Source organism: Thamnophis sirtalis, unplaced genomic scaffold (genome assembly GCF_051295495.1).
Source record: "Thamnophis sirtalis isolate CommonGarterSnake01/CBP01778 unplaced genomic scaffold, rThaSir2_p1.2 scaffold_5, whole genome shotgun sequence".
NCBI lineage: Eukaryota > Metazoa > Chordata > Lepidosauria > Squamata > Natricidae > Thamnophis > Thamnophis sirtalis.
In genome coordinates this window covers 27,491,777-27,563,865 of record NW_028261385.1, presented here as the reverse complement: position 1 = coordinate 27,563,865, position 72,089 = coordinate 27,491,777, and the positions used below count along the sequence as shown (strand labels likewise).

The window sequence follows — 72,089 nt, the reverse complement described above, 5'->3', positions numbered from 1 at the left end:
CGCACATCAAGATGAAGAGCGATAGGAGGAATTCTGGGAGTTGAAGTTCACAAGTCTTAAAGCTGTCAAGTTTGAACACCCCTGGGTTTTTTTTTCCTAAAGGGTTAGGGGTGCAAGGGTCGTTTAACTTGACAGCTTTAAAGACTTGCGTGCTTCAAATGCCAGAGTTTCTAAGCCAACATTTTGGTTGCTAAGCATTATTAAGTGAGTTTCATCACATTTTACAAGTAGGCCATGCCCAACCAGTCACATGACTGCCAAGCCACTCCCACTCGGTCACATGGCTGGCAAGCCATTCCCACCCGGTCGCATGGCCAGCAAGCCACTCCCACAAAGCAAGTCACACCTACAGAAGAGGTTCTAAAAAAATTTGAAACCCACCACTGCCCTGGCCCCCACCTTCTCAATGTTACCGGCTGGTAGGAAGATTATCAATCCAATCTCAGCACTGATTATTTTAACAGATCATCGGCCCAAGCTGGGAGCAGAAGCAGGGAAAAAGAGAATGTGCAAACTCAAACAGGTGGCAGCCCAAATAATAACTCAAAATTACAGTTAGGGATGTTGGTGGCTGAATTATCCCTTTATGCCATTATACCCCACCTGTCCGGTATTGTATGGGCTGCTTGTAAAAATTGGTTTAATGCTCTTGCAGAATCAATATGCAAAGTATGCCAAGCAAGTGTGCATTTAACATTTATTTCTCTAGGGAGAAAAAAATAAGTGAGTCATACTTCCAGATTATTCCTTCTCGTCTGCAACTCTTTGCATACTTACTTGATAGAAAGCACCATTGAAAACTTAACTCTGAGTACTAGGTCTGGACAAATTGGATTTGACTCAATCCAAGCTGTCAATCTGAATAGAATTCAGATGTATTTGAATCATTGTCCAAACTGCACCAATTTAATTCAAAATGATTTGGGTGGAGAAACTATGTGAGTATGTCTGAGCATGCAAAAAGGCTTCTGATGAGGTCCAAAGCAATCCATTTTGATTTGATTATTTGAACTGAATCGTTGCTTTGATTCAGAAACCCAATTCAGTGTAGAAACCTGATAGCAATGCATTTGAGTGACACCTCCAAACTGTAAATTTGTGCCATTCTGCTGAATAAAGCTCTTCTGTTTAAAAGGTCACAGGTTATTTTTCTGTTTTGCTGTAACTTCTACTGTTCTGTGATTTCTACAACTACGGTAGGATTCTTGGAAAGCCAGTCACACGGATGCACTTCATTTCCTTTCTGTTGAAAATGGTGCAACAGACAGAATGATGTCAATTGATCCGTTCCAGCATTGTTTATGCTGTCCATGTTTTTATTTAATTGATAAATGTATACTTTTGCTTCTCCACGCATGGAATTACTCAGCTTGGTTTTAAGAACGTAAAAGTGTAAAAATACACAGCAAGCAAAGAAAAGGAAAAAAAAGCAGTAGTAACCCAACAGCAAAACAAAACAGAGAAGGGAAGCATCAATAAATACAAGTAAGCTTCATATAACCCCCATAACCCTCATTTACATCACAATTAATTAATTACTTTGGTTTTCACTGTTTGGCTTAGGGCAAATCTTGAATTTCAGAAAAAATTGGCACCAATGTTTAAAGCAGTGAGGAAGTAGATGCTTCACTTGTCAACTCTGAAGTTGATCTGGTCGAAGCCATTTTGAGGCTTCAGTGCTGCCACACTGGAGCTGAAGGATAGGCAGGGAAAATTAGAGATAGCTGGGGTTGTGCAGTCAAAATAAAATACTTTCCACTGGGTATCAAGGACGTTGGTTGGCCAGAGGAAGGAGGAGTGATATCACCAGACCAACCGATGCTGCCTTAATTGGTCATGTGACTGATTGTTTGGGGTTGAGGCAAAAACCTTTTACTTTTAATTAGGTGAAAACAGAGGGGCTCTTCAAAGTTGATTTTCACCAGATATGTGCAAGTATGATATTTCCCATAAAGCAATAAATTATATTTTCAAAAAAAATCTCAGTGGCTGCCACAAAGAAGGGGGTGACAAGCTATTCTCCAAAGCACCTGAGGATAGAACAAGAAGCAATGGGTGGAAACTAATCAAGGAGAGAAGCAACTAAGAACTAAGAAAAAATTTCCTGACAACTGCAACAATTAATCAGTGGAACAGAAGTTGGTAATGCTCCAAACTGGAAGTTTTTAAGAAGAGCTTGGATAAACATTTGTCTGAAGTGGTGTAGGGTTTCCTGCCTAAGCCGGGGGTTGGACTAGAAAACCTCCAAGGTCTCTTCCAACTCTGTTATTCTATTCTAAACATAAAGTCTCAGAATCCTTTGATGACTGGGAAAGAAAGGAATAGATTCTTAGAGGACAGAATACATTTCTTCCAATGAAGTGGCTTCAGTCTATTTAATACTTTAAAGCTTAAGAGAAAATATTTTCCATTGCACCTGGAAAAAAAATCTGATCAGCAATTTCAGTAGAGAGTCTCATGGCACCTCACAGTCTAGCAGTTATTGTGTATTATGTTTAAAACTATCCAACATTTTTCTTCTTCTAAGCAGACTGTCATACAATTACCCCTTTGGAAAAACAATGAAAACCCTTTCCCCTATACAACACCCAGTCTAGATGGGCCTGACAACCAAGAAGGCCCAGGGGAACAGCCAAGATTTCAAGGTGTTGTTGGAAGAAATGTCCATCTGGGTTCAGTTCCAAGTGGGAAGACAGACACTGGAAACATGGAGGCTGCTTGGAAAGATGGTTTAATGGTGGTGTTGGAAGAAATGTCCTTCTGGGTTCGGCTCCAAGTGGGGAAAAAGAGACTGGAGACATGGAGGCTGCTTGGAAAGATGGTTTAATGATGAACAGGACCACATGGCTTGAATCCTGAACAGAAAAGGTGATCACATGCTTCAATGTTGGGTGAAGACGAAGAAAGAGCGAGATGCTGAAAGTTCCTGGCTTTATACTCTCTGTTTGGCCCCACCTCTCTGTTTCCTGTTCCTGTGTAAGAAAATGTATTCTGATTGGTTGTCAGACTCCCATGGGGCCATGCAGGGGCAACTCTCTAGGCTGTGTCTTGAGTCCCAAGTTTGGTTGAGTTTCCAGGTGCCATGTGGTGAGTGGGGTAAAGAGTACTATCATGCCTTAAACCCATCACCCTGGAGCTGAAGGGGAGAACTCTTTATTATGTAGAATAGACTGGCTTGGGCATCTTAATGGCCCATTGACAAAGGGGGATGGGCAGGAAGCTGCAGGGAGCTACTTTTATCTTTAAAACATGTTTCTCCTTTTCACATCCAGGGAAATACAATATTCTGCCTTTTCAATATTTCCTAGGATATTTCATTCTTCTAGGAGAGGCATGGGTTTTAACTTCCTACAGTGGACAGGACCACATGGTTTGAGATCCTGGGGGGGGGGGGAAAGCACATGGGTGAGAGAGGGAGATAGATTTATACCCTTTCTTGGGCCCTGCCTTGGCACTTCCTGTTCCTGTGTAAGAAATGTATTATGATTGGTTGACAGACTCCCATGGGGCCAGATTGAATCTTGCTGGGTGATGATGTAATGAAAGGGCTTTGGCCAATTCCTATTATGTCTGAGGGTTAATCTTACTTTGTTGGATCTTGGGTGAGGGCATTTGCTTATGAATAGACCTAGTTATCTCTTTATCTCTTAAGTGCTGACATCTGCTATGGGCTATTGAGGAGGGTGGGTACTATTAAGAGTGAGTCTGCATCCTGCCTAAAAAAACACACATTTCTCCATTTCTCATCCAGGGAAATATAATATTCTGCCTTTTTAATATTTCCTAGAATATTTCATTTTCCTAGGAGAAGGGTGGGTGCTAACTTCCTACAGTGTATTTAAAGTCAGGGAGGGTAGGGCCAGGTTGAATCTGTGGGAGGCACTCCCCCCCCCCCCAAGAACAGGAGCTGTGGCAGAGTAGCCATGTTTCCTAAGTCCTTGTATTGGATCGTATTGTCTAATCATGGGATCCAGTGCATGTCAACTCTGTCTAACATATAGAATGGACAGAAATCATGGAGACCCTGTCAGTTCCAGGCAGCGTGGCTGAATTGCTCAGTCCTATGGCTTCACAAAAGAATGAAAAGGCTTTCGAGTCAGCAGAAACCAGAGCTTTCTTTATGTTCCATCATTATCAGAAAGACTTTGGATGGCATTTTTTTTTTAATTTTTGGAACTTCCTATCAGGGATTAGAGGAGTTGAATAATATGAACCGTCATAGTAAGTTACTGTAGCTTTGCTTGATCTTTGTTTGTTGACAAACAAATTGAAGGCAGACAAAAGGCTAATCCAAAACCAAACCACATTATATCACGGGTGGTCTTAGCCATTGTTGACTATTTTATTATAACATTTGAAAATTGGCAGATGACCAGCTGGCTTCCAGATTTAGACTAGATTTACAAAGAAGAGGAAAAATGTGCTCAAGGTGAATTTTTTTTATCTCATTTTTATCTCATTTCAAAGCAACTCTTCACAGCTTAAAGCAGAAACATTAAAGTCATCAGAGATATTTCTAACACAATAAAATGAAAGTACCATCAAAATATAATCATAGTTACAAGATGGGGAATGGAGGGAGCTGCATGGGGGGGAGGTTATCATATTTACATTTATCATATTTATATATCCATATAATCATAGTTACAAGATGGGGAATGGAGGGAGCTGCATGGGGGGAGGTTATCATATTTACATTTATCATATTTATATATCCATAATCAGGCAATCCTTGACTTACAACAGTTCATTTAGAGACCATTCAAAGTTACAACAGCACTGAAAAAGTGACTTACCATTTTTCACATTTATGACCATTGTAGCATCAATAGCAATAGCAATAGCAATAGCAATAGCAGTTAGACTTATATACCGCTTCATAGGGCTTTCAACCCTCTCTAAGCAGTTTACAGAGTCAGCATATTGCCCCCAACAATCCGGATCCTCATTTTACCCACCTCGGAAGGATGGAAGGCTGAGTCAACCCTGAGCCGGTGAGATTTGAACAGCCGAACTGCAAAACTGCAGTCAGCTGAAGTAGCCTGCAGTGCTGCATTTAACCACTGCGCCACCTCGGCTCTCTGGTCATGTGATTTAAATTTGGATGCTTGAAAACTATATTTATGACGGTTACAGTGTCCCGGGGTCATGTGATCCCCCTTTGCGACCGTCTGACAAGCAAAGTCAATGGGGAAGCCAGATTCATTTAACAACTGTATTACTAACTTAACAACTGCAATGGCTCACTTAACAAATGTGGCAAGAAAAGATGTAAAATAGGGCAAAACTTACTTAACAAATTTTTCACTTAGCCACATAAATTTTGGGCTCGATTGTGGTCGTAAATCGAAGACTACATGCATAATAAATTTTGTTTTAATTATATAGCCATAAAATAAATACCATGTTATTTTAAATAAGTTCATTCAGTAAGAAGTAAATTCCAGGTATGTATAATGAAAAAAAGGGGGGAATATAATATCTTAATCACTATATCTGTGGTGGCTCAGTGATTAAAACATAATATTGCAGGCTCACTCCCTGCATACTGCCAGGAGTTTGATCCTGATTTGCTCAAGGTTAGCTCAGCCTTCCATCCTTCTGAGATCGGTAAAATGAGGACCCAGACTGCTGGGGGTAATATGCTAACTTTGTAAACTGCTTATAGAGGGCTGTAAAGTACTGTGAAGCAGTATATAGGTCTAAGTGCTATTGCTATTTTCTCCTCTCTGTTTACTTGTTTATTTGAGATTCCCTGCACTACTTGTATACAATATTTCTATATAGATTAAAAGCTTTCTGACTTTCCAATTAACAATAAGGCAATCTATTACATCCTAGCCTTTACCAGTATATTAACACAGAACTTCAGATCTTACCTTAATCTGAATCATATGCCTTAATTATGTGCATTTTTTTGACTTTAACTGATGGGCTGTTCTGTTCTTTCCTCAGTAAATGCATAAAAGATCTCTTTCAACTGTTGGATTGTGGAATAAACATTCTTAAATTGACATGCCAAGGTCACTTTCTCAACCCTGGCTAATTATGACTATTTTTCCTTTCATTTCTAGATCAACAAGAATGGAAACTTCTCAGGGTCTTTAGCAATGTTCCAGAGAATAGCTACAGCTATGCTCTATGCATACAGCAAAATGCTAAATAGGACTGATAAAACTAAAAGAGTGTAACACTCTATCAGGTAGGAAGAAAGAATATTATTTGTGAATTCTCCTTCATGTAAAATACTACTAAAAATTACACATGTGTCGTAACATCAAAGAGCAAGTTGTTAGTTAGTTTCTTTACTTACTGTGCTGATATGAGAATGGAAAAACAGAGCCAGACTGATATAGTGGTTAAGATATTAGGTTAGGAACCTGGAGAACCTGGTGTTTTTGTTAATTTCTATTTTAAGAAAAGTATAAATAGTAGTTATTATGGGGCTGCAAATAGAATTGTCTTGGCAACTGTCATTTCCCAATCAAGGGAACTGCTTAGAACAGTGGGAGTTGAAATCCACATATCTTAAAGTTGCCAAGGTTTAGAAGCCAAAGTTTTGAAACACTGGAATAAAAGTAATTGCTTCAAATAGATCTGGGCTTTAATTTCTTTTAATCAAATCTTCTTTGCCTTTATGCTTTGAGATTTGATTTTCTTTTCCTTGTTTTCTTTCTTTTCAGAACAGGTTCTGCTTTACTGGTCCATCCTATTTCCTTCTGGGATGCTTTTTTGTTCCCGCATAGTTTTACAAATTACTTCCTACACCGTTCCTCTGCCACCGAGTTTCTCTGGTCACTATTTACAGAAGCTACTCATTTTGGTTTAGATATTGTCATCCAGAAATGCTGTGATATTCTTGAAAACAAAAGCTGTTTCCTCATCTATATTATAAAAGGGTGTATGTATGTTTCAGCATAACTCTGGAGTGCCTCAAGCAATTTCAACCAAACTTTGTACACAGATGACTTACCCTCTGGAAGCAAATACTGTGGGGGTAAGACACCCCTAACACCCCTTTGGAGGGGTGTTATGTAAGATTCAGCCTGTTGTGCCTTTCAATGGCTTCTATTGTACTGCCATAACTCTGGAATACCTCGAGCAATTTCAACCAAACTTGGTACACAGATGACTTACTCTCTGGAAACAAATACTGTGGGGGTAAGACACCCTTAACACCCTTTGGGGTGTTGTTCTGTTGAGATGCAGCCTGTTGTGCCTTTCAATGACTTCTACTGTACTGCCATAAAATGGCTTCTACTGTACAGTGCAGTGGAGTTGCCATGGTAATGGCTTCACAGTGCTCCCCAAGGAAGCTCCCTCTGGTAAAAGGGGGGAAATCCAACATTAGAAATTACGTTTGGTCTGGGAAGAAGGCGGGGCTTAGCAGTGAGAAGATGGAGTTTCAGGCTACTCCTGAAATTCCTCTATACCAAAGGATTTTTGGACGGGTTCTTTGAACTCTAGCTGTCCCGTAGACGACAGTGAAGGTGGGGAGAGACCCAGGACTCCAGAGATATCCGCAAATCTCTGGGGGAGGGTATTAACTCCCCGTGCCAATTCCTTTTTGGATTAGCTGCGTGCTAACTGAAACTGCAGGTTGCCCCTAAGAATGGAAGAAGTGATGTCATCTGGTAAGCTGATTTTATTATCCAAGAGAGACTGTTCGTGTTAAAAATTAAGCTAATTGAAAACCAAACAACAAGAAGATTTAGCGGCGAATTGGCTTTTCTAATGGATTTATGATTGGTGGTTACTTTACTTCTTAAATGCTTCAAGAAACTCCGCGACATCCTCCCCCCTCTGAATCTCCCTAAGTGGATCGTAAAACTTATCTCCTTCTAATTAGCCCGTCACGATTCGACATTTTTACTACTTTACTACCTAGTTCTGTTTACAACTAGATAAGATTGACAGCCTGTAAGAGACAAAAAAAAAAGTGCTTCGAAGCCTGTGGGGGGGGGGGGGAAGAGAGCTTCTAACATTTAACTACGACACATCATGGCGTCCCAAAATACCTCCAAGATTTCATTTCAGGCTCTTTTCTCTGCGTGTAAAGGACTCTTTGATTCTTACCAAAAATTGGAAAGAACCCTGGATCAACTGATTCTAAAATCTGAAGCTAAAACTGAGATCGTTGAATGCCTAAATGTTCCTGAAACACAAATGGAAAATGTGAGAAATGGTGTCTGGTCTATCTCAGAGGAAGAAAGGGAGGGGGAAGCTATAAAGAAGATTCATTTAAAGAGACAAAGTGCAGGAGGAATGGAGAATCCACCCTTGAGAATTAAAGTTAATTTGAGAAATTTTATAAGCTTAAGACAACATTATTATTTCATCACCGACATTCAGAATCCAAAGGTGCCGAAATATTTTTGTTTGGATTTGCTTATGGAAACATTTGGTAAATCTATCCAACGAATGGCTACTGGGCTGAGGAAATCTCGTTGGAGGGACACAGGCTGACAGATGGGACAATACATCCAAAAATTAGCTAAATCGGATTACTTCAATTTGTAATAGATATAGCTGAATAATGACTGATATGGATAGCAATATATATAATTTGGAACTGGCTGATAGATTGATGAATACAATTGAAAACTAGTTAAACACAATTGCTCGCTCTTGTAACAGATATTGCTGAATAATAATGGATACTGATAGTAATGTATATAATGTGGAGTTGATATGATAACTGACAATTGGATATGAAAAAACGCCTTTAGATTATACATAAAGAGTATTAACTATAATAATTAGCACTATTAAAAAAACTAAATAAAATTCATACAATCAAATGTTAATCAATACTGGGAAAATGTTATGATATATGATATAACTGAATATTATGGAGGTTTAGCTAAAATAGGATATGAGGATTTGATGATAATAGAGGATTTTACAAATAAGTAAATGAATTGTCAGCATGTGCTATGGATTAATTCTTTAGCATAGCTAAGGATGAAGGATGTTTAAATAACCATAATAATTGAAACTGGAGGTATAATGATGTTGATATGGTAAATATTTGAGTTAAGATATCTGAATTAATATGAATTAATGGAAGAGAAGCACCAAAACATGTTGTAACCAGTTGATATACTTCTTTTTTTTCTTTTCATAACAGACACCTGTGTTTTGTTTTGTTTTCCTGATTATTGTTTTTGTCTTTTTTGTATTATCTACTATTTTTTATCTTAACTTTTACTTTATATTTGTTCTTTTTTTCTTTTTCTTTTTTTTGATTTCTCTCCCTTCCCATCGGTGTGGGTAGATATTGTTCAAGATTATTACTCCTACCAATACTCCTAAATAATAATTACAGTTAAATGAAAATGGATATATAATAATGCTTGAGTTAATATGAGTTACGTTGGTTGACTGTGGAGGAGATGTACCAAAACTTATTTGTAATCGATTGATATATTAAGAAAGATGCTATACTTGTTTCAAACTAAAATTAAAAAACATTTAATTTAAAAAAAAAAAAAGAAATTACGTTTGGTCTGGACATTTCCCCCCTATAAATAAATACCTGGGAAATGCCGGGCTAACAGCTAATAGATTTATATATGTCAAGTTAATAAAATACAATTTTGCAATGCTTTAGTTTCACTAACTTGTAATATTTATCAGCTATTTGTTCAGGTTTCCCATTGTTTAAGTTGAGGAATCTCTTTCGCGAGAATAGGTTTCTTTCCAATTAAAAAAATGGCTTTTCCTCTGGAAGGTGCGTGAGCCACAAAGAACCATTAAGATGCTGTTGTGGCTTTTGCCCAAAGTCCAGGATAAGATTATATGAAAGGTCAGTTTTAAAAAGGCTTCCTTTTAAATCCTCAGACTTCTGCTGAATCCTTGAATGTCAATATGAAAAGTACAATGTAATTGAAAGAAATCCAAAATACTAAATATTTTTTAAATTAGTAGAAGATTCTAAGTAAGTAAGCAGAATAGTATTTCTCAACTTTGGCAACTTGAAGTTGTGTGGACTTCAATTCCCAGAATTCCCTATAGAGTTGCTGGCTGGGTAATGTTGAATAATATAGAATGCAATCTATATCATAAGATAGTATCATAAAACAGTGATGGTACCACTTTAAATTACTCCAGAAGAGACAGAATTAGGAAAAATATGTCTAGCAAAAGGTATTATCCTTAACAAGGAAGTAGAACTTCAAATATTTTAAAGTAGTTTATCTATGCAACCTACAGGAAAAGCAAACTCTGCTTTTGTTTTAAGATTCCAAGATGTTTGGCTAGCTAATATTAGAAACAAAGTCTGGCTTAGCAGAACCCTTGAGTTAAACTAGCAGCAATCACATTTTGCTATGAACTAAAAAAAGAAATAAGAACCAAATATTCAATACTTTTAAGACATCTGGCTGCCCAAATTCAGAAACTAATCTTTCTGACTCCAAAACAAGGAGAAACATTTCTCTGCTGGTCCAGAACACAACATTCTCTGGTGATTGCAAAGCTTCAGGGCTAATTCCTTATTCATGTATTTTCTGCTTTGTATCTAGTGTAGAACAATGGTCTTTATGCATAAAAAGGGAATCTTCTATTCCTCAGCACAAGGTTATGCTTCTGGCTGGGCCACTTACAACATAGTTACATTAATGCCAGCGGAGATTTAACCGTTACATTACTACCTGGATGCAAAAATAATGGATTGGAGCTCTGTCTTTAGTTTTTAACTGCTTCATACCTACCAAGTTATCCAACCTCTTCTTAAAAACTTCCAGTGTGGGAGCATTTACAACCTCTGGAGGCAAGTTGTTCCACTGACTAATTGTTCTGTCAGGAAATTTCTCCTTAGTTCTAAGTTGCTTTTCTCCTTGATTAGTTTCCACGCATTGCTTCTTGTTCTGCCCTCTGGTGCTTTGGAGAATAACTTGACTCCCTCTTCTTTGTGGCAACCTCTGAGATATTGGAACACTATTATCATGTCACCCCTAGTCCTTCTTTTCATCAGACTAGACATACCCAATTCCTGCAACCGTTCTTCATATGTTTTAGCCTCCAGTCCCCTAATCATGTTTCTTGCTCTTCTCTGTACTCTTTCTAGAGTCTCCACATCTTTTTTACATTGTGGCGACCAAAATTGGATGCAGTATTCCAAGTGTGGCCTTACCAAGGCATTATGAAGTGGTATTAACACTTCACGTGATCTTGATTTTATCCCTCTGTTTATGCAGCCTAGAACTGTGTTGGCTTTTTTAGCAGGAGCTGCACACCGCTGGCTCATATTTAAGTGATTGTCCACTAGGACTCCAAGATCCAGCTCACAGTTACTACTGTTGAGCAAAGGTACCACATATACTGTACCTCTGCATTTTGTTTTTCTTGCCGAAATGTAGAATCTTACTTTTTTCACCATTGAATTTCATAGCGCCCAATGTTCAAGTCTGCCAAGATCCTTCTGTATTTTAAGCCTATTATTATAGGTCATATAATTATAAGTTATTAGCAGTGTGATTTTTTTATGACTATCTCCTAATGGAGAAGTGCATTAAAAATGAGATATAGAAGAAGCCCGATTAGTCTGTTTATTATAATTCTAGATGCCATTCTAAAAAACATTTAACAATAAACAAGACATTGCCCAAGTGGATTGGCAGCATAAATTTACAATCTTCATAATGGCACTGGTTAATAATGTAAACCTCCCTTACTGGAATGGAGCAACTTCAGAGTGGGGGCAATTGGAATCAGGGTGGTTTCCACCATGACAGCTCCAATATGACAATCCCTATGGCCGTTTTTATGTTGTAATATAATCCATTCGTTTCAACAATGGCTTGGCTGCATGATCAAACAAACCACAAGCTAACCAGTCCCATTTGACTCTACAATGGGTGTGAGTCCAGCTCTTCTGATCAGTTTAGAGTTCTGTTGTTTGGCCAATAGCAGCTTAGACTTTCCACCAGGGCGAAAGTCTCTATTTTCAGTCCTACTTTTGCTTCCTCTTTTTCTGCCCACCCCCATTCCTAGTTTTCTGTGTGCACATTTCCTCTTTGTCGTGGAGTCATTGCAAATTTGGAGGGGAGGGAAGCAGTTTTCGTAAGAACAAAATCCAAACCTTTGCCTTAAGAACAAAAACAATAGTAACAACAAGGTACTTTTAAGCATCGTTTTGCCAACCTGAGAGGGAGTCTCCATTACAAGCAAAAAGCCAGATGCCATCCTTTTGGAGGATGTGTTTAAAAATAGAAAACTCAGTGAAGATTAGACCCAAACAAAACTGAAAGGCTTTATAGATGTCAAAGTGGCCCTATGATAATTGCTCGGCTGATTTGTCTAAGGCTTAGGATGCCGTGTTCCTCCCAGTTTTGATTAAGCTGAATGTAGATAATGGATTAATGAGCATAAGGGAGCTTAATGGCAACACCCTCAGGAGATGGCCATGTGCTGAGCCTCAACACTGCTCTCTCAACTAGGGCATGCCTACATTATAGATAGCAAATCTATCACACCCATTTATATATGTGCAAAAATCAGGAACACAGGTAGGTTAATGCCTTTTTCTCCAGAGTCAATATCTGACTCACCTCATACATACTGATTACAAATCCTGAACATAGTTCCACTAATTAAAACTCTTTTATTCCATGCCCAAACATCGCAGAGCAAAGATATACTTGTCAGATTTAAATTAGTTTGGCGTATAGTCTACATGGAAAGCCCGCCTTCTAAATATTATTCAATTTTCATTCTGTGCAGGCTATCAGTATCCATGTTTTAAGTTCCATATGATTAGAAGAATCCATTTGGAGCTTTCCAGATATTTGGGTGACAATTCCCCAATTGGCATAGTCAATAAATGATGATTTGATTACGATTCAGAACTATCACATGCCTGATGTGCGTTAGTGTTGCTTGCTGACGATGAGCAGAGTATGCACCCTCATGCCCCATCACACAAGGGTGTCTACTTAACAGAATGACATAAGTATAGAGAAATGCGCCAGAGGCTTTAATCCTTATGTATAAATCAATTTTTAAAAGTATCTATAGCTTATGTGTTATGAGTCAGTTGCATGATTAAATTCCTTGAGGAAAAGTCAGCCTTTCTGACAATACAATAATACAATAGCAGGGTGGAAGAGACCTTGGAGGTCTTCTAGTCCAACCCCCTGCCTAGGCAGGAAACCCTATACCGTTTCAGACAAATGGCTATCCAACATCTTCTTAAAGACTTCCAGTGTTGGGGCATTCACAACTTCTGGAGGCAAGCTGTTCCACTGATTAATTGTTCTAACTGTCAGGAAATTTCTCCTCAGTTCTAAGTTGCTTCTCTCCTTGATTAGTTTCCACCCATTGCTTCTTGTTCTACCCTCAGTTGCCTTGGAAAATAGTTTGACTCCCTCTTCTTTGTGGCAACCCCTGAGATATTGGAACGCTGCTGTGATGTCTCCCCTAGCACTGTTCCCTCTAAGGTGCACGCGTGCGCGGCCGCGCACGTTGCAAGAAAATCCCGCGCAGCAGTTTTTATCTGCCACGCAGAGATTTCTTAAGGAAACGTGTGGAAGTCCTTTGCAGGCGGCTGCAACTGAATCCGGCAGTGCTGTTGCCTGTTGGAGGAGGAGGAGGCGAACCAGCCTGCCACCACCGCCCACCGCCAGCCCCGCTGCTCTTCCCGCCCCCTTCTCAGCCCCACAGTCCAGCGGTCGCAGCAGAAACTGCTCCGGGTTTCCGCTGCCGCTCCCCGCATTTTCTGGACAGGGTCTCGCAGGAAGGAATTCCCTCTCCAAGGGATCCCCGTCCAGAAAATGCGGGGAGCGGCAGCGGAGACCCAGGGCTGCTTCTGCTGCGACCGCTGGACTGTGGGGCTGGGAAGGGGGCGGGAAGAGCCGCGGGGCTGGCGGTGGCCGGCGGTGGCAGGCTGGTTCGCCTCCTCCTCCTCCAACAGCACTGCCGGATTTCTGCCCAACGCTGCGGGGGCGCCAGCGGGAGCTTCACCTCAGCCGCAGCGCTGGGCAGCAAATGTGTTGGTGCTGTTGGAGGAGGAGGAGGAGGAGGAGGTGGCAGCAATAGCACCTGAGGACAGGACAAGAAGCAATGGAAACTTGTCAGGAGACTCAAGATGGAAATAAGGAGAAATCTGACAGTAAGAACAATTAAAATCAATGGAATCTTAATTCATTTGCTGCAGGTTTTCAAAAGACTGGACGGCCATTTGTCTCAGATGATATAAAGACTCCTGCCTTGGACAAGGGGCTGGACTAGAAGACCTCCAGTATCCCTTCTGATTCTATGATTTTAAAAACCACAAGCTTTTTACAGCTCGCTTGCAACTTTACCAAATTTAATTCAGCCATTTCCTTTTGTTATTAAATGGGTATTGCTAGTTCAATGCACATGCGCTCCACTTTTAAGATGCTGAAAAAATCCCCATGACCTGCAACAAAATTCATTCTTCCACTCTTATCTTGCCCTAACTTCTGATAGGTTCCTGAAATATAGATCTACAAAATTTAGTGAAAATATTTCTATCTATTTTAATACAGACTCGTAAAACAGATTGGGACAAATGAAATTAGTGCTCTGGGATAATAGCAGGTTTACTCTATTTGGATTTTCAGATAAAAGGTATCTTTTGTGCTAAGTTCTAACAATGTAGTTCTCTAATGTAACTATGAAACAGTCAAAATATATAATTCCCCTCAGGGAGGAATTCTGGGAGTTGAAGTCCACAAGTCTTAAAGCTGTCACGTTTGAAAACCCCTGGGGTTTTTTTCCCTAAAGGGTTAGGGGTGCAAGGGTCTTGTAACAACAGCTTTAAGACTTGCGTGCTTCAAATGCCAGACTGTCTGAGCCAACATTTTGGTTGCTAAGCAGGAGCGTTGTTAAGTGATACTGATATTATATAACACTTTTAATTAAGCGGGTACCTTGAATAAACATAACTTTGAGTTTCAAATAATACTGATTTTGTTGTTGTCTTAGGTGACATATGTGAAAAAAATTCAGGTGCTCAGGCATGAAAATGTGCCGCTCAAACACTATACTTTTCCGCTCACACTGAAAAAAAATTAGAGGGAACATTGTCCCCTAGTCCTTCTTTATATTAAACTACATATAGTCTTCAACCTATTAACACAATTGGTATCAGAATTTCCATCATTCAGCACTTGTCAAATGATCATGCCTGATTTTATGATTTTTTTTTTTTGCCATGGTTGCTAAGTGAATCACTGCAATTATTAAGAGAAACATACAGAGAATCCTTAAAATAAGGGTGTTAAACTCGCAGCCTGCAGGCCAGATATATCACATGCCGGTCACTCCCACCCCGTTTTAGCAAAGGGGGGAAAGTTGTGATCCATCACGTGACGACAACGTGACATTGTCAGTTTGACACCCCCGCCGTAAAGGGAATCTGGCTTTCCTTGTTGACTTTGCTTTTCAGAAGCCAGCTGGGAAAGTTGCAAATGGCAATCAGTGGTCCTAAGCTGGGATCATAAATACATGCTGTTTGCCAAGTGGCTGAATTTTAATTATATGATTGTGAGGCTACTGCAACAGTTCTAAGTGCAAGGAGAGGCTCTAAGTCACTTTTTTCAGTGCTGTTATAATCTCAAACAATCACTAAACAAATGGTTGTAAGTTATCCATTCTGTAATCAACCATCTTCTTGAATAAATGACATGTATTTATTTATTTGATTGATTGACAGGCTCATTTAAAAGGCCACTTGGTTCCAAAATGATTCTATTTTGCATAGCTTTTTTTGCACTTGGCCTGTATTCCTGGGAACACAAATTTTGATGATGCTTTGATTCTATATGCTTTTTCTTCCCTCCAGTGAGTTAAGGGTTAATATACTGTAGTTAAACTATGGGGGAAAATGACATTAGAAAATAATGCAAAGGAAAAACAGGAAAGGACACTTCACACTTTTGTTGGAGTGTAAAATAAATACGTGTAATAGGAAATGGATTTCTTCCCTCTATAATAATCTGTTATATACGAACAGTGTGAACATTTGTGACCTTGTGTCCCAGGAGGGAACATTCATAATCTTGTTCTCTCTCTCTTTGTTTTTGCAACTGATAGTTCCCTTTTGTTATTTTTTGACAGAGCCACTTCTGAAACAACAAACAGAATTAAATCAAAGGAAAACAACAATCCATATCATGTACTTTTTAAGATGCTACAGAAAAAGCTCTAGGGCTCAGCCTTTAATCTCATGTAGTCAAAGCATACATAAAGCAAAAGTAATGATAAAGAAAGAAACATTTACTATTAGATGAAAACCGGCTTGTATTGATTTAGATAAACAATTCACAAATAATTCATAATTCACTTCTGCTGTGTCAGAAGTGGGTCCATTTCAATTTAATAAACGTCTGGTTTCATAAGATAATATTAATGAAACCACTTCATTGTCTACTATAGTAATGCTGGGCCTAACGTTCTGGCCCAGCAGTAGAGGCCAATTCCAATGATAACATTGAATAATGTTATACTATTTTAACATTAACATTAACATTGAAAAGTTTATCTTCATTTTTAACCCCAGTTTGCTGTCTTGGAATTTCCAACCATTCGTTCCAGAACTCCTTTAGAATTCCACCTTTACTTAGGGATACTGCTACCTATGATGTCATGATCCAGTTTGGTCTAATGGTTAAGGCACCAGGCTAGAAACAAACAAAGAAACAAACAAACAGCTACATTTATTTACACTCCTGCTGCACACTTCTGTGAGCATAATTGTTGGTAGCAGAAATACTGTGGAGGTGCTGTACACTATTGAGCACGTTTTTATTTCTTTAAATGTGGAGTACATGATAAAAAATGAAAATAAGATGCTGCCACTGAAATATTCTATGGGCAATAAAATAATGTGCTGATTTATAAAATCTCAAAGGCAAAGATGATGAGGTGATATGGTTCACCTCATGTTTATGGAATAATCTGTTTAAAATTTCCAACTACTACCAGTATTACATTTCTTTTATATGTGCAAATTAGATTTCCAGTCTATTAACTACTTAGCCTTTAAAAAATTTCTCAGGAATATTTTAGATGTAATGCAAGCAGAAAAATAATACACAATTCATCTCATTTTTAAGAAGTTGTAGAGATTATTCAGGTGGAGATATGCAAAGGGCATAGAAAGATGCATTTCTTTGGTTCTTGGGTGACTCCAAAGTGGTTATATGTCTGTAATAAATTTGGACCATTAGATAGTAAGAACAGTCAGCATCTTGGGAGAAGGAAGTGTGGAGAAAGCAAGAAAAAAAAAATAGTAAGCAATTTTACCCAGACAGAGGGTGGCAATTTTTTTGTACCTGAAAATTACTCAGCAATTTATATCAGTGGCTCATTCTCCATGACTTCAGTTTCCTGTTTATGGAGTTTAAATAGATTCAGTTAGTCAGCATTTAATCTAGGGCATAAAAATAGAATTCAGTATATGGGTAAAAGAGGCTGAGAAGTGGAATGGAATTACATCTTTCATTAAAATATAGGCAGGGTCATTTCTACGTTTAATGGAATATTGAGATTCTGACTGGATTCAAGCTGTCTGTATTGCTGGAACTGTGTTCAATTTGCTTTGTTGAATAAAACCCAACTGGCTAAACCCTGATGTACAGAAGTAAAATCAAAATAATTCCTATTATGTGCATTGGCTCCTGTTCCACCAGTCAACTCCATCTTTCACAGCTATATGGCAGTTTTCTTGAACCCGATTCCCTACAAATATGGTAGAAAAATCTCTTCATCCCTAATCAGCATGAAATTGGCTGATAGCAAACTCTCTTTGCATAAAAGCCCAACTCTTTTCTCTATATCTGTGATATTCCCAAATTGCATTTTTTCCTGAATTTAACTGGAGACCAGTTATCAATTAGCTGATTGTTTTTTCTGTAATCTGATTGAATTAAATTAAATTAATTAGTCAGAGAAGAAATTTATCTTGTTTAAGGCAGACTTCAAAGCGAATTATTCTTTCCCAGCTCTCCTGTCTTATTTACTCTAACCACGTCTTATAAGTCAACTGATCTAAGGAATAAGGTTCTTCTTGATGATCTGATCATTCAGTTGAATCACCCGATAATCCTGTGGCTCATCTCTTTATAGGATACCTCACCCCTGTGCTTATTGCTTGAAAAAGAAGAAGGGAAGAGAGGACATTGTGTACTATTAGTATTCTTTTTGCTAGGAAAGCAGTTAAGAAAGTGTAGGAGTATTTCAATACCATCTTCACATACTGTATATGCAATAGGCACATGTAGAGTCTTGAGTTACGAAATTTCATTAGGCTCTTGTCTAATCCTTGTTTATTTGTAGATTCTTATCAATTAGGACTATGTAAAGCAATTGAAAGAGATGTTTCAAAAAAGTATTAACCTATGTAAAATGTCTGTGGAGATTCTCAGTCATCCAGATCCTGGTTGTCCCAAAAGGCAACTGGACTTTTATTTTTCCTCCTAGGAAGTCCAGTTGCCTTTTGAAAAAGTACCTTTGGGATAACCCATGTAAAGCATTCTTCTTCACACGATAAAGACAGGTTTGTCTCTGGAATACTCATGTGAGTCCTTCGAAGACTTTTTCTGATTGCATGTGAATGCACACACAATGTTTCTGCTGGATCCACTAACGTGTTATCAAGCAGCTCCCTCAAATGCTTTGCACAATCTTTCTGTCAAAGGGCTTTGCTGTAACACTTCTCTTATGATTGATGCCTGTCTGCTTGCCTGCCTGATGAATTCTCTTTTCATTCCTTTATTCCCCTTAGGGAGTGAAGAGGAAAAGAAGGAAAACAAGTTCATAAAGTTAAATATTTCTTGGGTGGAAGCAACGCAAGAATAGGTTGACCTTTCAGAAGTATTAATAAAATGTCCTTGTATCCCATCTCCCTCCCTCCCTCCCTCCCTCCCTCCCTCCCTCCCTCCCTGTGTGTGTGTGTGTGTGTGTGTCCTTGTCATTTAAGGCAGAGTGAAGAGGAAAGAGAGAGTAGAATAGAGTAGAGAGAGTAGAGTCAAAGATAGTAAATGTCCTAGAGGCAGGTAGAATATGTAAATGGTGCATGAAGGACTGGATACATTCTCCCATATATCAGAAAATTATTTTTCACTATCACGAATCAGGGTGCTTAATGGACCTATTCCCAAGAAGTATTTCCATCTCCATCACAAAGTTACTCTCTCATATTCGATTTGATTTTAGGAAAAGTTTTGCAACATGCGTGCAAATTCATTTACAAAGAAATACATGCAGATTGGTCTCTTGTAGATGTTTACAGAGACTTATTACGAGATCATAAAAATAGAAAAAGAATTCATTTTTAATATACAGGGTAGGTTTATCCAACCAATTCAATTCAAATTGAGAGCACAATTTCTGCATTTACATAAAATGTTAATCCCAGTTCAACCAGTCTAATGGACAAAGGCCAAGCAAGTACATTTAGGTCTTGCTTGGAAAATTCAGATTCAAGAATTAATAATAATTCTTCCGATGAAGCACTATTTGAACATAGGCTCAAGAGTGACTCAGCCTTCCAGAGGTGAGTAAAACGAGGACCTGGATTGTTGGGGGCAAGATGCTGACTCTGTAAACTGCTTAGAGAGGGCTGTACAGTACAGTGAAGTGGTATATAAGCCTAAGTGGTATTGAGATATTGCTATTGCTATATTATGTAATATTTTCCATTCTTTGTACCCACTCCCAAAATGGTGCCTGTTTCCAGGAAGACACTACGAGGCCTTAGTGTAAGAGGACTACATGGTAGATCAGCTGCCAGAGATGTACAGAAAAGTAAGTGGATTGAATTGTGATGGGGAGAGATGTGGAACTCAGCATGGTGGGTAACAGGCCCAAGGTCTGTGGAGACCTAGCAGGATGAGATGGAGGCAAAGAAATCCCTGCCATCAATCCTAAGGGTGGTTGGATTGCTAAGCACCCACATCTTATTCATATGACTGCAGCCGTACCTTTGGGCAAGGGTTGTAAGTCCCTGCATTCAGCACTGCTGTAATTTCAAATAGTTGCTGAAGAAACGGTCACAAGACAAGGACTACTTGCAAAATCTTCCTCCTAAATGAGTCTTGTCCATAAAATTATACAAGCTCTAAGCACTGAGGGATAGCAGATCTACTGTCTGTAGAATTTGGTACCCAAATGACATTCCATAATAGTAGTCAGTAGTTCCCAATCAGATGTCCTTCAGATGATTTTAAATATTACTCCATGACGCACAGCCATACTAGGAATTCTGAAGTGCTGTAGTACAACTAGATTGGGGGAAGCCGATATAAAAGTAGGTAGTGAAAGATGTTTGCTGCCATGGGCTAAAAAGCTACAACTGTACCCATAGGGAAAACAACATGAGATAAACCTAGAGATAATCTCATTATATTATGTATTTATTCCAGTGTTGGGGAGCTATTTCAGTTCTTAAGGATGTAATTCATTATGGAAAAATTGTGCTTATATAAAGGCACCATAATGTTGTTGTTAATTGTGAAGTTGTGTCCGACCCATTGTGACCCCATAGACAACGTTCCTCCAGTCTTCTTGTCCTCTACCATCCTCTGGAGTCCATTTAAGATCAAGCCTACTGCTTTGATGACTCCATCCATCCACCTCATTCTCTGTCATCCCTTCCTTCTTTTGCCCTCAGTCGTTCCCAGCATTAGGCTCTTCTCCAGTGATTCCTTCTTTCTCATTAAGTGGCCAAGTATCTGAGTTTCATCTTCAGGATCTGGCCTTTTCAGGAGCAGTCAGGGTTGATCTCCTCTAGGACTGACCAGTTTGATCGCTTTGTAATCCAAGGGGCTCGCATGAATCTTTTCCAGCACCAAAGTTCAAAGGTCTTAATTCTTTGGTGCTCAGCCTTTCTTATGGTCCAAATTTCATAGCCATACATTGTAACTGGGAAAACCATAGCCTTGACTATATGCACTTTTGTTGGCAGGGTGATGTCTCTGCTTTTTAATATACTGTCTAGATTTGCCATAGCTTTCCTCTCCAGGAGCATCTTTTAATTTCTTGCAGTCCCCATCTGCAGTGATCTTGGAGCCCAGGAAAATAAAATCTGCCACTACCTCCATTTCTTCCCCATCTATTTTCCAGGAATTGAGAGGGCTGGATGCCATGATCTTAGTTTTCTTAATGTTGAGTTTCAAGCCAACGTTTGTACTCTCCTTCTTCACCTGCATCAAGAGGCTCTTTAGCTCCTCTTCACTTTCTGCCATTAGAGTGGTATCATCTGCATATCTGCGGTTGTTGATATTTCTCCTGACAATCTCAGGGTAACACCAAGCAGCATTGAAAGATCTCAAATTCAGTCTCTGGCATCTCAAGGATCAAGAGGGAATGATGGCGACTTTGGGGAGAAGCTCTGCAGCGTCTCTGCCATTCTGACCATAGAGTATGTAACTAAACTAGATTAAACAAAAAGTATTCTTTCCAGGCCTTTGCGTGCATAGGAATGGAAACAGCGAGAGACTAGTAATTTACTTCAGTATGCTTAAGAATGAGGATTTTGCTTATGGAAACCTAACGTACTGAAACAGAGTAAAAGAATAATAATAAAAAAAGAAACGTTTTGGACATATGGAATCCATTTGTGTGGAATATTTAAAAATGTTTCTTTCTTAACCCCTGGATTTCTCCTATTTGCTATGTACTTTTTCTCTTTTCATCATCTAACTGAAAAGAACTTAAATATTTACTAAAATTGCAAAGAGCAACTTATTTATCCCAGAGATTAGATAACTGTTAATAACAGGAAAGAAGCCTAATGTGAACATTTCAACTTTATACAGGCAGACTTCAACTTACAACAGTTAATTAAATGGCCGTTCAAAGTTACAATGGCACTGGAAAAAGTTATTTGACTTGTGAGCATTATTCACACTTACGACCATTGCACCCCACATGATCAACATCCAGTTGCTTGGCAACTAGTTCAAATTTATGACAGTTGGGGTGGGCGTGGCCTGCACATGATGCATCTGGTCTGGAGGCCACTGCTTTAAGGCAAAGTACAACAAACTCTAATTTTGCCTGATGGTTTAACTGAAGTCAGTTGAAGAAATATAAATGTAGGAGGGGGGTGAACATAGGATGCATATCCCAAATCATGCTGCAAATATATATGGTGAAGTAGAAGCCAAATGAAGTTTTTGAATGTGGTTTTGCACTTTGGAGAATTGAAAAAAAAAGACACAACATCCCTCCAAAATAGTTACTTTTAGGTTTCTGTAATAAAACTATAATTTTATCATGGCAGGCTTTTTGATAATTCTACAATATGTTCATAACATTTGCCACCAAATAACTCAAGAGAGATAATTAACAAATGCTTTTTTTAAAATTTTAGAATAAAAGGTATCAATTACAGCTACCTGGTGGTATTATCATCCCAGTAAGAACAACTACGCTAAATACCATTTATACTGCCCCAATCAATGGACACACAGGACACATTGTTTTTTTGCTTCAAAATTAGAATTCAAAAGGGCCCAACTACAAAACATCATTTTTCTGAAACCTAGCTTGCTTCACATGCTCATTGGCATCTAATGCCCTGCAAATTCTGTTCAAATTGTATATTGAAGTTCTGTATAAATTTGCCAGGAGATTCACTGGCAAACACAAAACATTGATTTCCATTCCCTTGAATGGAATTGAGTACACTATTTTAGGAAATGGACTCTTAATGCTTCCAAGGCACAGATATTCCATCTGCCTCTTGTACAGACTGGTTACCAAAAAGAAAAGGAAAAAAGATATGGAAGACGAGGCAATACAGGTAGTCCTTGACTTACAACCGCAATTGAGCTCAAAATCTATGTTGCTAAGTGAGAAATTTGTTAAGTGAGTTTTATCCTATAAAAAGTTTTACAATTTTTCTTGCCACATTTGTTAAGTGAATCTGGCTTCCCCATTGACTTTGCTTGTCAGAAGGTCACCAAAGGTGAGATTATATGATCCCAGGACACTCCAACCGTCATAAATATGAACCAGTAGTCAAGCATTCAAATTTAAATCACATGACCATGAGAATGCTGCAATAAGTGTAGAAAATGGTCATGTTGCTTGTTTCAGTGACGCTGTTAACTTCAAATGGTCACTAAATGAACTGTTGTAAATTGAAGGCTACATGGATTGAGATCTTGTGGGTTGTTCTTAATATAATTTAGCTTCATTCATCTTCACATGAATTCCCTTTTGACCATAAATTATAATAGTTACACTAATTTTATTGCATCTGTAAATTTAAAAAAACACAAAACACCTTAGGTGAGTTGCACATAAATATAATTGAACTGACCATTATTAAATATGCATGTTTATATATGATCTTCCTCCATAATAATCGTGTATATGATAACAATACAGACAGGGATATAAAAGATTCCTTCTGTGCTTTAGAAGCTCATACATACCAAAAGACTGGTATGTAACCCAAAGATCATTACTTATTATACAAAAGCAGAGAGCTCTGCTAATGAATGAGATAATGGGTTCCATTTGAATGGAACCACTTTTAAAGTCCAAGTACTACTCCCTAATGTTAATCTACTAGCATTGCACAGTAATGATTACTGTTATTTAAACACAGGACAAAATAATTAGAGTATGTTGGAGAACAAGCTGCTGCAATACTTTCCTGATTCTCCCCCCTCTCCACACACACATAGGAACTTTTAGTTGGAGGGCTGCCAGCAGAGGAATGCAGGAAACCAAACTGTGTTGTAAGATCCGGTTTTGTTGTATATATTTTATCTTCAAAAAGTTTTGTTTAAGTGAACAGTGGCAGGACAATTGTTTTTCAATGATCAGAAAATTTAGGCAAATATCCAAGGATTTCATAGTAAGGTTAGATTTTTTAAAAAAAGTTTAAACTGATAGTTACCTTAGTTAGGGAGTGTTCAAAACTATACTGAAACTTTGAGAGCCACCCAAATCTATTTGAATATTTTCTACTAATTCCTATTTTCTTAACTACTGGAAACATTTGTATATAAACCTTGACATCAGTGAATGGATGTTAACTGAATAATTTTACTTTAAATGCATTCCAAGAGAACAGGAGGGGTAACTATTCCTTTAAAATTAAGTAACACAGCTTTTATATGGATGGATCATAACAATGAGATCAAAGACTCGTAGAGCGTGTTCTAGATATTTCAAAATGCAATTACCTCAATTCCAGGCTGCAGTTGTATGCTGGTTCCTTGAAGAAAATCCCTTTGTGAATAGTGAAAATCCCTTTTAACTAGACATGCATAGCATTAGATGATGATGATATTATTATTATTGTTGTTGTTGTTGTTGTTGGACCTAGGAACTATTAAGGTAACGTCGAAGGATATAAGCTGTTCCAAGTAGGGTGGTTTTTTGTAGAATCAGAATGTTCCAAGTCTGATAAATTTAAAATTTCCAAATAGCGAGGTAGCCCTTTGGGTATTGCTCCAAGGGCTCCAATTACAATCGGGACAACACTCAATTTCTTTTTCCACAGTCGCTCAACTTCAATTTGCAAGTCCCGGTATTTTGTGATTTTTTTTTTCTTGCTGTTTATCTTCAATTCGTGCATCTCTAGGTATTGCAATGTCAATGAAGCATACTTTTTTCTTGTCAACTATTGTTATGTCAGATGTGTTGTGAGCCAAGTACCTGTCAGTCTGAATTCTGAAGTCCCACAAGAACTTGACTTTCTCATTATCTAAAACCTTCTGAACCTGATGTTCTCAGTGGTTTTTGCTGTACTCAAATCCAAACTTTTGGCACAATTTCCAGTGAATGATCTTAGCAATGCGGTCATGGCGTTGTAGGTAGTCAGTTTGTGAAATTTTGCTGCACCCACTGATCAAGTGGTCGACTGTCTCATCTTTCTCATTGCAGAGGCGACATTTGCTGTTGGTGGTAACATGAATTTTTGCTTTCATGCAGTTTGTGGCTATGGCTTGTTATTGAGCTGTCAAAATAAAGCCTTCTGTTTCTTTTTTCAGTGCTCCTGATCTTAACCAGTTCCAAGTTAACTTTTGGTCAGCTTTGCCTACAATATTTTTCAAGTATTGGCTATGCATAGCTTTGTTTTTCCAATTTTCAGCTCACTTCTCAATTACTTTTCTTATTTATATTCAGCTTTTGACTTAGTTGTCTTTAAAAGGCCCCCTTTATTTACTTCCTTAATCATTGGTTCTTCACTTTTCTGGATTTAATCATTCAAGCTGTGTTTTTCTTCTTCCAGTCTGTTTTATTTGTAGGAGTCCTCGACCACCCTCTGCTCTTGGTAGAGATAATCTGTCAACATCACTTTTAGGGTGCAAAGCATGATTCATTGTCATAAGCTTCCTTATTTTTCTGTCCAAATTGTCCAACTCCATCTGGGTCCAGTCAATTATTCCTGCAGAGTATCGAATCACAGGTATAGCCCAGGTATTTATGGCTTTTATGATGTTTCCTCTACTCAGTTTGGACTTCTTCCTCTTCTTCTTATCATCATCATCATCATCATCATTTGTGTGATCATTTCATTGTATTCTCTGAGGGCCAAATCAGGTATAAATTGTTCTTGTAGCAACTATAGCTACAAAAGCCAACAATGTTTTGTCATATTGAATTGTCTCCCAAATAATCTACAGTCTCAAAGAAAACTACAGTAGTAGTTTGGGCTAATCAATGTATCATAGTAATTCCTGTTGATTCACTTTGGTTTAGCGAAGTCTTTTGACACATTTTAGGGCTTGGTGTTATGGTTATAGATCAGGGCTGTCAAACTCTCAGCCCGTGGGCCAAATGCATCATGTGCTGGCTATGCCCAAGCCTGGTTTAGCGAAGGGGGGGGGGAGTCCTGATATGTCACAGGACGCTACCGTGACGATGTGAGTTTGACCTGTTATACATGGACCAAATCATTATGGCTTGTTCATCAAACCATGATAAAAACCACAGCCTAGTTCAATGGACCAATTTCTAGTTTATTATAATATTTGTATTAATTTGTAGAAACCTAGCACATTCATGTTTTAAAGTCTCCTTGGCAGAAAGCATTGTGGTTTCAAATGAGAGGCTGGGCAAAATATAAGAAAATCTCCTTATATTTTGGAAACACGGATTCTTGATTACCACTTCATTTTTGAGAACTAAAGTTAGTTTACGAAACCTGAGAATATTTACAAGCTAAAGGTTTCTTACAAGAAATATATATCCAAAATAACAGATAAGAATATGAACATTTTAACAGATTGATAACCAAACTCTTCAAAGCTACTATTCAACCCAGTTAATGTGCTTCTATAAAATTGTTCAAGAAGCTTAAGTGCACAATATTATGTTACATTTTGAGTGTGCTTGTCCCCAAACTGCAACTGTGGAAAGTCAAGGCTAACACTGATGGCCATGTAGGTATTTTAGAAACAAATCAGGAATTAAAAATAAATAATTCAACATTGAATTATCATCATGCTTTTTTCCCACATGAACATTTTTTAAAAGAACAGTTCACTGAACAAAACTAATTGGCATGGTTTGCATATAATGTTACATCATAATGAGTCAATTCACCCATCATTATAAGTTAAAAATAAACCAACTACAACACTGAGTGTTTAGGGGGAGAAGGAACTCTGTATGGAAAGTTGTTCATTTCCCATGAAAAGAAACAAGAAGTTATGGACAAGAATTACCTTGTGGTTACTAGTATTTGAAAGAATTCCTCTGAAAATAGCAGCAACTGAAAAATGCAGCTACATACCTTCCTATTCCAAAATGAATAGACTTCATATGTATTCCCACATGCCTCCTTATCAATTCTAACATGCATATAAACATCCACATTACAAAAAAAATATCCAATGACAAAGCTTATTTAATATATTCACAGCAAAAGAATCAGATCAGTACCTCCAAACTATTGTGTGGAAATATTTTAAATTATTTCTTAAGTTATACAGATGTGTAATTTAAGGAATCATTTGAAATACTTGAGCAATAGTTACTCAACTATTATCACAAAATTCAAGGGAAGTTTTGTTTTTTGTTTTTAACTCATGTGTTATATTCCCTTCTAACCTGTTCTTCATGGTTGTTTCACTGTCATTTCAGATCTTCAGATCAGGTAATGCCTTTCTTTCATCTGAATGTAGTTCTCAGATAATATCAAGCCAGGATTTTTAAACCATCATTGGTAGAACATAAATGTATTTATCTTGGTAGCATTGTGTTTATTGATGGAGGTACAGAGAAGCACATTAACCATCAAATATAATGGTGGTCATATTTCAACACATGCATCCAATTTGGTCTACGGCATCCATAAGCTACAAAGATAAAACTTTGTGTTGTTATACCAGCTACAATATATGCTTGTGAAATGTGGAAGTGTACAACCAAGATGATTAAACATTTTTCCAACAATGCTGCTTGAGAAGAATCTTCCGCGTTTCATAACGTGACATCACTAATGAAGAGGTACTACGTCACATGCAGCTTGTTGACCATATGTTATGGATGCCTAAGGACTGGCATCCAAAAATTACACTATGTTGGATACCTCCTGGAAGAAAGAGAAGACAAGGCTGGCCTAGGAAAACTTGGTGCCAGATATTAAAGGAAGATCTTAAAACCATTAATGCCCCGTGGGACGATGCTGCAAATGATTAAAACCGCTGAAAACCACTTGCTGCCCAATATGCTCTGAACAGAACCTGATGATGATGATTTGTAGAATAATTCAATCGCCTAATTCACACGCCTAATCCCATTCTAATAATAGGTTAAAGTTGTGCATGAACGAAGTTATATATATATAATTAGTGGATTTGTGTTAGTAAAAGAATAGAATAATGCCTTTCTTGCCATAAATCTGTAAATATAGTTCAGCTTTTCAAAATTGTAACACAGGTATCTTTTCATATTGATGCAGAAAGATATGCAATATCTTTCTATATTTAAAAACATCAGTAATAGTGGTTGCTGAGGGTATTGTTTTGATGCAGTGGTAAACAGTCAAGGTGATGGCCATAACTGCACAATCAATGGACCAACCCAGTTTTGTATGTTTTCAATGCTCATACAAAAGGGGGTGGAGCTTCAACCAGCAGATTTTAAATGTGCTTTGCATATTTATGTATTACTTAGTACAGGCATAGAAATCTGAATCTGTATCTATCTATGGAAAATATTCACATGACAAGCATTTCAATGAGACTGTAGGAATTACTGATGAGTTTCACTGTCTCTAACCAAAATGCTTCACTTCCTTCAAGATTAGCATCAGGAAGGCTAAGAATCAGGAAGAATAAAAATTGCTATAATTTCTCAAACAAAAGCTATTACGTAAGCGTTTGTACTTAGACAAGCGCAATATAGAATGCGTATATACATCTAGAATGCTGGCACCATTTTCTTGAACAAGTAAAACTGCAGCACTTGTTCATTTGTCCTAATATGATTCCTACTTCATACATTCCATATTCATGTTATTTTGTTGAGGGAAATTAAAAACAAGACAGAGTCTTTTCTCCTTATTCATCTGCCCCTCCTTGAAGACTGATTCTTCAGCTGTCAGATAGCACTTTTTAAAATTCAATTTAAAAAAAACACATTTCAGAAATAAAGACAATGGAAGCTGATGAGCAGCAGAAATGTTTGAGAAAGTACCTCAATACTCATACCTGAAACGTAGTTAATCAAGTATTTCTGAATGTGATTAAAAATGGAATGTCACAAACACAGTTTCCTTTCAAAGGTACCAACTGCAGTTTGAGCAAAGGGACTTGCCTCATTTCCCAGAACTCTAAAACCTGCTGGAGACTACTCTGTTGTGATCTCCTTGCAGGGAGCAGCTGTTTGGAGCACTTGTGACTGATCTCAAGTCCCTTCCTTGTTCACAGAGGAATTACAAATAGCCAGTCTATTCACTGGCTCTTCATTCCACTGTGGTCATTAGGTCTGCTTTTCCACAGAGCCATTTTCAGTTAGCTATTTCTTTCTCTGGAAGTGAAGATCACCTGAAAATTTCAGAGCAGTTGGCCAGGTGTAGATGTAAACAAACAAACCTAAGATTCATACAATGGCATTCTGTTAACAAACTTCATAGATTCAATTAACAGGAGTCAATCTTAACTTGAGAAAGTCTTCACATTTTTTATGATCAGCATAAAATTACATGTTTTGGTCAACATGTAGAAAGTTACCTTGATTGTACATAATTAGCTTTGTATTTTTTTCTAGAATTTCACCAATTAATTTTAAAATGCTGAAATAAAAACATAAGTGTTTACTTCCCTTAAAAAGTTTTTAAAATAAAAGAAGATTCAATTTTTTTAAAAAAATAAAATACAAAAATATATATTTGGGCCCAGGCCACCAATCCTCCATGCCTGTGTTCTGTAAAGTTGCTACTGAAACTTCAAGCAGACTGGAACAACTTCAATGTATGGTGTGAACTTTTTCTCCAACTATATGCAGATGTACTTCTGTACAGTATCAAGCCAAAAGAATAGCATTTTTCTAAATTTGGAACCAATTTAAATATGACATATCTATGCAGTAGAGAAATATCTAGATGTCATTCCTCAACCGAGTTGAATTGGATGTACTATTCAGTAAGTTCTTTTTAAAAGTTTTTTGTCTAGCAGTAGATTAACAGCCCAGTATAAACAAACTTGTAGGGCTGCAATTAGATTGATTTACTAAAACCTGGACAATGAATCAGGTTCCAGAACATATTCAAAAAGCATTCTAGCAATACAGAAATAGGTTGATTCTAAAGATTTCTCCCAGCCACCACTAAAATAAGACAGCAGCAAAAGAAAGTCATCCAGCAGGGATGACAAACTCAAGTCCTGGGGGCTGGATCCGGCCCACAGGGTACTTAGATCTGGCCCTTGGTGCCTCTGCCAATGAAAACGGAGTTCGAGAGGGCTCCCTGTGGCCCTCCCGAGCTCAGTTTTCACTGGCAGAGGGTGCAAGAGGCTGTTACTATTGCTCAGGAGCCCGTTTTTGCTGGCTGACTGCTTGGGCCACCACAGGCGCACCTGACATGAGTGATGTTGAGTTAGCCACACCCACCGTGGCCCACCAAATTCAAACACAACCCTGATGCGATGAAATCAAGTTTGACACCCCTGTGATAAAGGGTATGTAAGTTGAGTAAAATACTTTTCCCAGCATCTCTTTGTGTTAAGGCCTCAATTAACATTTTCACACAGTGGGTTCTTTAACTGCTCTAAAGAATAGGAATCATGAGCACAAAATGTGTTAATATACATGTATTTTTTTCTAACCAACAAATAATTTCACTGAACAGTAATGCTTCCTGGCATTAGCAAATTTCAAGTGACAATGTGGGCCCATGTTTAGAAACAAACAAATGCAACTGCCAGAAAAATCTTCCAAACAACAGACACATGCATGCAAGCATTACTCTTTGAACCTTTAGTCATATCCCACTGATATAATTCAGTATCCTTTTATTAGATAAATGGTCCAAGTTTCTATCCAAAGATGTATTACACAGAAAGATGCTGACATATTAAGAAAGTAAATACAGCAATGCTGCATTGTTGCTTGTGTACTTAATATTCTGGTAAAAATAATAAATAGTATTTTTAATCAACACGGAATCTAAAATGATTTTAAATTTTGTTGTTGCTTTACCAACATTTACCATAATATCTAGTGTGCAAGTTATATAGCTAGTTATTTTTGAGTCATTATGAGGTTTGAAATCAAGCCCTGTCAGAGGTGCCAACTTCATTCAATCATAAAAATGTCATTTACTAGAGAAAAAAAAAGAAAAATGCTAAAGGCACAAAATCGCATAGCTGCTCTAATAGGAAGTTGTAAACAGAGAATTGGCTGAATTTAAGAAATTCAAACCAAGGAGAATTTTTAAAAGGCATATGAAGTGGGCATTAGCCCACTTCCTTAAAGACCCCAACATGTTGAGGTCTATAGCATATGCACTAAAATACCATATTTCAAAAAAGCAATAAGGCAAATAGTATAATCATTATTTCAAAAGACATTATGATGGTAGTGTAGGCATTTTGGGTATAATTTAGTTACAATGTATAGTATAGTCTCTGCTATGTATGCATAATTATTTTCTCCTTATGCAATTATTAGGTTCTGGAATTCAGAACAATTACAAAAAAAGAGTTTTGCAAAACACCCTGAGAGGTGTTAAAGGTCATTAGAGCAGCATTTGCCTCTGTGGTTGATTCCATCTGCAATCCAAGAAATAGCCACCATGTAAAGTTTATTTAATTAAGCAACATTAAACGTTGTCATATTTGTGAAGAGCTTCTTCTAACTTTTGGGTCACTTTTTGGAAAAAAATGATTTGCTGTTGTAAGAAATGCTGCATTTGTGATTTGAAGTCCCTGACTCGAATTCTATGGAAATGGTGAATCTCTGCCAAAGTGGCAAATGAAATAATGTTGCAACGATCCTGAATGCCATCAGCCTTCTGGATTTCCATTTTTCCTTCTTCTACGTGCCGCTTACTTTCCTTCACTTTGGTAAGGGCTCCTGCACATTGAATAAAAAAGAAGAAAAACAAAACAATTATTGAAAGATGAAAAATAGATTAAAAGATATTACTTATACTTATTATATCAGAGCCAAGGTGGCGCAGTGGTTAAATGCAGCACTGCAGGCTACTGCTAGATCAGCAGGTTAGCAGTTCAAATCTCACCGGCTCAGGGTTGACTCAGCCTTCCATCCTTCCGAGGTGGGTAAAATGAGGACCCAGATTGTTGGGGGCAATATGCTGACTCTCTGTAAACCGCTTAGAGAGGCCTGAAAGGCCTATGAAGCGGTATATAAGTCTACTGCTATTGCTACTAATTTCTACATAAATTATAAATGGTTACAGTACTATATGAAATAGACACTGTAGGTATAAATCTTGTTATTTTGAATATTATAACCTATGTCTGATTTTTTTTTGACTAAACAAAAACCAGAACAATTCAGCAATTCAAACATCTGTTTTGCCTTGAATTTAAGACATGCTTGAATTAAAATAGCTTTTGTCTTTCAAAATAGTAGGTAAATGTTGTGGCTTTCAATCTAAGATATTCTGTCTCCACATTCTGTAATGTTTTATCTGTATTTAAGAACAGGGAACAAAAATTGAACAAAATATCACCCAAACTTGTTTATTAATCAAATAATTTTTTCCGCACTGAGAACATTTGGTATTGTTAGAGATATTATGAACCACTCCCTGGAATTTTCTTGTTTGCTTATACAGACTTCAAGCCAACAACTTTTGTCTTCACACACTCATTTGAATTAAATAACATCATATTCGAAGAACCATTTAGAACAGAGGTGTCCAACCTTTAAGACTTGTGGACCTCAACTCCCAGAATTCCCCATCCAGCTGGTTGAAAATCACATTATAATTGCTCAATAGTCTGAAACATATAACCATGCTTTGAATATGTTTTCATAGTTCTGTTAATTTTATTTTGTAAATCTTTCAGATAAGCCATTAAAAATGTTAAGTGCTACACTACATCTCCAAATTCAGAAAGACATACAGATCAAACATTTGTCCCAACTTCTCTCAATTTATTTATTTTTTAAACAGTGGCCATAAACATCCCAACATAAATGAACAGCGGGCCCATGATGTCTCTTTCCCTCTGGAGTCTATTGTTACAGATTAAGGCATGCTGGAATTGCAAGAAAGGCAACTCTGAAAGGTAACCCTGGAATCAATGACTCCACAAACCAGCTTTATGTTAAAGCCATTTTAATATTAACTAGCCATAATGAGATTTTAATTACTAGTTCCAAGCAAGGTCATCTTACCTACTGGATTAAAAAAAGATGCAGCTACCACTAAATTAAGTCAAAGTGTCTCCTGAGTTTTACAAGTAGAATATGTGAGTGTTGTATGGAACAAGTCAGCTTGTTGGAGCAGCTGCTTTAAACTTTTTAAAACTTTCCAAGAGAATTTGCTGAAGAAGCTCTTTCAAATTACTGTGGAATCTCTTTCATAGAGTCTGTTCATAAAAGTACTGTGAGATATAGTGGTTGCCAAATTTCAAGGAACCATTATTCTGAATTCATAACTGACATGCAAGTTTCTAAATAGCATCAGGATTTCCAAGACTGCTAGGACTCAATTGTAAAATCCATGACTTACCCTACAGTAGGTGGTACTATAAAAGTAACAGTCGAGTGAGCTGATTGTTTCTGGAAGTGTCCTAAGTTTGTAAAATATTTACTACAAGTGCTGGTAGGAAGGGATGAACTGGTTAGATATTATTTTCACATTCTCTATATAGGTAGTCCCTGACTGTTGATCAAAACTATGATAGCCTTGAAAAAGTGACTTACAATTCATCCTCAAAATTACAAATTGCAACCAGCTATCATTTACAACAGTGGCAGCATCTTGTGATCATGGGATTGCAATCTGTGACCTCCCAGCTGGCATCTGACAAGAAAAATCAATTGGGGAAGCCAATTCACTTAATGATTGTTTGACACATTTAATGACCACATAGCTTCAGAACAACAGTAATTAGTTTAATGACTGTGGTAAAAATGGTTGTAAAACTGGATCCAGTCACGTGATGACTTGTTTAAGCTGTATCACTTAGCGACTGAAATGCTGGTTGCAATTGTGGTTGTAAGCTAAGGACTACCTGCACTTTGTTTTAAAAGGGTATAGAATCATATCTTCAAAAATGGGTATCATAAAGACTCCTATTGGTGAAGGAGGGTCGGGAGAAGGTTCCACAATGCAGGCACCACAGCTCCCTAGACAACAGAAGCTGTAACAGGCCCACTCTGCTGGAACCAGGACGACTAAAGACTGTTGTTACATTTACCTTAGAAATCTACCTTCAAAATATGAAGCTACGGGAACCACACAGAAACCAACTAGTCTAAGTCAAAAATCACAGAGGAGTACAGGCTACAAGGCAATAAACCAAAACAAAAACTTTACCTGTCCTTTCTTCCATTTATTATTCATTTATTTAAATTTATGTGCCATTTATCTTCCCAATTAGGGGAATCTCTACAGATCATAAAAAGATAAACAGAAAAATAATTAAGATATTAAAACTATCAAATTCAAAATTCAAAACTAAACCAAAAAACAAACCAGGCCCAAGATACAGATGGCACGGAAAGGAGGTGTTATCCTGTCAACCTCATCCAGCAGTGAGTGTCCCCCCACTCCTCAGGACACCAAACCAACCGGAAGAACTAAATTGTACTATCCTTTGAGACCAAAAGGGTGAGAGCAGTTCTCATCTATGGTGGCAGAGTGTTACCCAGGGCTGGGGTCACAGCAGAGAAGGCTCTTCTCCTTGACTCTATCCGGTGAAATTTCTTAGCAGACAGAGTCCATAGCTAGCCTTTTCCACTGGCCTAGTTCTATTGGGGTGAGATGGCTCCTCAGATATCCTGCACCTCTGCATTCCCCTTCCTTGTTGCAAGTAATGTTCTGTCTTGACTAATTCAGTAAATATTATTCTTAACAGTACTACTCTTTCCAGAAAAGTAAAGCTAACGTCTTATAGTTAGTTTATCAGTGTGTAGCTGATAAGAGTTTTCAGACCCAGATAAGGTTAGCATTGCATTGCTATAGAACAGTGACGGTGAACCTTTTCGGCACCAAGCATGCATGCATGCACTTTGCGTGCGCTCGTTGGGGACTCGCTCCAGAAGACATGTTGCCAAGTGGGCATGTGCATGCTGGGAAATGAATTTCCAGTTTCTGGTGCGCGCATGCACACCAGCCAGCTTGCTTTCCGGTTACTGGTGTACATGTGTGCACGACGATCAGCTGGCTGCTGCACATGCGCACAACGGAAACCAGAAGACCAGCTCTTCCTGTTTCCAGCACTGCCGCACATGCCAAAAACACCTGATCATTGTCTGTGTTTGCGTGTCAGAAACCCAGAAGAGGAACGGGCAACACTGTGTCACAGCTATAGAAGCTTAATACTTATTGTTAGTGTTATGATAAATTTATAACAATTTTTTGAATTACTTTCTTTTCTTAAAAAGAATGTTTACATTAACTTTTTAGTATGGTTCAAGATGGTATACAATCTCAGTTTCAATGGTTATAGCTTGCAAAGTCCAACTTTTTGTTCTACAGTACAAACTCCACAATCCCATCAAAAACATATTGCACCATTCAAGAGCAGAAACTGATACAGATCCGTATCTAGTTCACACATTTGGTTTTGACAGTTACACTAATACTGAGACAAATCACAAGGTACAGGTAGATGCTATAAGTTTCTGAGAGGAGCAGATCCATCAGTGAGTGAACTGAATTGGATTCCACACAGTTATTGTTCTTTTTCTGCACTCGGACTCCAAAGTTATTGAATATTAATCTCCTGAAAAAATCCCTTTCCCTAAATTTCAGAAAAACAAAAAATAGTACATATACACAGAGGGCATCAAGATATGAATTCATTTTAACTGAATTTAATGCATTTAATATCTTTTCTGGAAGCAATAGCTTAAAATTCTGTATCATGGAACAGATTTGATGAAAGTATGCAAAATTTATCTTTTACAATTATAAACATGTGCTTTAGTGTTTTATAAATAACAACATTGTTACAATAAATTTTCACCTGATCATTATTAAACAAATAAAACCAAATCAGGAAGACTACTAAGATGATATAAAGAAAGCCAAGTTCTATCATTGTAAACAATTATAGGAAGGATGGTTAGCCTGCAGAAGAAAGTATTGATAGAAGGTATCAATAACAGTTGTCAGATAACTCCAAAAGTTTGCCATTAGGGGAAGTCGTTGGGCTTACTTTCTGTTGCTCTTTTAGGCATAAATGGAACCAGGGAAATGATAAACAACAGATTCAGGTTAGCTGTTAGGCATATTTTTCTTGGATGCTAACACTGATAACATTTGTTACATTTCAACTCCTTGACACACTGCTATTATTCTGGAACAAATCTCCAAAATACTCTTTCCAGCATTCTTGCTTCAGTTTCAATCCAAATAATTTCATTCCTTTACCATATGTATGCATAAGCAAACATATGCTTGATAAAAACGATACCGTTTTCAAAAATAGATATTCATCAAATAATCATCATTCTCATTCATCTTTGGATTTCCAATTGTACTCTCTAATTGTGTCCCCCTCATCCATTCATGTTGCCTAGCAAAATATTTTCCCCACAACATTGCACTTAATTGGAATGTTTTGCACTCCATGTGTCTGCTTTTTCCAGGTAACAGTTGCCTGTTATTTTCCAATAAGCATAACCTGAGTCGGAACCATGAGCATAGAAAGGGAGATGTCAAAATCTGCAAAATAATTGATGTACAATTGTGATCCAAGTTCAGTCCTCTGCGTACATATTTATAAGTTCAAAGTACCCCCCCCCAAAAAAAGGGGCAGCCAGATTTATTTGGTAAATTTATGGCTGCCCATCTCACACCTACGACTCTGACAGGAGTCTAGATCATGATGCTGTTCCCACCAACTTCACACCACCTCACTATGTGGCTATTGCTGAATGGGGCATTCTTTATCTGACACAAATGTGAGACAAAACTAATGTTTCTCAACCATGGCAATTTGAAGACATGTAGACCTCAACTCTCAGAATGTTGGCTAGGGAATATCTTAAAATTGCAGAAGCTGAGAAATAAAAATATAGACATATGATACCTCATTTTTGGAACAGGTTCATTGTTGGAAAAGTTTCAGTTAGTCTGAATATTAATTCTCATTTTTGTTAGTGTAAACAGAATGCTAAAACCAGATTTTAATCAACTTCAGTCATCAACTTGACTGAATTGGTATGTACAAGTATAAACTACCAAAATAAAATAAATCAGGGGTAGGCATTATAAATTCATCTTCATTCCCCCCTACTGCTTTTCCATTTTATAAAAAATGTAATCAAGACATTGATTATAAAAACAAATTCTATCATATTGCATGTCTTTTTCAGCAGGCATACAAAATATCTTTAACTGACATTATTTTAAAAAAATCTTTAGCTTACTTATATTGCGATCACAATTAAGTGCATTGTGAATCAACTGCTGGCAACATGAAACTCTCAGGTAGTTTGTGCAATTTCCTTTAATGCTTCTGGAATGTAGTCTGGTCCTGGCTGGCCTTTTAAATTGACTAACAGAATGACCCAATTCATACCTTCCTCTAATCATGTCCCAGCCACCTCTGCAAATGAACAAGACTCATTCTCAACTGGCCAGGTAAACTTTTGAGAATAACTGCCCCACAAATGATTCTTTGTCTGTCTCTACAAGTAGTCCCCGACTTACATTTCATTTAGTGATTGTTCAAAGTTACAACGGTACTGAAAAAAGTGATTTATGACTGTTTTTCATTCTTACGACCATTGTAGTGTCCACATTCCACATGGTCTCTTGATCAAAATTTGGATGCTTTGCACCTGGCTCATATTTATGATAGTTGCATGATCACCTTTTGTGACCTTCTGACAAGCAAAGGCAATGGGAGGGCCAGATTGACTTATACAACCATGTAAGGCCGTAAAATAGGGCAAAATTCACTTAACAATTGTCTTGCTTAGCAACAGAAATTTTGGGCTCAATTGTGGTTTTAAGTCAAGAACTACCTGTATTCTACTCCCCACTGGACAGGGCACAATGGTTAGAATGCATATTGCAGGCTAACTCTGCCCACAGCCAAGGGTTCAATCCTGACTGGCTTGTTGACTCAGATTTCCATCCTTCCAAAATTGGTAAAATGAGGATCCAGATTGTTGGGGGCAATATGCTGTAAAGCACTATGAAGCAGTATATAAGTCTAAATGCTCATCTAATAAGGCAAGATACATAAGATTCCATTTACAGATGAGGTCTAACTGGCATAGAAGAGTGTATCACTTTATCTAGAGTTAAGTAGACCAGTCTTCCAGCATAATATTTTATTTACTTTTATCATTGTATCTTGATTCTTTCTTCATTATTCTGCTTATATTCAATACATTTTATTGTTTGATTAAGATAGATTTTGTTGCAGTCTTAAGAATGTGTCTTCTTCTATGGCTAAGCTGTTTACCTGGATCTAATTTAATCTAAATGGAGTTATTTCTTCTGTAAGACTGCCAACTATTCTGCTTCAGAATTTCCTGACAGTCAAAAGTTTCTAATTTCACGATATTGTATCTGAACAAAGTTTAATGCAAAACTTTTGAACTCTGACAATGAAAAGTCTGAGTGAGTTTTGGATTGCCACTGAATGAACCTAAAGCAAAGTGGGAGGTAAACCACAGTTCTCAGTTCTCTCCCCACATTTCTTGGCTCTGGTTACAACAAAAACACAACAGGAATTGAATAGAGATACTAAATAACAGATATCTATTACTTTATATCATATAAGGGTGGTCAAAATATGAGGGAAATCTGGTGAAAATTCTGCTAAAATTATATGAGTCATGCAACCCAGAATGGCTGATTTTTGAAGGAGCACATGTGCTAATGCAACCTCCCAACTCTATTCACTTGCATTCAGAAAGAGCTGTTAAACAAATCAGGATATGATTATAAATGGTTCATTTAGTGTTAAAATGTGGATTAGGATCTCTGTATTGATTTTTCCTAACAAGCCAACATTAATTCTAGACTTTGTCTTTCTCTTAATGTTCTAGCATTTGGGGGAGTATTTTTTTTTAATGGATGTAAATAGCCAAGGAGGGGTAGTCAGCTGCTCCCATTGGCAAAAAAAACCTACATGAAAAAAATTGGGTAGTAGGCAAAAGTACACTTGTTTGCCAGAATGTTCAGCAAAAACAGTATGCAAAGTTTGGGGATGGCATGTATTATATCCTACCTTTTTATTGTTTTAAAATGGAAGTTCTCAAGTTTTCTCAAGACCTAAGGATTTTATAAATTATACAGAATAGCTTAATTAACTCTATAATCTTGTATATAGATAGCCTATTTGATATCAGTTGTATTTCCCTTAAGCACCAATTCTTTTTGGTTTTTATGGGATAAACAATGGTGCTACATATCCCTGAGCAATGGACAGCTTTGGTACCCTTTTACATCCTGGAGTCAAAGTGCTGACCTATCTTTCTAAGCACAGCAGATTCCAGCTTTGTAACTCAGCTTTGTGTCTCAGCCGAGAGACACAAAGGGCAGGAAAAAGTATAGCCAGTGGTATAGATAGAGATGAGGCAGTATGTACTGCTTAGAACAAGAATATAATCTTATCATGAAAGGTTCAGGAGTCCAAAGTTTCATATTTGGACAGGAATGGAAAACATATCTACCACCTTATGCATATGATTCTTCCATTGTTATTGCTTCAGAACAATTACTTTGTTCAATCACAATTTTCCCTTTACTTCTTTCCAGCATTCAAAGATTTTCCAGAAAGACTGCAAAGGAGGGAAGGTAGGAAGGAAAGGGAAAGAGAGAAAGAGAGAGGGAGAGAAGGAAGAAATACAAAATTTAGCTGTTGCTAGAAATAGCTAAGCAATAATAGTTTTATTTACATACTGTACATACGTCTTTTGAATCACAATCTCATGTTAAAATTAAAATCTAAATACAACAACAATAATAAAGTATAATAAAACAAAAAAGAACATTAACTTAAAGTTGGAGAGCTTACATTCCGCCAATAAAAGTTTTTATTGCGTGGAACAGATAGAAAGGTATGTGTTAGCTGAACTCTTTAGGAAGAGTTTTCAATGCTAATGTGCTACTAAACAAATGTATATTCTTTTTGATAGCTCATTGTCCTCATATCAGAAGGCAAAGAGGACACCCTTCATAGAAAATTTCAATTTGGAGGACTTGTATATGGAAACAAGCAGTCATTCAAGAACCACTGATAGCCAAGGTATGGTAAAGGTTTAACACTAATTTACTAGCTTCTTAGTCTCTCTCTTGTTCTTAGTAGTGGTTGTAACTCAGCGGTTCCCAACAGTTCTGGTTTTGTGGACTGGCGGCGGTGGGAGGGGAGAGGCCATAGTTCTGTGCAAAAAATGGGCTCACGCATGAGTGTGCACAGCTCTATTTGTGCAAGTGGCAGGTGCACATATCCACCGCCCACACAAATGGAACTTTGCATGTGTGCACACCATTCACCCAGGTGGAGCTGCACATGTGAGCGTGCTTTCCCTCTGCTTGCATGGCCCAGTTCCACACCCCTGTGGCGTGAGGGTTGAGGACCCATGGTAGTAATACATATACATATACAGTACATAAAACTAACTCAAAACCAGCACTTTGAACTGAACTGGAAAGACTAGCAAATACAAAAACCAAGATCTAAGTAGTAATCTATCTGCAGACCTCAAGCGGTTGTCAAAGTTAATCCTACATTAGAATAAAGTGGTGAAAGCATGAGTAACTGAGGCTGGGGAATCTCTGAATAGAGAAGCTAGTAAAAGATATTCCATCTGGAAGACTGATTGGATTTGCTACCTCCAAGATAAAGTAGAAATGAATAACTTTATCTTTATAATACTTTGTGAACATGTTTGACTTCTGAGGGCTTTGTTCATAAGATAAGCTGTTAAACTTGCTGGATAGCCCAATGCATATATGCTGGAAACGAACTGAAAATATGCTGACCTAACTATGAATAGGCTCAATTATGAATTGTTACTTTGATTAGATTTTCCTGTCATTCATGCTCTTCAATTTTACTACTTGCTTCATTCCTTACAACTCATTAAAATCAGAGACTGACTGAGCTCTGCATAGACAGCAGCACTAGCATTAATAATAGTAAATACTCTGCCCTAACTTTACATTATCCTTTATAAATTGCTTTTATTAAACTTGTGTAGTCCTTGTATCATGCTTGGACACGATATGTGGAAATAAATAATTAGGAAAAGTTGAAGGAAAAAGAGGAATCAAATGACTGGTGATTGACAAGGTGACGGATTCAGTTATGACAGCAGTGAATATACCACAAAAGGGTTAAAAGGTCAGTTTGAAGGTTAATTATTCTGGAAACTATCTAGGTCAGTAATGGCGAAACTTTTTGGCACTGAGTGCCCAAACCAGAATGCATGTGCGTGCATATGCATGTGCGCACCAGAAACCCAAAGACCAGTTGCCCGGTGCGCATGCATGTACACTGGCCAGCTGGTCTTTGGGTTTCCAGCACTCCAACGTGCGTAAATATCAACTGGCCAGCATGCATGCGTGTGCTGGAAACCAGAAGAGCAGCTGGTGACAGTGTGCGGGCCCACAGAGAGGACTCTGTGTGTCACCTCTGGGACACATGCCATAGGTTCGCCATCACGGATCTAGGTAGTCAATACTGACTTGACAGTACTCATTCACTCATTCAGTAATTCATCTTTTGCTGGGTAGAACAACTGTCCTCTGTACTTGCCTTATAATCCCACTAAAGTTCTTGCTTTATGGTTACAAAGACCGAGAAACACATTGAAATTTGAATTAAAAGAATTACAAATGCACTTTTACAAGATTTGCAAACTTTTCTTTTCTCCCAGAAAGTGTAGCCTAACAAACAATACTTGCAGTGTTATGGGTAAGTTTACTAAAGGAAAGTCAACAGTCTTCAAGTCTAAATAGTAATATGAATTATGATGTCCTGTCTTCAAGTCCAGCACTTTATTGACTAAAAACATCACTGCAGAAACTATAAAGAATATTACAGACTTTAAAATATAATTAACAAAACACAAATTTTGGAATATCTCAAATCATTACAGCCTCAATACAAGTAGTCTTCATTTAGCGACTGCTTCTGATAGCAACCATTCCAGTTATGACAGTGTTGACAAAGTAACTTTGTCCCTGATATCCACATTTGCAACCTTTGCAGGTCTTTAAAGTAAAAGAAAGCTGAAGTAAAATGATAAAATTGTGATGGTTTGCATTGTGACAACATCATTTAAGATGTAAATTGCTGATTCCCATTGTGGTCACTAAATGAGGAACACAAGTACTGATAACTTTTATAAAAGCAGATGCTATGTGTGGATATGAGCAAAACACTGAAATGTTCTTCAGCATTTAGATCACATCAGCTTAGTTTGCCATTAAGAGGCAAAAGTATCCAATCATGATTGTCCATGGATGAAACAAGATGATGTAGTCATGCAGATTATGAACTATGGTGCTGGAGAAGATTCCTGCGAGTCCCTTGGATGCAAGGTGATCAAACTGGTCAGTCCTAGAGATCAACCCTGACTGTTCTTTAGAAGGCCAGATCCTGAAGATGAAACTCAAATACTTTGGCCACCTAATGAGAAGGAAGGACTCACTGGAGAAGAGCCTCATGCTGGGAAAGATTGAGGGCAAAAGAAGGGACGACAGAGAATGAGGTGGCTGGATCGAGTCACCAAAAGAATAGGCGTGAGCTTAAATGGACTCCAGAGGATGGTAGAGGAAACGAAGGCCTGGAGGAACGTTGTCCATGGGGTCGCTATGGGTCAAACACACTTCACAACTAACAAGTCATGCAAAGGCCACAACTTATGTAGTTGCAGCAACCATTCTGATGCAACTACACAAGAGCGGCACTTGTATATTTACATCATTGTACACTTATCACTTTGGTATCATCATACTTCATTGCTGAAACTGCTGTGCCCAGTGCATACTAGTCCATCTCCAACTCCCTAAATTTCTGTGTGTTTCTGATGGTTTGTTCTTGTTTTTGCTAATCTACTTGAGACTGAAAAAGGGTACGGAATATGGGCTGCAGGCTGTCTGTTTAGCTCTACAAGATACAATTTGTGAAACTCTAATCAAGTGACCTCTGTCTTGAGATGTCAAGGGTTGGGATGGTTTTTGTGGGTTTTATCCTTGTAAGTCACCTGGAATCACTGAGAGTGAGTTGAGCAGTCATATATAAATATTTTTTTTGTTTAAAATTAAGTAAATAAAAAAAATTCTACAAAGGGTTATATATAGACATAGTTTTTATATGCATGCATAGAATGGTCAAGAACCCCCTTGACAACATTTCAATGGCAATTTTGAGATGTTAAAGAGATTAATCCCGGGCAATATGATTTTCCCAACATAGATTAATTATAATATGGGCTGATTTACGAGGCAAGTTTTCTAACAGTTGGAAATATCCATTATCAGTTTTTCTTTCAAAGAAACACTCATACCTCATTTGAATAGGATGTGACATGTTTATTTATCTAAGAAAATGTATATGGTTGCTCAGCTGACACTTAGTGACTCCAGGCTACTTACAAAGATCAAAAACCACATATTAAAAAAATAACAATAAACTCCTAGCCCCCTGGTGACAGCACTCAATCAATCAAATAAGTCACTTGACAGGTTCCATCGCACTCAAGCCACAAGCATGTTGGCAAAACCAGGTCGTCAGGGTTTTGTGAAGATGTCATGACGGGTCAATGTTTTTGGTCATATCAGAGCTGGGATTGTTTTCTTGCAGTGCACTGATGATGTTGCCTAGTTTGAGTAATAAAGTGTCAGCAAGAAGACATGAAAAGAAAGCAACCCCAGAGAACACCAAGGACCCCTAATTGTAACTCTGAGCTACAATTATTCTGCTTTATGAGTCAATATTCCTCCACCCAAGGACATCCCAGTCCCAACTAGCAATTTAATCAATTATCAAGAGATTAGCACTGTCAGGTTATACAATGCTGAAATCTGTAGTTTGTACTTGTAATTTGAAGGTAGTTTACATGGTTAGGACACTGGGTTGACGATTAACAACCCTGTGTTTGAGACCCGAGTGCTACTGCATGATGGGGTGAGCTCCTGCCATTTGCTCCCACTCATCCTAACCTAGCAGTTCAAAAGCGTGTACTCACGGATAGACAGATAGGTACTACTTTGGTGTGCACATTAATAGGGGCATAAAAGGAGCCCCAACTGGGCATCCCCTGAACAACGGTGATGTTACTAGCTAATCCTTTCAACCCGGAAGCACCTTGGGGTTTCTAACAATGAATGCGAGCGACTTGCAATAAAAAAAAATATCTTTAAAAATTGTTTTAGGTATATGCACCTACATATACATAGACACTCACATTACTGAAAATGCAAGTATATAGCCATATTTTGATGTTCTTCAAATAGTAATTGGCTGAATGAACACCATTTTGTGCTATACTGCTGTAATGTAATAGTATTTAAACACTAATCACACTGGCACTGATTGAACAGGCCTTACCTTAAATTAGTCTGAAGAATAGCACTGAAATGTAATAGAGATCACATTACTTGATTAAAGCAAATATCCCTCACTTGGCTTATTCTGAGAATTCTTCAAGAAAGAAAAACTGAGGAAAGCAATTCAATTGCCTTTCTTGTTCTCTTGTCAGGATGCCACAAAAACCATGAGAATATCCAAACTGATGTCTAGGACAATGGCCTTTTATCAGTTTTATATTACAGAAATCAAGCAATCTCCTTGAAAAATCTATACTGATTCTAATTTTAAATCAGAATGATAATGATAACACTATCACTATCCATCTATCTATTCATCTAATCACAGTAGTCTTGCTATATTCATACATGAATAAGAGTTTCTAATGCTGAAATACTGTATTGTAATTGTACTTAAACTTGAAGTACTTAAGTGTTTAAACTATTATAAATGTCTCTTCATATTCCTCAGAGATCTTATTTCAACAGTCAGTCTAAGTATTCGCCATCTTTCTCTTCCTTCTCAATGTTTTGTTATATCAAGTGTTTCCATCTGCATGACAAAAAAATCACTTAAATCAAACCCAGTACCAGCCACAGATTCCCTTATCCTTTCCTACTTATTCAGGAATACATTAGCTGATTAAAACTAAAAAGAAAATCAGATACAAGTGTGACAAACATAGCATTATAAATGAAAATCAACTTTATAAATTCATCTGAACAAAGTTCTCATAGAAGAGTTCTTCATGACAAAACATTAGAATTCATGTAATTTTTCGCTATCGTAACTTACCTAGAAACTAAACACAGAAATTGATCCTTGGGGAGGAAGAATACACAAAACCAGAAATACAATCATGAGCCAAGAAATATGGCTGAAATCCAAATTAAATATTCTTCCGCATTGACAAATTTAGATCAATGGAACTTACTACTTTCAATCATAATGGATTTATAATATACAGTACTCTGGATCCTATCCCAAAGAGAGTTACCCAGCTAATAAAAATAAGTAATTGATGAGCAATCAAGTCATATGTGGACTGAAATTGATTAAGATATTTGTGGCTCATTTTTCCTTCATAAAAATGTATGAAGACGTTACTCAATTGCTACAAAGTATATTAGAATTGTTAGATTTTCATGGAAAATCAAACAAAATATTTTAAAATAATAAGGTATTTGAGCTTCACGCTGCACATGTGAATTAAATTAGTAGACATCTACAGAAGTATTTTGTTTAAAGAAATATAACCTTTTAAGAGGTATCCTTACACATTTTTCTTCTGAATTTTAGTATTTTCTTGGAAAAGAAGCCAAAGTATATATACTATTGTAGATATTTTTATTGCTAAGGGAGGAACCTTTTTCTCTCCAAACCTAGAGAACTCCCCATCTATTCTGCCTATTCTGAATCTGGGCAAGCAAACAATAAGATCCACTCTTAGTCTCTTGCCATCATTCCACATGTGGTGTAATCATTCTCTGGCAATGTTATTGTTTTGCTGTGGTGGCAGACTCTAATGATAGGCATACAAAAGTACATACAAGAACACAACAGTTTATTTGCAAAATATGATTTCTGATGCACTTTTGTATTTCCCCCAAAGCCAATCTGATCACTTGAGTCACTTATTCTGTTCTTGTAAACTGAGCATCCATGGTTGATGCTCAGAGCCCATGACTGCCTCAGATTACCCATACACACACACAAATTGGCATTTGCCCAGAATGGCTAAACAGCCTTGTTCTCAGTCTTGTACTTGAACAGAATAAAAACAGGAAGAGTCTGTGATTTGTGTCAAATACACAGGGTAGCAGCAGCCATGCTATGCTAATGAAGCTTGAGAAAGTGTGATTGTGTTTTCATGCATGAGTTGCAACTGTTAAATTTAAAAGAAAGAAATCATTTTTAAATTGGCAGTGAAAACTAAAGAATTTTAGGCAGAGAACTATCTTATATACAGGTCTGAGGTTAATGTTTGTATGAATGGTGCTGGTATGTCTCTCTTACTGTGGTTGTTTTCAGTTAGGGCTCTGTTTTTGTTTATGTTTTTAACTGTTTTTACTAAGTATCAGCTTTTGTAAACTAGCCAAAACTTACTGAAGGGTGGGTGGGGAGGTACAATGAACTTAATGAAATAAGAAAAATAAATGAAATGCAGGTAGATGAAGTATGGCTCTCAGATGTAAACACACAACTACTATTTCTCTTCTCTGTTCCCCAAGTCCCTTCTTTGTAAGAGATTTCATATTCGAAATACACTATATTGCCAAAAGTATTCGCTCACCCATCCACATAATCAGACTCAGTTGTGAGTGAATACTTTTGGCAATATAGTGTATATTTGCCAGTACTAACAAATATGCAGCTTCACATTTCAATGAATATAATGAGGAAAAGGGGCCAATAAGTATCTCTAGTCATATATATGCTGAGTTAATTGTGTTGTGATTGTTGATGGCCACTATTAATTTTTGAGTGATTCATTAGGAGTTTTCTCAATTAAAGGATCCACAATTTTTGTCAAGAGCTGTCGATATAAGAGGTCTCATCTCCCTCCTTGCTAAAACCTGTAAGATAAAAGACAAAGGTTCTGCATGCCTTAAGCATCTGGAGCAGAGAAATATATATTGGGGGAGGATGGGGGGAGATTAGAAAATCACTCTCTTCAATACATATGTGCATGCACACACACACAATATTATACCAGACCATTTATAGTAATTAAGATGGTAAATATTTCTATATTTTTGCAAGTGAAAAATGAATAAAAAGCTTGATGTAGTTGGCTCTAGTTATGATGACCCCATCCTCCATCCCATCCCATGATTCTGTAAAAATCATCTGTGCTGCTAATAAAGTATATACTTTAATGAATTTAACGGAAGGTATTATGTTTAGTGGAGTTCAGGTCTAATTAAATATATGTAGGATTGCAATCTAAAATGTACATCATCTGAGGCAAAGATGAAGAAATTTATTCTCAACCTACAGATTCTTTTTTCTTTCTGTGTATCCCTGTACATATAAGCAGTGAAATCAAAAGATCAGAAAATCTAGAAAACACAGCCTGTGTCAAAAGCTTACAAGAATGAAATGGATAGAAATCTATGCCATAATAAAGCCATTACAGTTCAAAACACTTTTGTTTTTCTTAATAGATTGATGTGAATTACCCATCTGGGATGTTTTTATCAATAAGTAAAAAACATGACCTGAGGAAAGATTTGCGTCCATGACATCTACATCAATTTTTTTAAAGGCATAATTATACAGTTAACACTTTACATTACCTTTCTGAACATGGATTATGTCTGGGAAGTTGGCCAGATGTCCCTGATACAGAGCTAATAAATCCATCACTGGGTCCAGGTCCTGTCTGGGTTGGTCTGCGAATAGTTCACCAATAGCATCATAAGCTTCTCCAGTGAAGGCAATGGCCTGATTGAGGCCAACTGAAAAAGCCTGCTGGTCCATTTCAAAGGCTTGGCTGAGGCCCCTGAAGGAGTGTCCCACTTTCTGGTATTCCTTCTTGAACCCAGCAACCTGCTTTCGGGCAAACTCATTAACAGTCTGGTTCAACTGAATGGTGCTATCATCCATTTTTTTGGTGAAGCTTTTGAAGCCATCTACTTTGCTTTCCACCTCCTGCAGGTCCAGAGCAGCAGGGCCACCAGCAGGGACGCTGATGGTCAGGAAGAAGTTAGCGCCCACCATCTCATCCTTCTCAGCTTTGCGCTTGCCTTGTTTCCAGGCCTTCTCATCCGTGCTGGGACAGGTGAGGAAATGCTGGAAGGCATCACACTGGGCCAAGACGGGATGGCTGCACATGTGGTCCATCCACCACGCTAAGCCTTTGCGGCGCTTGGAGATAAAGTCCTCCTCAAAACGGCCGGTGGCTTGTTTCTCCGGCAAGTGGGGTACGGAGATGACGGGGAACTTCTCTACCAGGCGGCCATAGAGCCAGTCAAAGTGCTTGTAGCGCCGGTTCACCTGCTGCCCTGTGTGGCTTGGCACCAGCTTGTAGGCAATGTAGCTCTTCATGCCCTTGAATTTGGTCTGCTTGGTGGGGTCTTCGATGGAGCACTGGAAAGGGTAAGGGTTTTCCTGCCACTCAGGCCCATAGGAGCCCAGCACCACGCACAGTTTGTCCCCGTCCTTCACGAAACCCGACGCCTCACCCAGCACAAAAGCTTCGCCTCCGGATTTCACGAAGGTGGAGAAACGGTTCAAGTTGCGGCTGACGGTGGCCGAGCTCTTGGCGGCGCCGCCGGCCGGGTGATGCAAGGGGCCGCCAGGCTGGCTGCTACGGGAGCTCAGCGACAGATCGGACCGGGTGGAAAGGGAATACCTACTGGCAGAGCCTCCCGCCCCGCCGACTCCTATGGCCGCATTCTCGTAGTCCGGGTAAGAGCTGCCTAGGACTCCCGGCTCGTCCGCCACGGTAGAGCTGTCGTCCCAGTCATCGTCCCAATCGTCGTCGCTGCCTTGACTGGCTTGGTAAGAAGAGGAGCCGCCGCCGTAGGACCGCGCCGTCTGGAAGGAGGAGAAGCCCGACGAGGCGGCCGGCGGAGGCAGCTGGAAGGGCTCGGCGGCCGGCGGAGGCAGCTGATGATGCTGGGCTGCGACGGGCGGCGGGTTGAAGGCTGTCGCCGGCGCCGCCAAGGGCTCAAAGCCGCCGGACGGCACGTTCGCGTAGCGGGACGGGACGGGCGCGGGCGGCGGGAGCGCCGGCTCGGCCACCGGAGCTCGGATGACCTGCACGTAGGAGGCCGGGAAGAGGCCGCGGTCGCCCCGGCTGTTCACCCCCTCGAACCAGCCCTCGATCTCCTGGTCGCTGCACAGGCTCAGCACCTCGTGTTCGCGCAGCGAGATCTCGCCCGGGTTCTCCGACCTGAAGTCGTACAGCGCGCGGGCCCGCAGCAAAGCCATGGCCCCGCCGCCGCCGCCGCCGCTCCGGTCGCCGCCCAGGCAAGGATGGAAGCCGAAGGGCCGCCTCACAGCGGCGCCAAATAGACGCAGCTCGCGCCCCCCGCCGGCCGGCCGGCCGCGCTGCCCGCCCCTCCGGCGAGCCAACGGCCGGTCCGCCTCCCTCTGCCGGGACGCCTCCTCCGCCTCACCTCGAGACCCCGCTCCCTCTCTGCTGCTCCTCCGGAAAAGACGCGGGAAGGGCAGCCCTCTCCTTCGGCGGCCGCGCTCTCCAACCGAGCGCCGGAGTGCCGCTTCGAGGCGCCCAGGGAAGGGGCCGGGTCGGGGGACTATCCCACGTCGCCAGTTTCACTAATCCAGAGCCGAGAGAAAGGGGCGGGAAGCCGAGCCCAGAGCTGCCGCCCCCATCGATGGGACCGGAGCGGCGGCCCGAGACTTTGGGTTGGCTTCTTGTGGTGCGCCGCCTGCCCTCTGGCGTTCGGCGCGGGAGGGACGCCGCCTTGGAGCGAGGGAAAAGTCGCTGAAACGGCCTCAGGCGCTGAAAAAGGGAGTCTGGCTCCGGGGGCCCATAGGCTGAGGTTGGATCAGGACCATTCGACGGGAAGCCCTCAATAGCGATTGAAGTCCAGTCAGGCGCCCTGGAGTTTTCTTCCCAATCACTGTGTATAAACTTGGCCTGTTTTTTTTTATCAGTCTAGAGCCCTGGTATTACTTTGTGGCCTCCCATCCAAATATTAAATAGGAGCCTCTGACTCTGCTTAGCTTTTTCAAAGGCAGAGGATTTAAATATCGGACCACTGTTGTTGGTGGCATCAAGGGCATATCTCCCTGTTTGTTTTCTTGGCAACATAGGGCTGTTTTCTTTGCATTCTGTAATGATTTTCAGTCTTGATTAAGGCTCCCTCTTAAAATGCTAATCAAGGCCAAACCCTGCTTAGCTTTTTAAGATCATCCAAGTCTGGATGAATTTAAATGAATAATCCTGATAGTGATGGTTAAGTAGGGAAATCAGAGGAGAAACCAAATTGGGAAAATAAATAAAGAAATTAAACCCACAATATACTTAAAACATATAATGATTTATGATTTAAACAAAAATTAAAAGTTGGCTTACATTGAATGTTAATTTAAATTTGGATACATTTTAATAACTTATGGACATACCCTCCCTCAATTTGATTTGAGTAAAATTCTTTTAATGAAATTGTTTTTAACATTAATTCCACTAATGCATTTTTGCCTAATGCCCAACATATAAAGTACACATGGAAATACTGATGCTAAGCTTTAAATATATTTTATATTTTAGAATTGTGTAGATTTGATAAATTGTGAATTGAATTAGTTTCTTTCCTGTCCTTAGACAGAAATTAATATGAGGCATTCACATTTAATCCTATAGCTGCTCTTTTAGGATTGTCCTAATGTAACACACAAATACTCATAATCGGCTACCTAATTTTAGGTAGCCTGATCCTAGTTTCAGGTAAAATATGATGACAGATTAACATCACTACACTTTCCTGGCCCTTGTATTGAGGGTAGTACAGGTCCTGAAACCTGGTTGGGCAAATTACTGTGAGGGGAACTTTCCTCCAGTTGGGTTTCTATGACACACCTCAAACAGATGGACATAGTCTTATTATAGACAGATAGGCAGACAGGCATTAGCCAGCATTAATTGAGTGCTGGCACCCCAGTAATCTGGACTGGGTCAGAAAAATGAGTCATAACCTATTGGAATCTTCTCTTCCCCTTAGAATAGCCTACTTCCTTGGCTCAATAAAAACAGGACATTACAACCGTGTTTCCCTCCAATCCACTCCTGGACCTAACACCATCTAACATGGGCAGTGGAGACCCATGTCTTGCCTGCCCCAAGCTTCTGCCTCTAGTCAGCCATGTAGGGGTCACTCATACTCATAGAGTAAAGGAATGTCCACCTCCCTCAAACCAAATCCACCCAAACCAAGCTATTTAAATTACCATATCATGCAGGATGGTATACATTCTCACTACTGGCCAGGCCACTGATGAGATTCAATTTTTTTTTACTACTCGTTCTGAGGGCGTGGTGTGGCTTGGTGGGTGTGGCTTGGTGGGCGTGGCAGGAGGAGGATACTGTAAAATCTCCATTCCCGCCCCACTCCAGGGGAAGGATACTACAAAATCTCCATTCCCTTCCCACCCAACTCCAGGGGAAGAATACTATAAAATATCTATTTCCACACCACTCCAGGGCAAGGATACTGTAAAATCCCCATTCCCTCCTCACCCCATTAACCTGCTTTCCAGCTCCGTTCTCCTGTGGAGGGCAACAGAAAAAGACCCAGACAATCAGCTGGGATCAACTGAGACTCAGGAGGCAGCAAATAGTTGGGAGGGGAGCCAGCCAGAGGTGGTATTTGCGTGTTCTCTGAACTGCCTAAAATTTCTGCTACTGGTTCACCAGCGTTTCTTCAGCGTTTATGTGGGTTCATCTTCCATAGCTATGTATTACAACTAGATTAATTACAGGATTTACAATACATACCTTTGTTATCAGCATAATATCTCTACATACTAAGATTTTGCCTGGCTTTGTCATAGTATTTAGTCCAAGAAGCATATATTTCTCTATTTCACAGTTTTACTCACATGTCTGGCTTTTTGAGCCCAGGAAGATAAATATCTATTATTACTTCCATTATTTTTTCATCTACTTGTAGCAGGTTGATACAATTGATATAATTTTAGCTTCTTTGAAATATTAAACAACAGACCAATCACCAAGAGGTTCTTTAATGTTCCTTACTTCATTATGGTTTCATTAGCCAATCTGAGATTCATATTTTCCCTGGATTTTTATATTCTGATTTATGTTTATTTTAGTCCAGCATTTCTCAAGATATGTCTGCATGTAGACTAAACAGAAAGGGTGACCATATATAACTTTGGCATTCTTCCTATTTTTGGACCAATGAGTTATTCCATATGCTATTCTGACACTTGCTTCCTAGTTATTATGGATTTCTTAGGATGCAGATGAGGGGCCCACAATTTGATTTATTTCTCTCTCACCAATATCCTTAGTATGATCAATAATGCAACAACAAATTTATTTCTGAAATCAGCTTGAACTTGTGCTAGGTTCTCATTGCATTTATTCTTGAAGTTGGATTGGAAAATCTTAACCACGTTCTTAAGATATGAGGTAAGCATAACCGTTCAGTACTTTGAGCAATGTTTAGTACTGTGATGTATTTTCTATAGCTGCTTACAAACTGAGCAGCATGTCAACAGCATCATGTAGTATGGTTTTCAACAGGTCTTCTGGCATGCTATCAATGCCCATAGCATTGTTATTAGCAAAAATTTAGGTCGCTTTAAATTTCATTTTCCAAGATGCCATGTTCCAGCTTGCTGATTCTATCTCTACATGTAGAAATGATGTGAGGCTCATTTTTGTATAGTTCTCACAGTCATCCATCTCATCTTTATATCTCCTTTATTGACTGGGTCTTGGTCTTTGTCCCATTCGTGGCACGACATAACTGCGAACGTCAAAAGCGCGCTGACAAAACCGCGGCGCTAAAACCGCGATGTCAAAAGCGCGCTGACAACAGCGCGCCGACAGAAGGCGATTTAAGTTAAGGTAAGGTTTAGGGTTAGGTTTAGGGTTAGGTTTAGGGTTATTTTTAGGGTTATGTTACAGCGCGCTTCTGTTGGCGCGCTGTTGTCGGCGCGCTTCAGCGCTCATTCGTCTCCGCGGTTTTGACGGCGCGGTTTTGTCACCGCGGTTTAGTCACATGCGCTTTTGTCATACACGCATTTGTGGTGGAACCTGTCCCATTATCTACAATAAGAAATGCATCCTATCAACATGTATTCCATGTCTTACATTTCAAAGAGTCACTAAATTAAGTAAATAAAGGTTTTTACACACGTTTCAAAGACCACTGCAAAATTTGAAAAAAAGAAATGTTAAAGGAAAACTTGTTTTGGCTCAAATACAGCTTTGAGATATGCAAATGATATTGTTTCTAATTTATTCTAGCAATAAATAAATTCAAGCATTATTTGTCTTTTAACCACTTATTTGAATGACATATGACCTGATAGTTGGAGTAAATATTTGATTAATTGATTGTTTCATTTTAGCACAATTTTTCACTCAAGGTAATGGAAGTTTGTAGCTTGGCTGAGGAGTTTCTGGACCTTCGCTAAAAATATTTGTTTCCACTCTATTTTGCAGCAGTTCTCTTTTCTTCAAAAGTTGCTTTGCTTTTTCCACCGGTAGCTCCTTTGGTAATCGTGTTTATTTGTTTTTGTTGCTAACCTGCAAAAACTTTTCATTTTAAATTACTTTTTTATCTAGTTCCTAGCTTATCAGTGTGCCTTATCACTTTAGCAACTCATGTAATCCCACTAGGCGGCGCCAAAAGGTTTCAGAAAAATCAGACTACAGCATAAAGATAAAGCCATATGATGAATATAAAGGTAATCCTCAATTTATGATCACAGTTGAGCCCCATAATTCCATTGGGAATAAGACAATTGTTAAATAATTTTGCCCCATTTTATGACCTTTCTTGTCACAGTTGTTAAGAAAATCAGTGCAGTTGTTAAGTTAAAAGGTAAAGGTTCCCCTCTCACATATGTGCTAGTCGTTCCCAATTCTAGGGGGCGATGCTCATCTCCATTTCAACGCTGAAGAGCCAGTGCTGTCCAAAGACGTCTCTGTGGTCATGTGGCCGGCATGACTAAACACTGAAGGTGCACGGAACGCTGTTACTTTCCCACCGAAGATGGTCCCTATTTTTCTATTTGCATTTTTCTGTGCTTTCAAACTGCTGGGTTGTCAGAAGCTGGAACAAGTAATGGGAGCTCACTCCATTATGCGGCACTAGGGATTTGAATGCCGAACTGCTAACCTTTCTGATTGACAAGCTCAGACACAGAGCCACCCCATCCCCTGTTGTTAAGTTAGTAAATGGTTATTAAATGAATCTGGCTTCTCTAGTGACTTCCCTTGTCAGAAGATTGCAAAATGTAATCACATGACCTCAGGACACTGCAACCGAGATAAATACATGCCAGTTGCCAAGCACCTGAATTTGGCTCAGGTGACGATATTCTGCAATGGTGTGTGAAAAATGCAGTGTGAAAAACATTCATAAGCCACTTTTTTTCAGTACTGTTATAATTTCAAATCATCACTAAACAAATGTTTGTAAGTCAAGGATTATCTGCAATAGTATCTACTGTGACATTATACTGTATTGGAAACAGAATCAGCAACCAAGGGGAAATGATATTGTTGTTCATGAAGTTAATAAATTATGTGATTTCAAATCAAAACTAGCTTAGGGAGACAGGTAAACATGGAAGACTTGATTATGTAGGATGAAATTAAACTTTCTCGCAAAGTTTACGAAGTTTCTGTTTTATTTATATTGTACATTGCCTGTTTAAGAGGTTAGAGGCAGCTCTATTCCCAGCAATAAAAACCATAAAAATATATTAGAATACTGAATATACATGACGTGATCATCTAATCTTTAATTCTCCTTAATTAAATAGTTTAATTAAGATAACAAAATAAGCTAGCAAACAGAAATTTAAGAAATCAGATACAATAGTTTGGTTATAGAAACATTGCTACAATACAGTTTTTGAACAATATAATTAACTTTGACTACAGGAATCATATTGTCCAGTCCTTTTTAACACTGTTCAAGAACCTTCAAAGGCTGAGAGTTGGCACATTTTAAAGCCAATGTTTGGCATCTAGTATGCTAGCCTTTTCCCATGAACTCATGATGACTTTTTGGGAATAGTCTAAGCATATTAAACAGAAAGTTCATAGACAAATTCCAAATTTGTGGAATATAATTTACCAACATATCAACATCTTTAAATCAGAACTTCCTACCAAGAACCTAATTTACAATAGTAGGAACATTCACTGAAAAGTAACTATCAAAGGCATATGGAAATATGGATATTAATGCAAAAATATGTTGCATCTCCAGCATAAGAAAGTGGACAAACAATGTTTTAACAAACAGTTGAATTCCTTAGAACTGAACATTTTTGATGAATTAAGTTCATTTTAGTGTGATCAGATGTATTTATCATTTTTTGAATCATCAGATCATTGCATTTGTAAAATAAGTAATTGCAGTTCAGTGTTCAATTTTTGTTGCATGCAGTATTATTCATATATATATTTAATAACATTTTGCAATTGTCTATAAAACAATTATTTAACTGAATGCAGCAATTCCTGGCAAATTATATTCTTTGTGTATCCTTTTGAAAGCACACTCGTGCGCTATCCAGAAGTGCACCACAGGGGGCGAACTAGTTCCACACTCAGAATGGCTAATGGCATTCTGCAGCGTCATCCGGAGCTTTTTTTTCCTCCACTAATGTCGTTTTGTGTTTAGGAGTCGCATTCAGGCAGGTCCAATATCGACTAAGTTCATACTTCTGCATGAAGCACCATTATTTTTTCCATCACAGTGGTACCTATTTATCTACTTGCATGTAGCATGATTTCAAACTGCTAAGTTAGCAGAAGTGAAGGCATGTGATGGGAGCTCATCTCATCATGCGGTGCTAGCATTCAAATTGCTGGAGTATAGACCTTCTCTATGGTTACTGAGCCACCATCCTCTTTTAGCGTAGTTGGAAGAAAGTTTCAAGGGATAACATTCTCTACTCTCTCCTCAAGTTTTGGCTCTGGCTTAAACTTCAACAGAGTATACAGAAATATCCTAAACCCCTCTGAATATTTTTTGTTCAAGGCATAACAAATTCTGAGATGGTGGTGAAGCAATAAGTATATTGACCATGTAGATCAGGGCCAAAGAGAACATTGACCCATGGGCCAAAACCATCCTGCTTTGATTTTGTACATCCTGAAAGCAAGGGCAGGCAGATGGCAAATCACAGGCCTGAACCTCATTCAAACAGGGTAAGAGGCAGGCGTGGTAGTGGGGACAAGCAGCTGTGACCGATGATCAACTTTCTTGCTATTGGGGTGATGCTGTCCAATGATTACTCTGCTCTTTGGCCTGCCAGTTGCACTGTAGGAAAAGAAAGAGGGCTTTTTGTAGAAAATATTTGCCGACCCCTGTCTAGGTAGGGAGAAAAAAAGGAAATACAGCATTAAGAGAAATTGAAAGAGAAGATAATGGGGCAAATGAAAATTTTGTTCATCGCTCAAGACTAAACAAGATAGGAAGAGCTGATGTCTGCCAAGGTGCTCTGGACCAAATCCAAGTCATGTATGTGAGAGACGACAAATCACCTTGCCAATTTCCTTTTTTGGAATATAAAGAAGCTTTAACAGATGTCATAGAAAAATGCTGTCAGGGATTGTTTCAATTAAACTGTATACACTAGTCTATGAGATGCTTCAAGATAGAAATCTTTACATAATTTTCCAAATCTCTTGTTTAATTTTTTTGCAAGTCTGAACATTACACAGCATTGCAAGCAAAGAGGAATGCAATTTTTTTGGGGGGAGGATGAAGTAAAGCACAACCTATTTCCAGATTTGTCGTCAAGGTTATAAAAAGTGCAAAAGTTTCACCAAGCATGCCTCATAACTAGGCAAAATTGAATAGCAATTGTACTTAGGCTTATATACCGCTTCACAGTGCTTTACAGCTCTCTCTAAATGGTTTACAGAGTCAGCGTATTGCCCCCAAACAATCTGGGTCCTCATTTTACCGATCTTGAAAGGATAGAAAACTGAATCAACCTTGAGCCGGTGAGATTCGAATTGCCAAATTGCTGGCAGTCAGCAGAAGTAGCTTGCAGTGCTGCAGTCTAACCATTGGGCCGCCATGGTGCAGTGTTTAGAATGAAGTATATATATATATATATATATATATATATATATATATATATATATATATATATATATATATATATATATATATATATATATATATATATATATATATATGTATATATGTATATATGTATGTGTGTGTGTGTGTGTGTGTGTGTGTGTGTGTGTGTGTGTGTGTGTGTTTTTATTTGTGCTGATAAATAAATAAAGGGAGACTAGTATAGATCTATTTCAAGCTATTTAGCTCTCATCAGCTAGCCATAGCTTGAAATAGATCTATACTTGTCTCCCTTTATTTATTTATCAGCACAAATAAAAAAACACAAATATAACAAAGGCAACAGTAAAAATATTGGGTTTCTGTCGTGATGGACTCTTGTGACGAGCCGAATGACAGATGATGGAAGCAGTTAGCTTCCTCCCATAATTGGGGCTTACCAGGGGTTGTAAAAATCTTATATATAACTTTTGTGATACAACTTGCAATCTTTAGCTTGTCACACCACAGGGCTGGCTCTAGGCTAGGGCCACCAAAATTGCAAAGACTTCAAGTTCAAAAAACAAAATTAAAAAGAGCTAAAAGCAGTAATGGTGCACTCTGTGACCCAGCACTTTTGCTCAAGAGTTAAATATAATTCTGCAAAATTGCTGCCAGACAACGAGTAGTGACTTAATTTTAAAAAATCTGCTATTCACTGATGTCTGAATCTTGGAGATTCCCTGTACAAGTCCATGCAGTTTTCTTTGCAAGATTTCAGAAATGGTTTGATATTGCCTTCTTCCTAGGGCTGAAAGAAATTGACAGGCCCAAGGTCACCCAGATGGATTTGTGCCTAAGTGAAAGAGGGCAGGAGGGGTGACACAGTATCCTGGTTTTTAGTTAGTTGCCTTAACCACTACACTAAACTGATTGTAATAATTAAAATTACTTACAGGTAAATAGGATGAAAATAGTGCATATCATTGTTTTGGAGTCTACATTCAAAGTCAATTTGATCAAATTTCTGAATCAAATTAACCTGAATCAATTTGGAAGACTATTTACTTTTCTGAATTGAGATAAGGGGTTAAATAGTACTGAATTGATTGCTGATATGGAAGTAATGCTTTGAAATGATATTTTTAAAAATCCCCTACTGTATTTGAATAGGATTGGACCTGATTTCCTTATTTATAATAAACATGTTTTTCACTGGATGGTTTGAACTGATGTTTCACTGTTCATAAAGTTTGCATTTTTAACAAAGGTAATAATAGATGCGAGGTGAGCTTTGCCAAAAAGGAACATTAAAATTTCAGATCAAGAAATAATTTTGTATTTATAGAATGGTTTTTTGTGATTTCTTTAACTTATACAAGTCTTCTTTTAATTTATATAATGAAATGTGGATTTTATTTATGCCCAAAGCAGTTGAAGAAATTTAACAAGCCACTTCAAAAGTATATTTCTGTGCCGCATTACATCAGATGGCAACTGTGATGTTTCTGATCTAGAAGGACTCAGGACAATTACTCATGTTTGGTTATCTTGTGGATGGACTATTGCAATGCAATCTACTTGGGGCTGTCCTTGAAAACTACATGGAAGCTGCAGCTACTTTGAAATAAACAGCCCAGGCAGTTATGGGCAAACCATCATAACATTTGTGTTCTGTTGCTTCTGAATGCAAATCAGAGTGCTGATTATCACTCTAAGATACCTGGTTTCTGAAATAGCATGAGGCACTGTGAAGAAGGGGATTATAATAAATTTGGTAAATAAATATATATCATGCAGTGACATGGTAATATAACATAATCTCAGTTCTGTTCATAAACAATATTAGTAGATTTTCGCACATCTCTTATATCTCTGTACCTTAACAGATTACAAACTTGTCACATGTAGTATTTATACTTTGATATGTTCTTTTAAAATATTTAAAATATTTTGAGATCAGTCCAATACAATGAGATTTAACAAATTATAGAAATAATCATAATGTATAGCAAATAGAATATAGAAATAAAATATCAGCAAAACATTAGACATAATGAAATCAGAAGAACAACCTAACTATAAATCATACAATATATTTCTTGTTTTGTCAATAACTACCTTACTATCATTCAGAGTCTTAGAAGCTGGACATGTTTGTAAACAAATACATCATTTAATTACAAAAGAATTGCTGATTATGTAGCAGTTTTGCCCTTGGCAAAATTCAGAAATACAACCCTTATTTCTAAACATAAATTCTGCATAATTTTTCCAATAATATTACATATGTTATAATAATTAATATTTATTAGCACATTATACATCTAAGTGTGTCCAAGTAGCCATATATTATTTTTAAAAGCAGATTTAGAAACAAAACATGTAAGGATTATATTAATATAAAGGAGATGAGAAGGAGGAGGAGCAAGAGGAAGAGGAGCCATTTTCCATATTGATTTGGGCTTGTTTTTGTTCAATACAGCAGTGTGATTTCTTTTCTTGTGTGGTATCCTACAGTCTAAATATGCAGCTGTCATCCTAAGTACACATCTAGAATATCATCTGTAAATGTATAAGTGGGGAAGGTATACAAAATGGTTCTTAAGGAAAAGGAAATTCAACTTTCTTTTGGCCAAGCCCAGCCAATGGATACTCATATGGTAAAAGTTATACCTATTGGTTCATCATGCCATTGAAATATAAGCCATGGAACTAAGTGGAAACGGCAGGAGGATTTTAATGAACAATCAGATTGCTGACATTGCTCATTTAAAATAAATTTCCAGTCAGCCTGTATCCATACTGATCATCTCTAAGAGAAGGATCTGTGGATTTCAGGGCTCTTAAAAAGTCCCCCCCCCCCCTTTTCACTCTCCCAAGAAATTATCTAAGAGAAACTATAGCTGGTGTTAACGGATCAGAATTTTTAGATCAAGACTTGGTCTTTTGAAAATATTTAAAACATAGAACAAAGTTGCTGTTAATTTATCTTTCTTTCAGAGTCTCCAAATATGCCTCTAATAAAAGCCTGTATTTAGCTTGGATCTTTTTCTGAATTCTTTGACTATACTTAGAATGGCAATCATACTTATCATAATAACTATGCTTGAAAAAAGGCAGTCAGATTTAAACAGCTGTTATCTACCAAAGCAGAATACTCAAGTATTTAAAGAAACATAGACAAAAAAAAAATCTTTGGCAGAAACAATAATTCTTTGAAGTTAAATTGTTACATGCAATAAATAATAAGTATTTGTCTATATTTGGGACTGTTTAACATTGTTTAGATTGGCAGCCATGTCTCTTCAAGAGTATGAACAGCTTTACAGCAAAACCTATACAGCAGACCATTAAATTAAATTAAATTAATTAAATTGTAACTTTTTCCTTCAGTATAAAGCTTTGAGACCTTAAATGCAGCCTTCCATTTTCATTCTCTTTTGTAGATCTTATATATCATTTTACATCTGCCTTGTTTCCTTTTAAACTTTTTCTGTTTTGTCAAAATTATTAAGCATGTCTGACTGTATACATGCAGCTGAGAAAAATATTGTCTCTCACGTCACACAAACAAGCTCCTCAAATGGTCCCCCCCCAACAAACTGAATAAAAATATGTAAAAGCTTGCTTTAACTCCAAATACGCATGCTCAACATCAGGAGGAATATGATTGTCTCACCCGTAACAAAACAGTCAAGAATTTATTTACCGCCAAATGTCTTAGTTTCAATAACCAAAATGCCATCGTGACAGAAGAGAGCACTCAGATCTTTCATTTCAACGCCATCTGGCAGTTTATATTGCCGAGTGAAACTTCTTGCTACAAAGCCCTGTTCATCCATCCTGGGTCCATGCTGAGCTTTGATTAGGAGCCATCCTTCAAAGACTTGTATTATGACATCTTCAGGACGAAACTGCACTACATCTAGTAAGGCTTGAAATCTGGGGGTTGCTTCATCTGTGCTTCCCTGCTCTGTTTCAGCCACTCTCTTGGATGCACCAATGTTCCTTATCTGCGCTGGCCATGCTGGACTTGGCAATGCAAACAAGGAGTGGTTTAATTTGCAGGCTTCCAAATCTTGATCAGGAAAATGCTCCTGATACCGTATTGGAGTTTCCACCCGGTGGCGTAGAACAACTTTTTCCATTGAGGAGATAGTGCTGATAATCTCTTTGAACACAACAGGCTCCTGAGATAATGCCGTCTTTCGAGCTGTTTCTCCTCTTGCCTACTAGTTGATCAGCTCAGGCAGCTTCATATTTTTAGCTCTGTCAGAGCTTATCACTTTTCTGGGTGTGACTAAAAACCCTGCCATACACTACATCTTTGGAAATGTTGACAATTGAGTGCTAATTATAGAAGCTGTAGCTGTTGCAGAGATTTTTATTTTCAGCAGATATCATTCAAGTTGTATTACTGTTGTTGTTTCAGAGATACATAATTATACTTATACATGGAATATCCAAATCACAACAGTTCACTTAGTGACTGTTCAAAGTTGTGACATAACCATCTCCCCAAGTACTTACAACATAGTCCCGAGGTTACAAATGTTGCAGCACCATGGCAGTCGTTCATCCTTACGAACGACTGCAGAGACACTGCAACATTTGCACTGACTATTCCGCCCCTCCACTGGGCCTGCCTGTGGAGACTCACCTTGTGAAGATCTAGCAAGCTGTCTCCTCTCCAGCCTCTCTTTGCTTCCTCCCAGCACTCTAAAAGTGGAGCAGTGAGAACAGAGGGAGAGCAGGACGAGTGTGCCCAGCTCTCTCTGACTCACTGAGACTGTCTGCCACTTCTGGAGTGGCGGACAGCCTTGGTGTGTTTCCTCCAAAAGCTTCCAGTCTTGGCGCGGAAAAACATTTGCACTCTGATGGGAGGCTTTGGGGCAGCAAAATTGCGTTGCTTCAAGCCTCCCATTGGCATGCAAATACTTTTCGCGCACAGACTGGAAGCTTCTGAGTGCCTTGATCTCATGGGACTTCAGGCACCCATTCTCTGCAAAAGTGGATAGGAGCCTGAAGCCATGTGAGATCCCCAGAAGCTTCCAGTCTCCAGGTAAAAAGTGTTTGTTGTCAGCAAGGAATATGGCTGCAGGCCTAACATTTGTATGCAGATGGGGCTCTTTGAAGCAGCACAATTTTGCCACCCCAAAGCACCCCATTGATGTGCAAACGAAACTTCTAGTCTCTGGGTGAAAAGTTTCTGAGTGATGATGGGGAACTTTGAGGTGATGAATCTTCATTTGTGTTCCAATGGGGTGGCGAAGCTTCATTTGAGCACTAATAGGGTGCTTTGAGACCCTAACACTAACCCAAGACTCTAGGAAGTGGGCTGTTACGTTCCTTAGTAGTGTTCATGGTCAGGAAATTATTCATTTTGACTTTGGATCTCTCTGTAAAGCTTCAATCTATTAATTCTTAGACTACCCCAAGGCAATGTGAATAAATATACTCTCCTCTCTGTGACAACTCCTCAGGTATTGGAAGACAACTATGGTGTTTCCCTTTGTCTTGTCGTCTTTGCAGTGGTATTCAGCAGGTTCTGACCAGTTCTGGAGAACCGATAGTGGAAATTTTGAGTAGTTCAGAGAACCAGCAAATACTACCTCTGACTGGGCCCACCCTCATCTATTCTCTGCCTCCCGACTTCCAGCTGATCTGGAGGGAATGGAGATTTTACAGTATCCTTCCCCTGCCACACCCACCAAGCCATGCCACGCCCACCCAGCCACACCCACAGAACCAGTAATAAAAAAATGAATGCTTCTTTGGCTAAACATACACAACTATCCTTTTAACCATTCTTCATAAAATTTAGCTTCTCATCATCTTTGCTGCTTTCTCTGTTCCTGTCTTCCGATTCCTCATGCATCCTTGTATTTTGTATTATTCACAAGAAGCACTTCAGGCATTGTGCAAATAAAAATGCAACACTTCTCTGCTACTTGTTTAAGTAGTTTCATTTTTTGCTGGCTTGTATGAAAACCTGAAAGAAATGTGCTTAGGCTTCACGGAACCTATGCATTAAAGTTAATGCTACTATTAAAGCATTGGTACCATTCTCCCAGATAATTATAGAAGTTTGACAAAAACTAAGTTAATGTATATCTGAGAACTGATGTGCTTATGTGAAGTATGTAGCTTTTCTAAGTCATTTTTGAAATCTCCACAACCACAACAAAGAATGTTTGGGATATTTATTTGAATTTACAGTGTATACATTAGGATATACTGCATATATCAGGTTTTGCAGAAAGCTCAGCTCTTAATCTCAATTCTTCAAACATAATCCTTTATTCAGAAATTGGTTTATTGAGCAGAAGGCTCTCAGACACAACTGGGTAAGATTAACTTCTTTATTGCAGACAAGAATGAAGCCATATACACCCAAAAGACCTACCTACTGCAGAACATGGAAATGAAAGCGCGCGCGTACGCGCGCACACACACACACAAAATAATAAATTATATATATAATATAGACATATATATATATATATATATATATATATATATATATATATATATATATATATATATATATATATATATATATATATATATATATTAAAAAGCATATTTTGTGTGTGTGTGTAAAACGCAGTGGCTCAGTGGCTAAGATGCTGAGCTTGTCGATTAGAAAGGTCAGCAGTTTGGCGGTTCAAATCCCTAATGCGTAATGGAGTAAGCTCCCATTACTTGTCCAAGCTTCTGCCAACGTAGCAGTTTGAAAGCACATTTAAAATGCCAGTAGAAAAATAGGAACCACCTTTGGTGGGAAGGTAACAGTGTTCCATGCACCTTTGGCATTTAGTCATGCCGTCCATAAGACCACGGAGACATCTTCAGCCAGCGCTGGCTCTTTGGCTTTGAAACGGAGATGAGCATCACCTCCTAGAGTCGGGAACGACTAGCACTTTTGTGTGAGGGGAGCCTTTACCTTTACCTTTTTATAGACTTATACTCAAGATGTTACAGTCTTGACTTTTTTCTCCCTTTTTTCTGAACAGATTCTTTGCATTTTCTTGAGAATCGTGAAAGCACCTAGTTTTTGTTGATATAAGAGCATAGTTGTCTCTAGCTCTGAAGAGAATTGCCTTGTCAGCTTCATTACTTATAACAGGACTGCTGAGTTGGGCTCCATTCCATGTCTGTTATCCAGCTCTGTTTATACAACATTCTCTAATGTAGAATAACTAATACTTCTACCTTGTTTTAGAGAAAGGAAATTTTAAGATGGCAATATTTTATTGAAGGAATAATAAATGTTACTTAATTCCATTCATAAATTTTTGATGTCAACATTTTTTTTTGTTTGAATATTGTATTCAAGAATCATGCTGGGTTTTGCAAGTAAGTTGAAATTTTCTCCATCCTTAATGAAAATACTTGGTTTATAAATATTCTATTCCTTATAAGAAAGTCACATTTATTCCTTCCTATCACTGGAAATACAACATACTGTCCTTGTGCAAAGCTCAGCACACACTAATTATTGCAGTTGAAGTGGTAAAGCTTTTCTGAATATAGAATAAAATGGAAATGGAGAAGAAATAGCCTCCTAAACATTCATAAAAATATACACATAATTAGTTTTTACTCTCTATATTATGGTACTAGCACTGGGTATACTCCAGGGAATTTTTCTTTTTGGAATTTCAAGGTTGTCAACATTTTATTTTAGTTTGAAAATGCATATGATGTCTCTAATGATACCACTGAGCCCATTTTTCAGAGACCCTAGAGAGCAGTTGACACATCAGAAAAATTTAGCGTGCATATAATGGGAAGTGAGGTACTAAATCCTGAAAAAAAAGGTCCAGGTGTTAATTTGCTTTTGCTTTCTTTACAATACGCAGGTCATGTTATATTTAATTGTAATCATTTGTGCAAAAGACTGACTATACTAGATGCGAGATACAGTCTAAGTGAGATAAAATGTAAAAGGTCTGTACAAGACCTTTAGAAAGGCATGATAGCATTTCTTCTTCCAGTTTAAAGAACTGAACTATATATTTGGAAGACTCCTATCACACTTTAGAAGGCTGCCCTCAGCTGTCTCTTTTGTATGTGCATACAGTCCCTTCATTTCATTGATGATCCTGGCAGAAGAGTTGTTTGTGCATGCTCATGTATGCACAGACAGCTGTGAAGCAGCTGAGAAAGCATTCTAGAGAATCAGGCTATTTTAACCCTTGGAGGACAGAAGCTTTGCTCATGCTCACCGGCTTTTCATATAATCCATCTGGAATGCTTTGCACAAACCTGTAAAATAATTACAGTAGTATCTACTTATAGAATAGAATAGAATAACAGAGTTGGGGCCCTGGAGGTCTTCTAGTCCAACCCATAGGCAGGAAACCCTACACCACTTCAGACAAATGGTTATCCAATATCTTCTTAAAAACTTCCAGTGTTGGGGCATTCACAACTTCTGGAGGCAAGTTGTTCCACTGATTAATTGTTCTAACTGTTAGAAAATTTCTCCTCAGTTCTAAGTTGCTTCTCTCCTTGATTAGTTTCCACCCCATTGCTTCTTGTCCTACCCTCAGGTGCTTTGGAGAATAGCTTGACTATTCCCCTGTATCTTTTTGTAATATCTTAGACGAAAGGTGTCAAACTCATGTCGTCATGGTGGCATCACATGACATATTGGGAGCCCCCCCCCTCCTTTGGTAATCCTGGCATGGGAATGGCCAATGTATGATGCATTCCGGCCCATGGGCCAGGAGTTTGACAGCCCTGTCTTAGACTATTTAAATGTATTGCATGCATATTTCAGGAATTCTCACATCAGGTCTAGCTAGCTGGGGAATTCTGGGAGTTGAAGTTTTCCCCTTTTAAAATTGTCTAAGTTGAGAGACACTGACCTAGAGCCATCTGCTTAAGTACACAGTGGTAAGATAGCAGAGTAGTTAACAATTCTCTTAACAGTTATTCTCGTATATGCAAATCCTTAAGGAAATGTATAAAGGCAGTTCAATAAAATCAATGAAGTAGTTTAGTTAGCATATATAGAGCAGCATGCTCATATTTCCACAGAAGTTCAGACCAGCCCTGAATTTTAGGTTTTAGATATATCAAAGTGAAATATGCTACAGGTATACATCAACATGTAATACATAAAGCTTTTAAAGATGGTTTCAGACAGGCAAACTGTACTGAAAAAAATGTTGGTTTGATTATAAGACATCCAGCAGTTAATGTTTAACAAATTAACTACTTAAACATATTTTCTGTACAAAGTGTCAACGAAAGGTTAGAGCAGAGCACGTGTTTCCATCACCATAGAAATGTGGCTGAAAATATCTTCCCCAGTGGATGTGACATTATGAGTTATGTTGTAAGATGTTTTTGCACAGGTCAGTGACTTGTGATCCAGAGAAATGAAGGCTTTCATAATGATAGTGGTTCATTCAGGAAAGTTCAGTTACATTTGAGACACGAATCATTTAACAGAAAAATGGCTTAATGCATGTGGCATTTGGGGAGCATGCTTCACACATTATCTAATTATAACATAGAAGCAGTATTTCTGAACCTTGGTAAATTGAAGATGTGTGAACCAGAGGTGGTTTTCAGAAGTTCTGACCAGTTCTGGAGAACCGACCAGTAGCGGAAATTTTGAGTAGTTCGGAAAACCTGTAAATATCACCTCTGACTGGCCCCGCTCCATCTATTCTCTGCCTCCCAAGTCCCAACTGATTGGGAAGAAATGGGGATTTTGCAGTATCCTTCCCCTGGAGTGGGGAGGGAATGGAGATTTTACAGTATCCTTCCCCTGCCACACCCACCAAGCCATGCCTACCAAGCCATGCCCAAATAACCGGTAATAAAAAAAATTGAATTCCACCACTGGTGTGAACCTTAGTTCCTAGAAGTCCCATGCTAGGGTGTCAGGGTTCAAAACACTGCAACTACAGTTGATTGTACCTTCCATTGAGGTGAAGGAACTGACATACAGAGAAGAGTAAGCTAGCCAAGATCAAAAGGGGGTAAAACTCTTCTGTTGAAATGCCTTTGTCTCTTGTCCAATCCAGTCTGGTAGTCCAAAGGCAATATATATTATAGCACGTAAGGATAGTGATTATAGTCCAGGTAAATATTGATATATTCAATCAGATTTTTTTTATAGATTTTAAAAGACTTGTGTACCCTCTCTTGAAAAATGAATGTAAACCTTGATGTAAAAAAATCACGTTAAATCAGTTTCTGTGCCCTTTAAGTAAATTCATGGTGTATACGTAGTCCTTGTTTAGTGCACACTCTTTCAGAGACCACTCAAAGTTATGACAGCACTGAATGAAGGGGACTTAGAGTAGGTTCTCATAGTTGCAGCCACTGTAACATCATTGAGATCAAATGCTTGCACTTTGGGCACTTGGCAACAGCAATTAAGACATCACAGCCCTCCTGCAATCATGTGATCATAATTTGTGAATTACACTGTCAGCTTCTGACAAGCAAAAAAAGCGAAGAAGCCAGCAGAACGTTGCAGCTGCATGGGGTTTGCTTAAAGAGAGCAACTGGGACTACTGAGACTACTGTTGTAAGTTGGTGTGGTCAGGTGATGTCATAACTGATGGCTGTTTTTCTTAGCAATGGGAGTTCCTGATCATAATTATCATTGGTGAGCGATGAGTATTTGTACATCAATGAAGCTCCTGGGTTCCTCTATTTTAATGCAGAGTGGGTGGAGACAAACTTGTGTCTTCCTCTCTTTTTTCCATTTCAGTAGATTGGGAAAAAGAAAAATATGAACAAAATATGAATAAATAATTAATTTCAATGATTAAAACTCCAGAAACCATCTTCCCAATGGACCATCTTCTTCTTCTTTTAGTTTAGTCCTTAACATATTGTGGGAGTCTGGTGCAACTGGCAAACATTGTTCATCTTTCTCCTAAGGCAGGGGTGTCAAACTCGTATCGTCATATCGTCATCACATGATGTATTGCAACTCCCCCCCCCTTTGCTAAACCAGGAGTGGACGTGGTCAGCGCACTTGACACCTAAGTTATGGCAAATACCCAGCTTCCAAATACAGCAATACAAGTCCTAAGATGCTTATTGGGATCATAGAAAATCTATATAAGGAGGAATCCCACCAAATAAAAGGAGAAATGACCTGAAGACAATCATATGATTATCTTTTTAAAAAAAAACAAAATCTGTATCTGTATGCAATCTTCTTCTCATCATCTGGAAAAGGAACAGGCTTACATCCAGTTGTACAAGAATATCACGTTTCCCACTGGTTGCCTTGAACTCCCAATATGAGGACCAATTTGTCTTGCTCAAAAGCTGTGCATAACCACTGGATGTATATAAGTTTTTTTCCTACCTGGCTTTAATGCATCCCTCAGGGATTTGATTTCATTCTGAAGAAAATGTACTCTACTGACATCTTGTGGTCGGAAAAGAAATAATAGAATATATCAAGCAAGCTTGGTTTGGAAATGCTAACTGCATTTTTGTCTGAGAGAAGCCTATTTTCCTGTTGAAAGGATAGTAAAGGATAGTAAAAAAAAGAGCCTATCAGCTTACCAGGTAGAAAATACAACCAGATAAACTAATTCTTCTTTATTGTAAAGCTACATTAATAGAAACTTGCAAGTCTGAAAGTACTCTTTCTCCCCACTCCCCATTCCCTTTATAGCCTAACCTCTCAGGCCTAGAAGTCATCTTTTGCATTGGGCCTTCAGGCCTGCCACTTTTAATGCTGTGGGAAATTGTGAGGGGGGATTATATGGAATGTGAGAGATATAGTCAAAATAATATTTCTTTCTATAGTAGTTCAAGGAGAAACCCATTATGAAGTAAAACATATTTTAGACTCTAGAATGCATAGAGGTTGTTTACAGTATTTACTTCATTTGTCTGAAGCTACCTGGGTAAAAAGTTGGAATGTGAAGGTAGATAAGATAGTCAAACAATTCCATGAGAAATACCCTGATAAACCAAAGGTTCCCCCTGAGGGAATTGGGGTGGGGAGGAAGGAAGAGGTGGTTAGGCTTTTGATTTTAACACCCTGTATTATTCTCATTATAGGACATGATCTTCTGATGAGGGGAGGCGGCCTGTCAGGCCTGGAAGCCATCTTTTGCATTGGGCCTTCAAGCCTGCCACATTTAATACTGTGGGAAATTGGGAGGGGGGATTATATGGAGTGAGAGAGATATAGTCAAAATAACATTCCTTTCTCAGAGAGTCAAGGACATCTTGCCCTGCAGCTGCAATGGCCTGACTGTTGGGGCAGTGCCTGATTGCACTATATGACGGACATGTGTGTGCTGAGCAGGGACTTGAACTTTCGTTTGTGTGGGGAAAACCTGGAAGCTTTCAGATTCGGGTTTTCCCAGATGTGCCAATTTGACATTTCTAATAAAATGGAACTTTGAGGAACCTCAAGCCTCGGAGTCTTCTTTCATTAGAGGTGTTACTTGGAACCCTGAAGGAAGAGATCCTTCAGAACTTTTGCTCTGCCCACTATCCATCTACAATATCCACCTCTCACCTATCTGACAGTTCCCTAAGACCATTTCTTTGATCTTCCTCATGTACCATTATACAGCGTAAGTCACCCATAGAACTACGTACATCTCTACTAAGAAATAAGTTTGAAGGATCATACTTAGAGGGCTTTGAAACTTTAATTTGAAATTTGAAATCAGTTCCCACTAACAGAACACTAGCTGACTCCAAAAAGCTGGTGTTAATAATCAAAAAATGGTTTGATATAGATTGCGTGCAACTGAAAAGGATATATAATAAGAAAAAGTAAAAACGCCCTTTCTGAGGATCATACTCACTACTTAAAGCAGTTGAAGGCACAATATAACATCCTTCTAAAAGAAAAATGCAATTCTGAAGGAGTCTTGGCACAAGATTAATTGCATCAGTGAAGACAAAAAATACATCCCTTTTTTTCACCAGAGAATTAGGGAAATCCCCCCTACCACAAACTAATCAGGTACCAATTCATACCTGGGAAGAATATTTTAGAGAACTATATACAGACTCCGACTATGTAACTAAGGAGAGCCAAATTAGTTTGGACCAAACACCTTACTGGCCAGTGGTGGGTTGCCAATTTTTTTACTACTGGATTGGGCATGCTTGCAACGCTTCTGCACATGCACAGAAGAACCTGGGCAGATGCCTCCTGCCGCTGCTACAACCAGTTTGCCCAATCCACTCTGAACTGGGAGGAACCCACCTCTGATGCTGGCCCTGTTACACCAGAAGAGATATCCCAATTGATCGGAGCCCTCAAGGCTAATAAGTTACCAAGTGCTGATAATGTCCTGCCAGAAATAATAAAAAAGAATGCCAGTTGGTGGGCTCCACTTTTAGCCTCTCTGTTTACATTTATAGATAAAACAGGCTGTATGCCAAGAGATTGGGGATTAGCAATTATTATACTGATTTATAAAAGGGGTAATAGAAATGACCCAGGCAATTATAGACCCATTAGTCTTCAGAGTGTTATTAGTAAATTGTATACCAAACACCTAAAGTATAAACTTCAGAATTGGCTAATTTTAGGGGGGGATAATCAAAGACAAACAATCTGGTTTTAGAGAAGGAAGTCAACGATGGATCATATCTTAGTACTTCATCATCTGGTTCAAAAATATTCATATAAAAATAATCCTCTTTTTGTGGCCTTCCTTGATTTTAAGCAGGCCTTTGATTCAATATCCAGGAACACCCTCTGGGAGAAATTAAAAAGCACTACTATGGATAAACGCCTCCTTTTCCTCATACAAAAATTAAATGCTAATTCTACCTTGAAAGTGAGTGTAATCCTCAATGGACTTTAACTAGCCTAGTAGGGTACAAAAAGGAATACAGCAGGGTTGCATCCTGTCCCCCCTCCCTTTTTAACTTCTATATTAACCCCCTGACTGATCTCTTATAGAACCCAGATCTACATGCTCCTAACCTAGGAATTTTCCTAGGTTACACAAAAAAATAACACAAAATTCCAATTCTCCTATATGCTGACGATGCTGCTATTATTTCACAAAATCCCATAGGACTGAAGAGACTTGGATATTGTAGACAGAATAAGTTGGTTCTTAACTTTGATAAATCAAAAATTTTAGTTTTTGCTAAAAGACCTAGCCAATACTCCTGGAAAATAGAAGGATATAGTTTAGAATAGGTTAGGACATTTAGATACCTTGGGGTGGTTTTCAACTAACAAGGGACATGGAAGGCATACCTGAATCATATATTGCAAGCAGCCTATAGGTCCTCAAATGCAATTAAGCATTTCTTTTACACAGGCGGAGGTCAATTAGTTTCTGCTGCCTTAAAACGTTTCGAGGCCAAAGCATTGGTGCAAATTCTATTTGGGGTACAAACAGGAATCCTTGCAAAGAAAGACTTGCTAGAAACCATACAAACCAAATTTCTGCGAGTCATCTTAGCTGCACCCAAAGGAACTCCAAATGCCCAGTTAAGAATTGCGACAGGCATGCCTCAAATTTAGGTAAGAGCCTGGAAGATGATGATCATTCACTGGCTAAAAATGCATTTCTTTCCAGACGGACTGTCCCCTGGAAACAGGCAATCAGTCGTGGGTTCTTACCAGTTTGGACCGGTTTGGTCAAACCAGTAGTAGCTTGGTGGCTTTGGCCGCTGGAACCTGCAGTGACCAAGTCCTGCCACGCTCTGAAACCAATTCTCTTGGCGGTGCAATAGGCTCTGCCATCTTGTTTTTTGCTTCTGCGCATGCGCAGAGCAATTTTAGTTGTACTGGACATGCAGGGCTTGTCCTGAGTGAACTGGCAGTAGTGTTTGCCGGAACCCACCACTGCAGGCGATAGACTACAAGCTGAGCTCTTATGTGCTCCACCGATATTCTTAATTTACCTAGGCTTTGACCAAGCAAAGCAAGTAGTAATCAATAGAATGAAGGACATGGAGTCCCAAGAAGAACTAAATAGGTTGTGTCTTCACAGCAGGGACAGAATCAAACAGGTTGTGTGGGAATCGGCAAATGATCTGATCTTCCCAAAACAAAGAACAGCTTTCTTCAGAGCCAGATTTAACACTCTCCCCTCAGCACTCCTCCAGGGCAGATATAAGAGAACACCAATAGCAGCACAGGTATGTATATGTGATAAAGGAGAAGTTGAAGATCATCTCACATGTTTTATTGTATTGT

At 38.4% G+C, this 72,089-nt stretch overlaps 2 protein-coding genes across 5 annotated transcripts; both read right to left on the bottom strand.

The window, feature by feature from the left end:
• Positions 1–29,104: 29,104 nt before the first annotated feature.
• SNX18 (sorting nexin 18) lies at positions 29,105–49,417 on the bottom strand. Of its 2 annotated transcripts, XR_015696657.1 has the most exons (3): positions 47,444–49,417; positions 39,283–39,387; positions 31,384–31,515 (listed from the first exon to the last, which is right to left on the bottom strand). XR_015696657.1 is itself a non-coding variant. In XM_014062875.2 (2 exons), the coding sequence occupies exons 1-2, from the start codon at positions 49,080–49,082 to the stop codon at positions 31,262–31,264; spliced, it is 1,893 nt and encodes a 630-aa protein (XP_013918350.2). In that variant the 5' UTR covers positions 49,083–49,408; the 3' UTR covers positions 29,105–31,261. The 2 variants fall into 2 exon arrangements, 1 of the variants encoding a protein (XP_013918350.2); XM_014062875.2 differs by lacking the exon at positions 39,283–39,387 and having other exon boundaries at positions 29,105–31,515; positions 47,444–49,408.
• Positions 49,418–55,742: 6,325 nt separating this feature from the next.
• HSPB3 (heat shock protein family B (small) member 3) lies at positions 55,743–61,373 on the bottom strand. 3 transcript variants are annotated; one of them, XM_087715492.1, is made up of 2 exons: positions 60,615–61,372; positions 55,743–56,152 (listed from the first exon to the last, which is right to left on the bottom strand). In XM_087715492.1, exons 1-2 carry the CDS (start codon positions 61,051–61,053, stop codon positions 56,124–56,126), a joined length of 468 nt encoding a protein of 155 aa, XP_087571618.1. In that variant the 5' UTR covers positions 61,054–61,372; the 3' UTR covers positions 55,743–56,123. The 3 variants fall into 3 exon arrangements, with proteins under 3 accessions (XP_087571618.1, XP_087571620.1, XP_087571619.1); XM_087715494.1 differs by having other exon boundaries at positions 60,585–61,364; XM_087715493.1 differs by lacking the exon at positions 55,743–56,152 and adding an exon at positions 59,057–59,467 and having other exon boundaries at positions 60,615–61,373.
• Positions 61,374–72,089: the final 10,716 nt, after the last annotated feature.

Bases quoted from the DNA above. Each gene is read 5' to 3' on its own strand.
- SNX18 (XM_014062875.2), bottom strand. From the start codon at position 49,082: ATGGCTTTGCTGCGGGCCCGCGCGCTGTACGACTTCAGGTCGGAGAAC. The intron at 31,516-47,443 runs GTAATGTAAAGT...TTCAATGTGCAG, and splicing joins CATAATCCATGTTCAGAAAG to GAGCCCTTACCAAAGTGAAG.
- HSPB3 (XM_087715493.1), bottom strand. From the start codon at position 61,053: ATGGAAAAAGTTGTTCTACGCCACCGGGTGGAAACTCCAATACGGTAT. The intron at 59,468-60,614 runs GTAAATAAATTC...ATACATTTACAG, and splicing joins TGAAACTAAGACATTTGGCG to ATGATATTCTAGATGTGTAC.